The sequence below is a fragment of the Lactuca serriola genome, chromosome 8, assembly GCF_051521515.1.
Source record: "Lactuca serriola cultivar US96UC23 chromosome 8, Lser_US96UC23_V15, whole genome shotgun sequence".
Taxonomy (NCBI): domain Eukaryota; kingdom Viridiplantae; phylum Streptophyta; class Magnoliopsida; order Asterales; family Asteraceae; genus Lactuca; species Lactuca serriola.
In genome coordinates, this window is record NC_136415.1 from 285915196 (window position 1) to 285987284 (window position 72089).

Consider the following 72089-nt stretch of genomic DNA (forward strand, 5'->3'; position numbering starts at 1 on the left):
CTAGAAAAGATATGTAATAACATAGTTTTCATTTCAAGTTTCATTGTAAGGGAAAAAGTTTTCTGTATCTTTATAAATAAATAAAATTTTGATTTTATTTTAGTTTATATCTCCTTGCAATGACTTTAATTGAAAATTGATCTTTATATGTTTCTAGCAATAATGGAAATGTGAATTTGATTCTTTTCGTTTGTGGTAGGGTCTAGATTTACCAAATAAGGAAAGCTTCTCATCACCCAAGTTTTCAGTTGGATAGAAACTTGGAATCATACAAGTTGTACAGTATGATGAATGAGAACTTTCCGCTTTGGAAAAATTAAGACTAGTTACTTGTTCACATGTATATGTGAGTCAAGTGAAGGACTAAGGGATCGAGTACACATTCGTATGCACTGATCAAGGTCCGCCACAAAAAGGTTGATAAGACTATTCGTTATGATTTACTAAGGTTTAGTAAATATGGTTATACTTACAATGTTAAGTGTAATTCTGAAGCATTTGAAAAAAAATTCAGTGTATGGCAGGACGGTTGAGAAGAATCAAATTAGGCAGAAGGATAAAAGTTTCTCAAATCTGAAAAGATGGGAGAGTACTTAAGTATCATGTTATGTGTTCATCTTAATGATTAAGAAACCATGTCACAATTGGTCCTCTAAAGACATCTTAGTTCATTCATATAGCTAAGAAGATGAATCAAGAATTGCTGAAATGGTTAAATCAAGAAGATGAGTCAAACTTCGTTCCAAAAACAATTCTTAGAGTCATACTCCAAGATTGTAACTTGAGTGACATATCTTAAAGAAAGGTTTATAACACTAGTCAAATGTAAGAGTAAAGTGTGTCCCACTCTTGTACATTTGAAATTGGTAAGTTGTGATGTTTTGGATAAAACAGAGACCAACTTAAGGCCAATTGTGTGAAGTGTTTGTCTTGATAGAGAATATGCACTATCTCTTAAAAATTTGGCAAGTGAGTCTTATATGTCAAGAGAGCAGTGGGAGTCTTAAAGATCTTGCAAATACTTCCAGATCTAATCAAGAAGGAAAACCTATAGTTTATCATTAGCACACAACTTGAGGTTTATAGCCTATCGTGTTGACATATTCCTATTTCTGTGCCCATTCTAGTTAAAGTTGGCTTTGCATATGAGTTCTGAGAGTTCTCAACTGGTTGCATAACAACTTTGAAGCAATGGCAGGCCCTTGAGCTGCCAGGTGGCAAGAAGTTAAGACTGCACAAGTTCAATCCATAAAAGTTTGGATTTTTCACTAACCTTGTCTTGTGATTATGGTTTTGACAAAATTCACATGGATCAGAACACATACACCATAAAATCTAAGTGTCATAAGGTTTCTCTCCGATTCATGAAAAATGATGGTGAGGAAACTCTTTCACTAAGTAGATTTTAACTAGATAGCAATTGTGACATTTGCATTCTCAAAGTTGTTAGTAGAGCATGTGTAGTTAACCAGCACACTAACATGGACTTGTGAGAAATGTCAAAGGTCTAAACAATTGAGACTATGATTACGGCATCCCTTTTCATAGTTCTGAAATTGTTTAGACACACATGTGTGCTATCTAAAGAAAGGTGTATGATTTTGATAAAGTTGTATCAAAGCATCTCGTATCAAAAATATGAACTTTGGTAAGAAGGTCAATAAAGTATTGATTTCTAGAAGTCCAGTAGATTTCTGAGTACATGTCAAAGCTAGTAGGAGCATAAGCTTCATGCTAATAATCATCATGCAAGTGGGAGCATGATAATTATAATAAGTGTTGCAAGTTAGCGATGTTAATTATAGAAAACAAAAGGTTTCAATTGAGAAAAATTTGTTTTGCTATAATTAAGGGAGAGGAAATTATACTTCACTTCAATTCTAAAAGCTTAGATTGAGGTTTTAATCATATTTAGTCAAGGATATGTATATGAATTTCATGTTGGAATGGCTCAACATAAGGAAATTATATATATGGGTCTGTTATTTGCGTTCTAAAATTCGATTATGATTACGGCATCCCTTTTCATAATCTGAATTATGAGAACTTGGCAAATAGAAATAGAAATATTGTAGCAAAAGACTGGTCTAATATCATGTCTTTATGTGAGACATCATGAATCGTGTCCCATATGCTTCGGATATAGGATCGGTTGCATGTGTTATAATATTCATCTTTTCTAAACTTTTCCAAATGCTCAGGGCATTAAGAAGGGAAAATTCTAGAATTGGATATAACTAAAATGATTAAGCAATTGTCGAGGACAATCTAAGGTTTACCAAAGATTGGTTTCTCAATGACAATTGGAAGTACAGTGTTAAATTTTTTGGAAGGACCTAATTGACATATGCTGAAAGGATGTAACTCTTGTTCAGAAGTAATAGTCAAAATGGGAATATGGAGTTGTCTCCATAGATGGAAGTTATATGGGTAAGATTAGAAAACTTAATACAAGGAAGATGTTCAAAACAGTGTACTTTGAGACTTCATTTCCATGAAATTGATCTCCATTGGAATACCCTGTAATGACTGGTGACAAGTCTTTGTGACTTTGTACATTACAAGAGGGTAGTGCATATAAGTTTAAAAATCTAATAAATGATAGGAATTTGGAATTCTTACATTTTTCGATAAAGATTTGGGAGTGTGAAATTAGAATCATTGAAATTATGTTCAATTGGTTTATTTCACAAAGTAAGGATCATAGACAAACATAGAGTGTATACTTGGTGTATGGCAAAACTATTGTTTGACAAACGTAGTGAACATGCTTGGAGCATGAGACAACTAGTGTTTTTAATTCAAGTATAAAGTTAATAAAACCCGAAACAATGAATAATGAGTGATCAATATGGTGATAATAAAAAGGTGTTCTATTTATATTCATAGGGTTTGATACCATATTAGATTCATTTATTCTTGTGTTTCACTTTACATGTTTTGACTTCTAGAATAACTAAGTCGCTCTTCCTGAATGACTAAGTTATTCAAACCAACCACGATCGGTCATATGTTGGAAGTAGATATGAATCAAGACTGTCATGGATTGAATTGTAGAGGTCTAAGATGTTGGAAAAGGTGGTGCTATAACACTCATGAGTGCTCATAAGTTCTAAGTATTGGATTCAACCCACGCTCATTGGTATCACTTCATGGAATTTATCTTGAGTGATCGTGAGACGGTAATATCATATAAGTCTTCAAACCTAGAGATATTATATGTTGCCTATGAGTTGGTTATGCATTGATTGTACGAAAACGCATTGGTAACTCGATGTTATAAAACGTACCTTTGTGTATGATTCAATAAGTAGTAGAACAAGCATATGAGTCGAAGTTTATCTGTTCCTTCTTGGATTAGAAGCGATATCTAGGCCCCTCGATGATTTTGTTTTGACCTATGTACCAGGCCCGGTCAGAACCTAATTGATGTGTTCAATTTAGTTCTATGTGTAAAAAATCGGAAATCGGGAAACAAACTGCTGGACAATAAGTAAGACATTGTTCCATGTATTTGTCCGGCTGATATCTAGAACAGAGGATTATATGATCACTTATCTTAAATGACATATCATCATCTTCTTAGTTCCGAGAGACCTTGAAAGAGCTACGATTGCTGATCGGTTCTTGAAGTCATACTTACAGATATAGTTATTAGACTTATCCAAGTGGGAGATTGTTGGATAAGGTGTCTAAGTCCATAACTATATCTGGTATGTACTTGACCCGACCCGGCATGGTCCATTTGGGTTGCATGGCATCAAGCATTTGGATAGACTAAATGAGAGAAATAACACTTGTGGTTTAGTAATATATTATAAGTTCTAATATATTAAAAGTATTATTTAATTAGTATTGATCAAGAATTAATTTGAAATTAATTAAGTGATCAAAAGATGACTAATTAAATATATGGGTTGATTATGTAAATCATTCGTAACTAGTATAGTATGCTAAAAGGCTCCATGGATTATCAAGTTGGTTTAAACCCATAGGATGCTCCATGGGAGTTACAAACCTATGGGTCATGGAAATGAAGAGTCATGTCACATTAGGGTTTACATGGTGTAACCCTAGATGTGATACACTATATAAGGAACATGATACTCAACAAAATTGGCTACACTAAGGACAAGAGAGGGCTAGGCCGATTTATACAAGTGTTATACATACTCTAAGGTTATTCCAAAACATTTGGTGTTGTGTGAAGCATTTGAGGCATCACACTTGGGGTGCTAGGCTCTCATGGTTTTCAAGAAATCAAATCATCAACAAGGTATGTTATTCTAGCCATCTTTTAAGTTAGAAGTTCCCCATGTATGCTAGATAGGATTATGAACCTCAAAAATTATATTTTACATGAATTTTAGACAAACATAGATCCAAGGTTTATTAGGGTTGCATGTACACTTAGGAGTGTTAGAATGCTCATAACCCAACAATTTTTAAGTAAGAATTTATCTTGAGAATAAGGAAGATATGTTTGGCCAATGTGAGAAACCGGAATAATAGCACCGTTACCGACCATGATGGACTTAGAATTACATGGTAATAGAGAAAACATGTTACCTTGGTTGAAATTCACGTGGGATCTTGGTCCCATATCCATGTAATATTGCTTATCTGGTGGTGGTTGGATGGACATTGCTTGAAAACCGATGCTAAATATGTGGGTTGTGTTAAAGAAGTTGAACACGGACCTTGAGAAATATTATTATGTTGCTAGTAGGCTAAACCTTGGCTGTTGGGCCGAAATGGCATGGAAATGGGATGCCCAAAAAGGGTAGCATGTTGTTGGACCGATGAGTATGTAGCGTTGGGCTGTTGAGCAGAGAAATGGGTTGGCAGTTGTACTTGTTGGGCCATGTTGGCTTGCTGGTGTGCAGGAAAAGTGTCGGCTTTAGCATATAGCAATGGTGGCTGTCCATTTGAGGGAATCACATATCCCCAAGGAGAGTTAGGACCACCATTTTGACCATAAAATAAATATTGTTGCTGACGTGGAGATGTTTGACCAATAGTTCTTGGATGGGACCCCATTATACCTGCAAATTGAGAATTTTGTCTTGGAGAAGTACCTGCAAATTGGTTAGCACTAGTAGAATTACTAGAATTTCCCCCTCCTTTAGAAGAAACCCGGTTATTATTACGATTTTTGTTCTATTTATTTTTTGATTTTCCGGATTGTTGTGAAACGGAATAAAGCAGTTGTTGTGATGTTTGTCGGGTCTTGCATCATTTCGTTGTTGTCTTCACAATTTTCATGGAGTAGAAGCATATTTTTGGCTTCTAAAAAAGATGGGAACGGTTTAGTATCCATGACAACATCGATAATACTTTGGTAGGAGGGCGGTAGACCACGAAGTTCGCATAACAAGCTCCACTTCAGATATATCGGAGTCAACATCATGTACAGCATCAGCAACGTGTTTGAGATTGTGGTAGTAGTCGTGAATAGAGGATGCACCTTTCTTGGTGTTATGAAACTGTTCTTGTAGTTGCAACATTTGGGGCATTTTATTATTGAGAAAGAATTCCTTAAGGTTATCCCATAAGTTCTTTGCAGTGCATTTATCAGTAGTAATAACCTGCAACACATTGGGATCACAAGTCGAGTAGAACCATGATTTCACACGAGAATCAATTGAATTCCAGTCTTCATCATCTTCACCTGTTGGTTTAGATTTTCCAGTAATGTGTCCAATAACCTTGGCGCCCTGACAAATGTCTTTAAATATACGACACCACAGTTTATATTTAGAGCCATCAAAAGTCAATTTGAAACTAAACTGGTTATAGACATTTGTTACCGCGTATACCAACTGTTGAGTGGTAGGGGCTGTGGTGGAAGAACTGGCTAGAGTGGTACTCATTGGAAATCCGAAAAAGTAAAGAAATAAGATGGAAGAAAAAACACGTAAAAATAAACAGGTGACTTACCGCAAGAAGAGGAGTTGTAGTAGAACCACTTGTGTGACACCAACAAGGAATAAAGGAAGCAGCGGAAAGGTAGGAAGCGAGAACAGGTTGTAAGAGTAGGTAGTATCGATGGGGATTACTGGACAGAGGTTGCAACATGAAGAAAAAAATCGAGCGTATGTTAGACACTGATCGTAACCTTGCTTGATACCATGTTTGTGTGGAAAGTACCCCTTAGGGTTTGCATTGTATTCCATATTATAAATAATACAGTGTATGAGATAATTACATAAAGGACCCTTATCTATACAATATATATGATACCTACACTAAACATGAAAATAAATAATACAATTAACAATCTTCATTGATTTATGGATCTGATCGTTAATGGTGATCAAATTATGCATATTATGGAGGGTTCCTGCAATGTTCTATGCGACTAATTCAGATTTAAGAAAGGCGAAGGGAGTGGATAGACCTATGATGCAAGCCTCATTGCTCCATATCTTCATCTCGATTTAGGTTTCAGTTGATTCTGAAAGGTATCATAACCCTTTGATTAATTATTATTTTTTAGTCGATTGTTCTTTTTTGTTCCAAGTATCTTAAAATTATCATCTATTTATCACTATTCCTCAATCGGTGAATATTTGTGTATTAAATACATGATTTCCTACTACAATCATTAATGATCTATGTATTAAAATAACTTAGACTCCGATTGTAACTAATATAAGAAAAATATCAATAGAATACCTCACTAGGCAGATAAATCGTGTTTGGTTGCCTGAATCAACATTAGAACTTGAAAAAACCCAACTAAAATCTAGGCAATGTTAATATTTCACATTACATCATTGAATTAATACAATTTGAATAATGAAATTGATTAAAGTTATAGATTAAAGTTAAAGGTCCAACAGAAGTATCATGAAGAATCTTATATATGCTACAACACAATAACAATAACCGTGACTTGTGATTTACAAGTCAAATTATAAAAGTATGGTTTAGTTTTTTGGCCTTATATCAAATTGATTGCCAGCAACTATTTGTAAAGAATTTTTTTTTTGAGAAATATGAATATTAATAAAAGCCTACTCTAGTTCAAAAACTTTATTCTAGGGATGCTTTCCATTGGTTGCATACTTTATTTAAAAAAGTCAAACTTTGAGGCTATGTTTGAAATAAAGGTCCTGATGATCTTGAAAAGGGTAAACTTCAGTTATCTGTGTACCATTTTTTATATTATCTCATTATGTATCTTTGTGTATGGGTTAATTGTTTTTGTGATCAACACTAGAAATCCATACTTAACTACTAATGCAGACTTCAAATTGCTACATATAATATTCAAAATCTTTTTTAATTTAATTATTCTTCATCTTCATTATAGAAAAAACACAAACAAAAAGTAATTTCTCAATTCAATTTATTTGTTCTTTGTTTCCAATGAATTGAATTTGGAATTCCTCTCCTGGAAACCAGTTCAAAAGATTCCACCAATGTGGAACAGACTTTCATGGCCATGACCGCTTCCATCAAAGGTACTCAAAATTTTCATTTTTTCTTTTTTATTAAAGACCAAAATGCTCTCACTACATATACTGAAATAAATAAAAATAAAAAATTTAGTCTTTTGCATTTACAATAAACAAAAAAGATTTAAATATAAATAAAGATTTCATTTTTGTTATTGAATTCCATTCCGGCTAACCAAAATTTCACATTCCGATTTCAATTCCAATTCCAATCTTGAATTTACATATCCACATTTGTAGTATTCCAATCATACAATTTTCCAATCTTTAATTTACCTATTTACCACCCTTAAATTCACATGTAAATCACATGAGAATCACGTATGAATTATATGTAAGGCACATGTAAATCAAAAATGATCACATAAGAATTACATTTGATTCATATGTAATTTATATATGAATCACAAGTGATTCAATATGAATTACATGTGATTCACATGTAAATCACATATGATTACATGTGATTCATATGTAATTTACATATGAATTACATGTAATTCACAAGTGATTCACATATGAATTACATGTGATTCACATGTAAATCACAAGTGATCAATTAATAATATACATATAGTATATATTTTTTATAATTAAGTAAACTGATAAAACATTATGTTATGATTCTGTTCAAACATTATGTTATGTATATTATGAATTGATCTTTGAACACAATCCAAAAACCACTATCTTGAAACCTTAGCCTTGTTTGAGTGTTCTAAGGCCATTTTGTGCATTTTGGTGGATTGTGAAGCTTGAAAAGAGGAAACGAGCTTAGGAGTTCAAGTTGGAGCTTGGAGATCCAGAGATTGTGTTCCATTTCCAGCCCATTTAAGGTAAAAAGCTCCTATCTTGATCTTCCATGTAATTAATCATCTTTAGGGCTTGGATCTTGGTATATTTGGGGCTTTCTAAGCCATTTTCGGGTTGTGAAGTGCATTATGGAGTTATGACTTCAAATTTGGGGCCATTGGGGGTCTTTATGGCATAATGATGCCAACTTTGTTTCCATAAACACCCCATACACCTTGTAGATCATCTTTTATGGCTTTTTAAGCCAAAGGACCCATGCATGTGCATCAAGCTTGAGGCTTTACGTGTAAAATGGACATTAGGAGGCCAAATCTATGGTTTTGATGTGTTACGACCCATTTAAATCGATTGTATAATAATGGTCAAGGATGGACTCGGTGAGTCGTTCTTAGGACTCGGTGAGTCGGGGTGTAATGACCGCCAAGTCCCTTATGTTAAGGGACGAGATGGTAGTATGGAAGGTCCCTTAGTTTTTTAGGCTCTTAAGGTACTTGGGAATCATGGGACTCGACGAGTGTTAGAAAAAAACTTGGCGATTCCAAGGCAATCTCCCAATCTTTGAAGATGGACTCGACGAGTTGTTCTTACAACTCGGCGAGTCATAGACTGGACACATTCATATGATGAAGATGAACTCGACGAGTTCAAGGAAGAACTCGACAAGTTGGATGAAGATTGACTGAGGTGTTGTTGAAGGTGAACTCGCCGAGCTTTTGCTAGACTCGACGAGTGGGGACGGGCTTGTAGTATTCTGTGGACAAAGGGACTCGACAAGTTGGCCGACCAACTCAGCGAGTCTGGTCGACCAAAATATGACTTGACCAGGGTTTTACTTTGGCTTTGCCTTTGACCTGGATTCAAGTTGACCCTTGTAGGGGTTGTAAGTACAAGTTGATAACTTAGAGGGGTTGTTGTGTAGGGATTGAGGAGTCGAGGAGAGTCGACTTTCACACTGAGGGCAGTGAAGACATAACACGACTTGGAGGTGAGTTTCCTTCTAGTAGGGGTGGGTCTACGGCCACAATACTGACTCACCAGCAAGGACGTTGTGTAGATGGTTGTCTTTGTAATAATCATCTAGGGTTGATGTGTGATATGATTAATATGCTTTATATGATCATTGTATTTGATATGCTTGTTGTGATTGATATGTATTAGTAATAGCAGGGGTGGAATAGTCCCCAGATACCGGTTGAAAGATACCGAAGGGGAGGGTAGCTCTCGGTTACCGGTTGAAAGATACCAAAAGGGAGGGTAGTTCCCAGTTACCGGTTGAAAGATACCGAAGGAAGGGTAGCTCCGAGTTACCGGTTGAAAGATACTGAAGGGGAGGGTAGTTCCCAGTTACCGGTTGAAAGATATCGATGATTATGCATTATTTGGTATGGGTATGATAGGGGAACTCACTAAGCTTTGTGCTTATAGTTTCAGTTTTGGTTTCAGGTACCTCTTCGTCTAAGGGGAAGGAGTCGGCGGTGTAGCAGCGCATCACACACACACACACACACACTCAGATGGATTCTGCGTGGAGATTTCTGGGATTGTGCTCTGATTTTTATTACTTTTGATGATATGGTTTTCAGACACGTTGTTATGATTTCTATAAATTGATTTGACATTTGCAATGTTTGGTAAACTATGTTATGAATCTCATAATTAAAAATGAAATTTTTGGCCTTGAAAATTAGGATGTTACAATCTCTCCATGAGGTAATTTGGTTATGTAATAAAATGAGAAAAAGAAATAAGAATAATATAAAATAAAGGTAATTTATGAAAACAAATCTAAGAAAAAAAAATGAATATTAATATTTATTTCGTGTTTGTTCCTTCTTAAAGGAGTAACTATTTTTATGCTTTTGATGCTGAAAAGGTTCATTACACTTGAAAGCAATCATTGAATCATGAAGATGCACTCTTTCTTCTATTTTAAGATTTGATTTTTTCATCAAGAAGAACATAGGAAAATGAACAACCAGGTGTAATACTCACCAGATTGTATAAAAGTAGTGGTAGCGACAACCAATAGATATACAAGTACTTTGGGAGTGAATAATTCGACATTGCGAATTGAAAATATGGAAATAAAAAGTCATAATAAACCAAAAAATCAGTGCCAAAGAACAACCCCTGATAGAAATAAGTTATTCAAAGTCCATACTTGAGGATGATGAGAACAAAGGACGGTAAAGCAATTATGCAATTATTATACTTGAAAAATCACTCAAGAATATTACCAAGGAATGTAATATAAGATGATGGTTAGTAAAGTACTACAGAAGAACATGGAAAAGGATTGAAGCCTAACATTTCACCTAAAATATCGCGATTGGATAAGAAAACAGTGTAAAGAGAATCTACACATGGAGCGCTCAACCCTAATGTCTTTTAATACCAAAAGATAAGATTCATTGTGAATGAATAATGATGCTTCTCATTATTCTATCAGCCATGGAGCTTGAACTTGTGTCCATTTTGTTAATTCACCTTATTTGAAACATAAAGTTGTCATGAAAATATACATTGGTCATGTTACAACATAAATCATATACAAGATTTTTTGGTTTCTATATGATCTTATCTATTCTTATCTTATTCCATTTTATATAACAAAATTACTATTTTACCTTCATTCCTCAACCTGTCCCATGAAAAAGAGATCAAAATATACGATGATACCTATTTCCCGCTTCCCATTTTCACAACTATCACTTGCATGAACCACATTTATGCTCAAAAAAATCATCATTGACTCATTATACAGTTTACTTCGCATAAAAAGAAACCAAATTCCCAAAATTTATAGAAACCAACAAATAAAAAAGACCAAAATTTAACCTTCTGGTTTGAAAAGCAAGACCCCCTCTAATTGTACCCGTTTCAACATGAAGTGGATGTGTGGCTTCAAATAACTTACCTACTGATGCAATTTACTTCAGATTTTCTTTTTTTTTTTGCTTCCAAAATCGGACCAATATAAGAAAAATCCGAGTCCATTTGATTATAGAAACAAAAAAAAAATCCTACTCTTGTTTCGTTGTAAAATTATTGACAGTAAAGTTGTATGCCAAAATCAATAATAGTAAGACGATTTCACTGACAAAAAAAGTTAATGGAGTTGTATATGCCAAAATCACTACTGCGTGAAAGAAAAAAAAAGTGTTTGTGCAGAACCAAGTTTCGCCAAAATCGCAAAGAGAATGAAGTGATATTCACTGATACAGATGGCATGACTTTTGTGAGAGGAGACTGATATCGCAGTTGAAAACAAAAAACATCTGAAAGAAAAATTATCGAATCAGGAGGGAAACATAACCAAAAAGAGTAGCTTAAAAGGGAATAAACTTAGGTTTACTTGAAGTTGTCAACTTCAAAGAAGATGACGATCAATTTCTGATTCTTCGTTCTTCCACACAGATATATGTGTTTTGCAGAGAGACCCAGAGTAGAAGCGATTGAGGTAAGAGTCGACTGAAGCTTAGAAAATGCAATTCAAATTTTAAAATAATATAGCTTCCTGAATTTTTGCAATTTGATGGCTATTTTATTGGAAGCGGTTTAGGTAAGTGGGCTTAACCTTAGCAAATGCAATTCAAGTTTGAAAATGATCTTGCTTTCTCATTTACTGTGATTTTGTAACACCCTGATCCTCAGGTACTAATAATAATATTTCTTTGTTTGAATTTTGAAGGACTTACTCGACGAGTTGGCTTCCCTACTCGTCGAGTAGTAGCGGGCTGTCCGCGAAGTTTAATGACATAACTCGCCGATTCTGGAGTGGGACTCGACGAGTAGATGCTGGCAGATGAAACCCTAAATTCAGGGCCATGCGCCTTATTTAAAGGGGTCATTAGCCTCCCCCAGTCTCCCCTTTACAGCTCCTTATCCTTCAAAACCCTGATTCGTGTGTGTGTTCTTTGGTGAGTTTAAGCTTGAAGGATGGACTTGCCGAAGGAAACACTTGAGGAAGCAAGCTAGAGGAAACAAGGAACTCGTGGGGATTCAAGATCCACTTCTGTGAGGCACTCCCTGAAGGTATTAGGCTATCTCTTGGCTCATTCCCATCTAAAGCCCTCTTTTGCATGGATTCTAAGATAGGGATTTTGTGCTTAAGCCAAGATCTGAAGTTGTAACTTCAGATCCGGACTTCCTTTGGACTTTGGATGCATAAAGTTATCAGTTGTGCCTAGCTTGAGCCTCCCCTCAAGTGTGTGACTCCATTCCAAGCTTAGATTTGCTATTTTAGAGCTTAAAAGCCTTGCATGCACGTAAAGTTTGCAACTTTACGTGAAAAGCATGCCTTAGAAGCTTAGATCTGTAATTTGGAAGCTTTGCATGGCTCAAATGAGTCTGTATGACTTCAGATCTATAAGGACTCGGCGATTCATATGAAGATTGACATGAACTCGACGAGTTGGATGAACAACTCGGCGAGTCTGATGAATTCTGCCATAGACTCGACGAGTTGGGTGAACAACTCGGCGAGTCGGATGAAGTTTGCCGTAAACTCGATGAGTTGAAGGAACAACTCGATGAGTAGACTATATCCTGGGAAACTCGGCGAGTCGCTAGTTAGACTTGGGGAGTTAGGGTCAACATGGGTTGTTGACTTAATCTTATCTGAAGATGACCAGGGCGGATTTTGGGGTAAAGACTGGTTATTGTATGACACTTTTAGGCAGTTAAGTTGGAGCAGCTCGTTGGGTATTCTTGGTCGCTAAGTGTCAGTTCAGCATTCGTGTCAGGTGATTCTTCTCACCATACCTATGGGTCTAAGGCACCAAGGCCGGCCCATTATGTGATTATGGTAAATGTGTTAGACGTTCTGTGGTCGCTATGGTATGTGATTGTATGTTTGTGTGAAGACCATGTGGGGTAGCCCATGCCATCGGATGTAAGACCATGTGGGGTAGCCCATGGCAGTCCTAGGTGAAGACCATGTGGGGTAGCCCATGGAATTGGATGTAAGACCATGTGGGGGAGCCCATGGCAGTCCTAGGTAAAGACCATGTGGGGTAGCCCATGGCACTATTACTGGTGTATTATATGCATGGCTTACGTAATATATATGTAGCTTTTATAGCTAACATAAGATGTGATATTTGGATTGTATGTGTGGTGTGCTCTGGGAAACTCACTAAGCATTTCGCTTACAGGTTGTTGATTGTTTCAGATACTTCGGAGCCCAAGGGCAAGGGCAAGGCATGATGATGTGGCGTGCACTCTACCTCTCTTTTGGATGTTTGGGACTCTCTGATGTTTTCAAAAGTACAACAAGGATGTAATAGTTAAGAAATTGGAAACAAATGTTTTGAAAACCTATGGAATATGTAATTGGTTTGATTAATTAAAATGAAAATCTTCTTCGTAAATTTGGGTTGTTACAAGTTGGTATCAGAGCCTTGGTTTGAGGGATTCAGGCACATCCTCGGGTGTGTCGGGACTCAAACTAAGGAGGTGGTAAAACGTTTTCAAAAATAACTTAAAAAGGATTTCAAGCCAAAAAGAGAAGAGTGCAATGTGCGTGATCAACCGAGCCAAGTAAGTAGTTTCCCAAGTGAATAACCATGTTACATTGATAGTGGGCTTGTCGATTATATGAAACTGTTAAGTGTATGTTCTAAAAACTTATATACGGTTAGGAGCTGATAGCCTCAGAATGGGTGATTTAGCCTTATTTCCTTTTCCTTATTGGATGTGGTCTTAGGGTATAATCTTTTATTCAAAAGTCTATTTGATCATTTCTATGTATAATTTGCATGCCTAATAGCAACCTGCAGTGATTTGTATGATCGTTATGAGTAGGACAATCATAGGGTGTCCAGGGTTTGATTCAGGTGAGAGTTGTGAGTCATGGTTTTGCGGTTGAGATAGATTTGGAAATACTAGGTAATGCAGCGGGGAAAGGTACAGGTAGGTGTGGAATGTAGTATTGGGCCCGTACTACTGAAAGCACAGGACCCATACCCAAACCCATGTTCTACCTAGGAATTCCAAAGGAGCGCGGTATGGAGGTAATCTCGTTATGGGTATCCTGATCTTTATGTTTTATGTTATGGCAGTTCAGCATGGTGGTTATGCGATTTGGAGCACGGGAATCAGGATCGGGATCGGGATCTGGGGCGGGGTCAGGCGGCCCTACTGATGGTATTGATGAGAGGCTGTGTGAGCTGATTGCGGCCGAGGTTACGAGGGGCATCCTTGACGCTACCCCAGTCATCTTTGGGACGGGTAAGGAGGGCATGATGGAGATCATGGAGGAGAGGCTTAGAGCATTCAGGGCCGATATTCATGTGCGCCAAGGTGGAGCTCGAACCCCCTCATTTAGGGAGTTCAAGGCATGCGGAGCTCTGGAGTTTTCTGGGGTCAGGGATCCCATTGTGAGCAGACGCTGGGTAGCGGACATTGAGAATGCCCAGCGCACGAGTTCTTGCCCGAAGGAGGCAAAGGTTGGATTTCCTTCCTGTATGCTGAGGGACAGGGCCCGAGATTGGTGGGGCGAGATTACTAGTCAGTTAGGAGCGGCCGGTGTGGCTGATATGTCGTGCGCTGAGTTTGTTCAACGTTTCGATCAGGAGTTTGCACCGCCTATTGAGGTGCAACGGATGGTGAGGGAGTTTCATGATCTACAACAGACTACTGAAACTGTGGCAGAGATCACCGCCAAGTTTCGAGAACGAGCTTTGTTGATCCCTCAGTATGCGACAGATGAGGACATGAGGAGGACCCGATATCACTCTATGCTGAGGGAGGATATTCGGGAATTTGTGAGCTTCATAGGGTGCAAAACCCTAAATGAGATGGTTGAGAAGGCCCGTGAGAGGGAGATGGAGTTGGAATCCCGCACGAAGCGGAAGACTGAGCAGGTACAGGCAGCGGGGGCTCAGGCTAAGAAGCCTAAGACCTCTGATTCTTCGAGTAAGGGACAACAGGGTCGGGGATGGTGTGCCAAGTGTGGGAAATTTCATAGTGGGGCTTGTCGGACAGACGGGATGTCAGGATGTTACTCTTGTGGCCAACAGAGCCACTTGAGTAAGGATTGCCCGAATAAGGGCTTGATATGTTTCCACTGCAACCAGACAGGTCACAAAAAGGCCGATTGTCCAAGGTTGTAGGGAGGAGGAGGAGGATCTGTGGTGGCGCCCGCGCCCGCCACTATGAGGATTACTGATGGCCGCCCTAAGGCGGAAGCTCCAGCTGACTACCGAGGAGGATCGGGCAGCAACAGACGTCGTGGCTGGTATGTGTTCATCATTCTCTATCTATTTTATGATTAATGTTTATATGTAAGCTTTTTATGATTTGTATAGAGACCTTTCTGGTCAATGGTATGTCGGCCCATGTCTTGTTCGATTCGGGAGCTACCCGATCTTTTGTGTCTCTTGCGCATAGCAAGAAGTTCCGAGACGCACCAGGGACTCTGGATACCCCGCTCGAGGTGGAGATTGCAGATGATCGCACTGTGAGTGTTGCGAGGGTGTGTCAGGACTGTGTCCTGAATGTACATGGCAAAAGGTTTCGCGTTGATTTGGTCCCCATACCATTGCGATGATTGAAGGTGATTATTGGGATGGACTGGCTGGGGGCCAATGGGGCCATGATCGATTGTGAGCGGCAATTAGTCCGGGTTCGAACCCTAAGGGGGGGGAGAATTGGTTATCCACGACGAGAGGACCTTGCAGGGCCTGACCCTCTGTTCAGCTGCGAGGGCGAGGAGGTTTTTTGTAGCAGGGTTGCATGGGATTTTTGGCCTATGTTTCAGATATGCGGGTGGAGGCAGTGACGAATATCAATAGTGTGCCAGTAGTGCGGGACTTTCGGGATGTTTTCCCCGAAGAGTTACCCGGAGTGCCTCCGGAAAGACAGGTGGAGTTTTGTATCGATTTGGTGCCAGGTGCCGCCCCGATAGCAAAGGCACCATATTGGTTGGTGCCACCCGAGATGCAAGAATTGTCTGCACAGCTCCAAGAGCTACTAGACCGAGGGTTCATCCATCCGAGTAGTTCACCGTGGGGAGCTCTGATCCTTTTCGTGAAAAAGAAGGACGGGTCGTACAGGATGTGCATCGACTATAGAGAGCTGAATAAGCTGACGGTGAAGCCGCTATCCCTTGCCTAGGATTGATGACTTGTTTGATCAGCTTCAGGGGGCATCGTGGTTCTCTAAGATTGATCTTCGGTCAGGGTATCATCAGATGAGGATTCGGGATGAGGATGTACCGAAGACGGCTTTCAGGACTCGTTATGGGCATTACGAGTGTGTGGTGATGCCATTTGAGCTCACCAATGCTCCAGCCACGTTCATGGATCTCATGAACCGAGTGTGCAGGCCGAAGCTGGATCAGTCGGTGATTGTTTTTATTGATGATATCCTGGTCTACTCTAAGACCAGGGAACAACATGAGCGGCATTTAAGAGAGGTGCTGGAGACCTTGAGGACAGAGAAGTTGTATGAGAAGTTCTCCAAGTGTGAATTTTGGTTGCGGGAAGTTCATTTTTTGGGGCATGTCATCAATCAAGAGGGTATTTCGGTTGACCCAGCGAAGGTGGAGGCTGTGATGCGATGGGAGATACTGAGGAATGCCTCCGAGATTCGTAGCTTCTTGGGCTTAGCGGGTTATTATCAGAGATTTATCCAGGACTTCTCCAAGACTGTTATTCCATTGACCCGTTTGACCAAGAAGAATGTGGCCTTTCGATGGGGTGAGGACCAACAGAGGGCTTTCGAGACCCTGAGACGGAGGTTATGTGAGGCTCCAATCCTAGTTCTGTCCGAGGTATTGGATGATTTCATGGTATACTATGATGCATCGATTTCAGGGTTGGGTGCAGTACTGATGCAGAGAGGGCACATGATCGCATATGCTTCGAGGCAATTGAAGCCTCACGAGGCAAATTATCCCACACATGATCTGGAATTGGGGGCAGTGGTGTTCACCCTCAAGATTTTGAGGCATTATTTTTATGGGGTGAAATTCGTTATGTATACCGATCACAAGAGTCTGAAGTATTTGATGGACCAGCAGAACCTGAATATGCAACAAAGGAGATGGTTGGACGTGCTAAAGGACTACGACTGCGAGATCCTATACCATCCAGGGAAGGCCAATGTGGTGGCTGATGCATTGAGTCGCAAGGAGACGGGTTCGCCAATCAGGGGTATTTGTATGAGGGTGACGGTTAGTCCACCCTTGATTCACATGATTTGAGAAGCCCAGGACAAAGGGGGTGAAGAAAGAGAACTGGAAATTGGAAAGAATTAGGGCAGTATCCTTTGTTTGTTAAGGATGGTCGCGGATTGTTGACGCAGTGTGGCCAAGTATGGGTGCCGATGTCGGGGGGAGTGAGGCAGATACTGTTAGAGGAAGCGTAGAAGTCCAAATTTTCTATACACCCTAGTGCTACAAAAATGTATAGGGATCTGAGGCTGAGCTATTGGTGGCCATGCATGAAGCGAGAGATCGTCGGGTATGTGGAGCAGTGTTTGACCTGCAGGAAGGTCAATGCCGAGCACCAGCGACCTCATGGAAAGGTTCAGCCATTACCCATTCCCATGTGGAAGTGGGAAGAAATCACTATGGATTTATCACGAAGCTACCGCGGACAGCGAAGGGAGTAGATGCCATATGGATGATCGTGGATAGACTGACGAAGAGTGCCCACTTCATTCCAATCTCTGAGAGTATATCTGCAGAGAAGTTGGCGGACATTTATGTTCGAGAGGTGGTGGCTAGGCACGGAGTGCCGGTATCAGTGGTTTCAGACAGGGATGTCCGGTTCACATCCAGGTTTTGGAAGAAGTTCCACGACGAACTGGGTACACAGCTGCATTTTAGTACAGCATATCACCCCCAGACCGACGGCCAGAGTGAGAGGACGATCCATACATTGGAGGATATGTCGCGGGCATGTGTGTTGTATTTCGGATGAAGTTGGGATCCGTACCTCCCATTGGCAGAGTTTTCGTACAATAACAGTTATCATGTCAGTATTGACCGAGCACCATTTGAGATGTTATATGGGCGGAGGTGCAGGACCCTAGTGTGCTGGGACGAGGTTGGGCATCAAGTTTTGGGGAGCACGGAGGTGCTACTCGAGACCACCAGATTGATTCAGCAGGTTCGCGACCGGTTGCGAGTCGCACAGAGCCATCAGAAGAGTTATGCGGACCGATGGCGATCAAACCTCGAATTTCAGGAAGGAGACTTTGTTTTAATGAAGGTGTCACCCTGGAAAGGGATTATCCGGTTCCGTAAGAGGGGCAAATTGGGGCCTCGGTTCATAGGTCCGTTCAGGATCGTAGCCCGGGTGGGCAAGGTGGCATATCGATTAGAGCCACCAGAGGAGCTTAGTCGGATTCACAACACCGTCCATGTGTCCCAGCTTCGGAAGTGTGTTGCCGACGAGTCCCAGTCATATCCTTGGACGACATTCAGTTGGATGGGAGCCTGAATTATGTCGAGAGACCAGTTGCAATTTTAGACGGGAGGACGAAGAAGCTCTGGAATAAAGAAGTGAAGTTGGTAAAGGTGCAATGGCAGCACCGAAAGGGTTCCGAATGGACCTAGGAATCAGAAGATGAAATGCAAGGTTTCTATCCGGAATTGTTTGGACCAGCAGGCTTCGAGGACGAAGCCTAATTCAAGTGGGGGAGACTTGTAACACCCTGATCCTCAGATACTAATAATAATATTACTTTGTTTGAATTTTGAAGGACCTACTCGTCAAGTAGTAGCGGGCTGTCTGCGAAGTTTAATGACATAACTCGCCGAGACCGGAGTGGGGCTCGACGAGTAGATGCTGGCAGATGAAACCCTAAATTCGGGGCCCTGCGCCATATTTAAAGGTTTCACACCGCCGAACCAGACAGCGGAAACGTCTGAGGGCTGTTGTGACTAAATTGAATACCATCACAGTGAATATACATGAAACATAACATCATTCATCACCATGCATTGAAATATTACAGCTGGTAGTGTTTACATTTAGTACATTGTTTCAAAACATTACATTCCCAAAAAGTAAATTGTTCGATACTAGTTAAACAAACAACAAGACATCACCGAGTACATTTTTCCTTCGATTTACCTGTTACCTGAGAATACAAGTATTTTGAAAAACGTCAACATATAAAATGTTGGTGAGTTCATAAGTAATGTTTGAAACACAGTGTTTGTATTATTTTGAAAAACCACCAGAAAATCCGATATTTTCTGAAAAGATTGTTGCCAGTAAGAAAAAGTGTGAAGATCCGTAAGTATGCTTGTTTATTTCTACAAGTGTGAAAAATTGTTTGACTTGGTATGCATCACGTAGGTGTAAGTGTTGAAATCCCTAGGAAAACCCAATGTTTTCCTAATACTTTAAATTACGCGTTTTATATATTGTTATACCATTACGACGTGTGTATTCGATGATTCCAGGTGACATTGGATTAAGTATGGGTGGTGAGTTGTTATAATCACGCATTAATGAAAATGTCTAGCTTATAACTATACAAACGATCCCTTAGGCGTCGTCTGTACTACTCACCTGATCCAACCACCCTGACTTCCCATAGCCCCACAACCTAGGAAGAAAAGAGGTGCGAAGCCCCCGTTAATTCCACGAGTCGTTAAAGGCTATCGTGAATGCGAAAGGCCCTTGGCCCGACTCGCATTGGTGAATCCTCGACTTTGCTAGCAATACCAAAGGACCCTTGGGGCCCAACAACACATGAGCTATTGAAATTCCTTTTACACGGTATTAGGTCGTATAAGACCCAATATCATGTAAGCGCGTTTCCTTCGGGCCTAAAGATCATGTCATTGGGCTAGCTAGGCCCAACAAGCACGATTTGAGACTTTCGGGCCCAAAGATGGTGTATCGACGTCTAGTGAATTCCCACGTGTGTATTGACTTCCCGTAATTTCCGCGTGTGTATTGGGGTATCGTCGTGTTTAGATTTTGATTCGTTATTGATTCGAGACCGAATCAATTCGTTTGGTAACGATTTTGGTGTTGAAGGTGTATTATATTTCGTCGGTAATCGTGGTACTAGTATTTTGTCGTAAAGGATCTATTGTATATAACCTTAGAATTTTTCTTTTTGAAGCCCTTTTCTTGTATAAATTTACACTTTTAACCCTTTATATACAGGAAATTCCATTTTAGTCCCTAAACCATTTTTCTTAACACTTTAGTATCAAAACTTGTTCAAAAGGTATTTTTCAGCCCCAATTTACTTGAAAAACAGTTTTAGTCCCTCAAAATGGAGTTTTTCTCGGTTGAAACCTCTAATTTCGCAATTTTTACAATTTTGACCCAAAATGGAAATTTTTTACATCTTTGGTCCCTTCTAAATTTGAAAAGCATTTTTAACCCTTGAAATGGACTTGGTACACTAGTAGTCCCCTGTTTTACAGAAAAGTGCAGTTTCAGCCCCTCTGATTTGAAAATTTCGCAATTTGGGCTTTATGGGGCCGAAAAGTTCATTTTTGGCCCATTATGTTTAAAAAATCACATTTTAATCCTTTCAAAGGGTAAATTTCCAGGAAATACATTTTTGAAACTGTTTTGACTCATCTCATCCCTCATAATTTGTATTTTGACATTTTGGGCCCTTTAGTTTTATATTTTTAGCATTTTGAGTCCAAAAATGGGTTTTAAGCCCAAAGATGTTCATATTAACCAACTTGGTTATTTTTCTAGAAATGATTTGTGTGAAATAATATAATTTATACTTATTTCATACAACTTAATCTAGATCTCGGTTTTAAGGTCTTTTTTACTAGATCCAACACCACAATCACATAAGAACATATATACAAGCATAGAAATCACACAAAGCATACATATACTCATAGATCTACACATTTGCTTATATTCTCCCCCCACAAAACTTATAAAAACCGAAAAATAGGGGGTATGAAGCTCACCTTTGGGTGTGGTATCGGCCTTTAGAAGAAGTGAGAAGAAAGTTTGGCCTTAGTACCTCTCCTTGGAAGATCTCGAACTTAGAGAGTTTCTAGGAGAGTGATCAAGGGTTTTACATGGATTAGAAGAAGATTTTGATAAAACAAAGTACCAAAATCATAGATCCTAACTTGATCTTACCTTAGGTGAAGAATCTGTGGAGATATCTCCTTGAAAGCTCCTTAGATCTCAAAATTTTGGAGGAGAAATGAGAGAGTTTCTTGAGAGAAAAAGATGAGTGAAATGTGTGTGTGTGTGTGCTTGAAATCGGCCGAGAGCAAGAGAGAGAGAGAGAGAAAGAGATAGATCTTGAAGTGATATGTGCATGGAAATATGAGATAAGATGCATGGAAACCCAATATGTAAAAGTGAGGTGGCCATGAAAGTCAACTCTCCCTTTTTACATGGGCTTGGGCCGAGAATTAGAGAGGGAGAGAAAAGAATTTGGGCCTTGCATGCTTAAGCCTTTTTCATGTTTATGTTAAGTGGTGCTTGGTCCAAATAACCATAAATATGATTTTTATGACCTATTAGGGCTACATTAGGTTAAATATGGCCCAAAATGGTTCATATAATTGATTTATTTCATTCTAGGCCCAATATGGCCCAGAATGTTGAAATAAATGGAAGTGGGTCCAGTTAGAGCCCATTTATGAGTTCTAAGCCCAAGATGGTCAAATTGGAAGCTTATTGGTCCATTGGGCCCAATAAGGAAGTCCTAGTCCAAAATGGACCTAAACAAGAACTTTTAGGGTTTCCAATTGCTTGTTGACCATTTGTAATGTTTGTATGGTGTATTTGATTGCAACTTTTGTTGTCATAGAATAAGCATCATTCATGCTCTTATGTTTTTGGATTCATAATTTGACTTAAGTATTGTAGTTACAAGGCACAAAAATTCCTGATTGTGACATCATCCCCCCGTTAGAGGGAATTTCGTCCCGAAATTCTTCTGAAAGCTAGATTTGAGCATGCTAGAATAGGTGAGGGTACTTTTGCTTCATTTGATCTTTGCGTTCCCACGTGAATTCTGGCCCACGCTTCACGTTCCACCGTACTTTCACGATCGGGATGCGACTTTGCTTAGTATGCTTCACCTCCCTGTCCATAATTTCGACCGGTTCTTCAACGAATAGGAGATTCTCGTTGATTTCAATCTCGTCAAGGGGAATGACGAGTGTTTCATCCGATAGACACTTCTTTAGATTAGAGACATGGAACACGGGGTGCACACTGTTTAGCTCTGCGGGTAGTTGCAGTTTATACGCCACTGGACCTATTCGGGCGACGATCTCGAAAGGTCCAATGTATCGTGGGTTCAGTTTTCCCCGTTTCCCGAAACGAATGACTCCTTTCCAAGGTGAGATTTTTAACAGTACTCGATCCCCGACCTGAAATTCTAAGGGCTTTCGCCGTTTATCGGCATAGCTCTTTTGTCGGTCGCGCGATGCTTGTAATCGAGCTCTGATTTGAACTATCTTTTCCGTGGTTTCACGAATGATCTTCGGTCCCGTCAGCGCCTTGTCCGATGTGAGTGCTTTTGCTAGCTGGGTGTCGCCCACCTCAGCCCAACATAACGGTGATCTACACTTACGCCCGTATAGTGCTTCAAAAGGGGCGACCTTGATGCTCGAATGGTAACTGTTGTTATACGAGAATTCGACTAAAGGTAAGTAGGTATCCCAAGACTTCCCAAAGTCTATCACACATGCGCGAAGCATGTCTTCGAGCTTTTGAATGGTTCGTTCGCTTTGACCATCCGTTTGTGGGTGGTAAGCGGTGCTCATGTCGAGATGGGTTCCAAGTGCTTTCTGGAATGATTGCCAAAAACGTGAAGTGAACCTACTGTCTCTATCCGAGATAATAGACACTGGTACTCCGTGGAGTCTCACGATTTCTTGAATGTATAATCGCGTCAGTTTCTCCATCTTGTAGGATTCCTTTATTGGCAGAAAATGAGTGGATTTCGTCAGTCGGTCGACTATTACCCATATGGTGTCTAATCCGTCCGATGTCTTGGGCAACTTGGTCACAAAATCCATAGAAATCCCTTCCCATTTCCACTCGGGAATCACCGGTTGCTGTAATAACCCTGAGGGCTTCTGGTACTCCACCTTTACCTTGGCACAAGTAAGGCACTTACCAACATAGGTGGCAATTTATGCCTTCATGTTAGGCCACCAATAGTATTGTTTAACATCTAAATACATCTTGTCCGAACCGGGATGGATGGAGTATTGCGTCTTGTGAGCTTCATTCATTACTACCTCCCTAAATCCTCCGAGTTTAGGGACGCAAATACGGTTCATGAAATAGTATACTCCGTTCTCTATCACCTCTAGATTCTTTTCCATTCCGCGTAGAGCTTCGCTTGCTCTATTTTCCATCTTCATGGCATCTGACTGGGCTAATTCGATCTTGGTGATTAGGTGAGATTGGATGGTTATCGAGAGAGTTTTCGCACGACGATTAGAGTACTCCTTCCGGCTCAATGCGTCAGCTACCACGTTGGCCTTGGATCGGAGAGGTTAGTCCCCAGATGAATCGCTCAATCTTCTTTCCTTCCGAGGTGATCATACCCGGGCATAACAGAGATAGTTCACTAAATCTCGATATGTAGGCATCGATATCCGCATTCCGCACAGTGAGGTTCCACAGCTCTTGCTCCATTTTCTGAATCTCACCTCATGGGCAGTATTCAGCCATCAGCATTTCTTTCATTTCCGACCACGGCATGGAGTTGGCTACATGGAGTGTCATGGCTTCCACGTGTCCATTCCACCAAGTGAGCTCTTGATCAACGAAAGTGCATGCTGCAAACTTCACCTTCATTTCCTCCGGACAGTCGCATATCTCGAATACTGATTCCACCTTCTCGATCCATCGTTTCAGAGTGATCACCCCTCCAGTGCCGTTAAAGGTTCGTGGTTTAGCGTTTGTGAAGTCCTTGTAGGTACATGTTTTGGTGGGTCCCTGATTCATTCCATTGTTTGAACTTCCGGCCCCTTGCCCGTTGACTCCCCCATTGTTCCCTTGATGAATTTGTGCCATCGTTGCAGTGACCGCAGCAGAGACCGCTGCCTGGAATGCGGATGACTCAACTTCGGGTGGGGTTGGCCCAGGGTTTCCGCGAGTCGGTCGGTGAGGCATCTTTCTGTCATGAAACAGAAAGATGTTGAGTGTATGTGGCTTCCGTGTGGTTGTGATCCTACTGACTAGGTGTATGGCACGAACTTAAGTACTTCTATCATGTAGCATACAATCATAGATTCGCAACACATATCAATTTGTAATATCATAACAAATCACGTAAAAGTTTACTAATATTATCCGCATTTGATACATGAAAATTTTGCTCGTAAGAGCATACATGAGTGACACTAGTTCGACAGCATAACGACTCTATGAGTAGTGTAGTCACTTAAACATAGAGTCGGGGTACATAGCATAGTTCCTAATGACCTAGTAAGATAAGTCTATCCCTAACACTCTATGGTGCGTCCTATGTAGTGGAGGGGTCATATGCCGAAGTGTTGAGCCAGTAACCGAGCCATCTCCTTCATGTCTCCAATAACCTCATACCTCTCGTGCTCAGCTCGCACTGCACGTGCCTCCATAGCGTACAACTGTTGCCGCAGGGCGGCGATCTCATCTTCAGGAGAGCGGTTCTCCCTTGGGGGGTTCATTAGTGGGGCGGGGTGGTCTGGTTGTGCCTCGTCCACGAATGATGTGGCGTGATTTTTGTCCAGATCTTGTCCTTCCTCGATGTCATCGTCGGTCTCCCCGAACTCGTAGTCGATGTCTATGTATTCATCAGGTCTGACGTCGTGTGCTTCCTCTGGATTCCCTTCTGGTTCATCTTCAAGCATCCCGTGAGCCACTAGGACTTGATGAAACTGGATACTCGGCTGCTCTCCCTCCATGAAGGCTGGGGGAAGGTATAAACTATCGTTACTCCTATGACTCTACACTATGTTATAGACTAAACAGACGTTCTTCTCTTCTGGTGATAAAGGGGTTTGTTTTTAAGTTCTCTAGCTATTGCGATCTCATCAGAACATGTGTTAGTTATACCTTGGAGGGAATGTAGTTGATCAGGCCACATCCACTCCTTGATACCGCTAAGAACAGTCCTGAATTAACCGGGATACTAGCGTTATCTTGTTTGATTCGGCGTTATGTTCTTATTCCTAATGCAAGCAAGGGTGTTTTATTGTTGTGTTTCACTTGTTTTGTTCAGAGTTGTGTTAGTCCTTCTTTTGGTTTATAGTTGCATATCAATGTGTGGCTAGATATGCGAGTTCACTATAAACAAAGCTCTGATACCAACCTGTCACACCACCGAACCAGACGGCGGAAACGTCCGAGGGCTGTTGTGACTCAATTGAATACCATCACAGTGAATATACATGAAACATAACATCATTCATCACCATGCATTGAAATATTATAGCTGGTAGTGTTTACATTTAGTACATTGTTTCAAAACATTACATTCCCAAAAAGTAAATTGTTCAATACTAGTTAAACAAACAACAAGACATCACCGAGTACATTTTTCCTTCGATTTACCTGTTACCTGAGAATACAAGTATTTTGAAAAACGTCAACATATAAAATGTTGGTGAGTTCATAAGTAATGTTTGAAACACAGTGTTTGTATTATTTTGAAAAACCACCAAAAAATCCGATATTTTCTGAAAAGATTGTTGCCAGTAAGAAAAAGTGTGAAGATCCATAAGTATGCTTGTTTATTTCTACAAGTGTGAAAAATTGTTTGACTTGGTATGCATCACGTAGGTGTAAGTGTTGAAATCCCTAGGAAAACCCGATGTTTTCCTAATACTTTAAATTACGCGTTTTATATATTGTTATACCATTACGACGTGTGTATTCGATGATTCCAGGTGACATTGGATTAAGTATGGGTGGTGAGTTGTTATAATCACGCATTAATGAAAATGTCTAGCTTATAACTATACAAACGATCCCTTAGGCGTCGTCTGTACTACTCACCTGATCCAACCACCCTGACTTCCCATAGCCCCACAACCTAGGAAGAAAAGAGGTGCGAAGCCCCCGTTAATTCCACGAGTCGTTAAAGGCTATCGTGAATGCGAAAGGCCCTTGGCCCGACTCGCATTGGTGAATCCTCGACTTTGCTAGCAATACCAAAGGACCCTTGGGGCCCAACAACACATGAGCTATTGAAATTCCTTTTACACGGTATTAGGTCGTATAAGACCCAATATCATGTAAGCGCGTTTCCTTCGGGCCTAAAGATCATGTCATTGGGCTAGCTAGGCCCAACAAGCACGATTTGAGACTTTCGGGCCCAAAGATGGTGTATCGACGTCTAGTGAATTCCCACGTGTGTATTGACTTTCCGTAATTTCCGCGTGTGTATTGGGGTATCGTCGTGTTTAGATTTTGATTCGTTATTGATTCGAGACCAAATCAATTCGTTTGGTAGCGATTTTGGTGTTGAAGGTGTATTATATTTCGTCGGTAATCGTGGTACTAGAATTTTGTCGTAAAGGATCTATTGTATATAACCTTAGAATTTTTCTTTTTGAAGCCCTTTTCTTGTATAAATTTACACTTTTAACCCTTTATATACAAGAATTTCCATTTTAGTCCCTAAACCATTTTTCTTGACACTTTAGTATCAAAACTTGTTGAAAATGTATTTTTCAGCCCCAATTTACTTGAAAAACAGTTTTAGTCCCTCAAAATGGAGTTTTTCTCGGTTGAAACCTCTAATTTCGCAATTTTTACAATTTTGACCCAAAATGGAAATTTTTTACATCTTTGGTCCCTTCTAAATTTGAAAAGCATTTTTAACCCTTGAAATGGACTTGGTACACTAGTAGTCCCCTGTTTTATAGAAAAGTGCAGTTTCAGCCCCTCTAATTTGAAAATCTCGCAATTTGGGCTTTATGGGGCCAAAAAGTTCATTTTTGGCCCATTATGTTTAAAAATTCACATTTTAATCCTTTCAAAGGGTAAATTTCCAGGAAATACATTTTTGAAACTGTTTTGACTCATCTCATCCCTCATAATTTGTATTTTGACATTTTGGGCCCTTTAGTTTTATATTTTTAGCATTTTGAGTCCAAAAATGGGTTTTAAGCCCAAAGATGTTCATATTAACCAACTTGGTTATTTTTCTAGAAATGATTTGTGTGAAATAATATAATTTATACTTATTTCATACAACTTAATCTAGATCTCGGTTTTAAGGTCTTTTTGACTAGATCCAACACCACAATCACATAAGAACATATATACAAGCATAGAAATCACACAAAGCATACATATACTCATAGATCTACAAATTTGCTTATATTCTCCCCCCCACAAAACTTATAAAAACCGAAAAATAGGGGGTATGAAGCTCACCTTTGGGTGTGGTTTCGGCCTTTAGAAGAAGTGAGAAGAAATTTTGGCCTTAGTACCTCTCCTTGGAAGATCTCGAACTTAGAGAGTTTCTAGGAGAGTGATCAAGGGTTTTACATGGATTAGAAGAAGATTTTGATAAAACAAAGTACCAAAATCATAGATCCTAACTTGATCTTACCTTAGGTGAAGAATCTGTGGAGATATCTCCTTGAAAGCTCCTTAGATCTCGAAATTTTGGAGGAGAAATGAGAGAGTTTCTTGAGAGAAAAAGATGAGTGAAATGTGTGTGTGTGTGCTTGAAATCGGCCGAGAGCAAGAGAGAGAAAGAAAGAGATAGATCTTGAAGTGATATGTGCATGGAAATATGAGATAAGATGCATGGAAACCCAATATGTAAAAGTGAGGTGGCCATGAAAGTCAACTCTCCCTTTTTACATGGGCTTGGGCCGAGAATTAGAGAGGGAGAGAAAAGAATTTGGGCCTTGCATGCTTAAGCCCTTTTCATGTTTATGTTAAGTGGTGCTTGGTCCAAATAACCATAAATATGATTTTTATGACCTATTAGGGCTACATTAGGTTAAATATGGCCCAAAATGGTTCATATAACTGATTTATTTCATTCTAGGCCTAATATGGCCCAGAATGTTGAAATAAATGGAAGTGGGTCCAGTTAGAGCCCATTTATGAGTTCTAAGCCCAAGATGGTCAAATTGGAAGCTTATTGGTCCATTGGGCCCAATAAGGAAGTCCTAGTCCAAAATGGACCTAAACAAGAACTTCTAGGGTTTCCAATTGCTTGTTGACCATTTGTAATGCTCGTATGGTGTATTTGATTGCAACTTTTGTTGTCATAGAATAAGCATCATTCATGCTCTTATGTTTTTGGATTCATAATTTGACTTAAGTATTGTAGTTACAAGGCACAAAAATTCCTGATTGTGACAAAAGGGGTCATTAGCCTCCCCTAGTCTCCCCTTTACAGCTCCTTATCCTTCAAAACCCTGATTCGTGTGTGTGTGTTCTTTGGTGAGTTTAAGCTTGAAGGAAGGATTTGGTGAAGGAAACACTTGAGGAAGCAAGCTAGAGGAAACAAGGAACTCGTGGGGATTCAAGATCCACTTCTGTGAGGCACTCCCTGAAGGTATTAGGCTATCTCTTGGCTCATTCCCATCTAAAGCCCTCTTTTGCATGGATTCCAAGATAGGGCTTTTGTGCTTAAGCTAAGATCTGAAGTTGTAACTTCAGATCTGGACTCCCTTTGGACTTTGGATGCATAAAGTTATCAGTTATGCCTAGCTTGAGCCTCCCCTCAAGTGTGTGACTCCATTCCAAGCTTAGATTTGCTATTTTAGAGCTTAAAAGCCTTGCATGCATGTAAAGTTTGCAACTTTACGTGAAAAGCATGCCTTAGAAGCTTAGATCTATAATTTGGAAGCTTTGCATGGCTCAAATGAGTATGTATGACTTCAGATCTGTAAGGACTCGGCGAGTCATATGAAGATTGACATGAACTCGACGAGTTGGATGAACAACTCGGCGAGTCCGATGAATTCTGCCATAGACTCGATGAGTTGAATGAACAACTCGGCGAGCCGGATGAAGTTTGCCGTAAACTTGACGAGTTGAAGGAACAACTCGACGAGTAGACTATATCCCGGGAAACTCGGTGAGTCACTAGTTGGCCTCGGGGAGTTAGGGTCAACATGGGTTGTTGACTTAATCTTATCTGAAGATGACCAGGGCGGATTTTGGGGTAATGACTGGTTATTGTATGACACTTTTAGGCAGTTGAGTTGGAGCAGCTCGTGGGGTATTCTTGGTTGCTAAGTGTCAGTTCAGCATTCGTGTCAGGTGAGTCTTCTCACCATACCTATGGGTCTAAGACACCAAGGCCGGCCCATTATGTGATTATGGTAAATGTGTTAGACGTTATGTGTTCGCTATGGTATGTGATTGTATGTTTGTGTGAAGACCATGTGGGGTAGCCCGTGGCATCGGATGTAAGACCATGTGGGGTAGCCCATGGCAGTTCTAGGTGAAGACCATGTGGGGTAGCCCATGGCATTGGATGTAAGACCATGTGGGGGAGCCCATGGCAGTCCTAGGTAAAGACCATGTGGGGTAGCCCATGGCACTATTACTGGTGTATTGTATGCATGGCTTACGTGATATATGTGTAGCTTTTATAGCTAACATAAGATGTGATATCTGGATTGTATGTGTGGTGTGCTCTGGGAAACTCACTAAGCATTTCGCTTACAGGTTGTTGATTGTTTCAGATACTTCGGAGCCTAAGGGCAAGGGCAAGGCGTGATGACGTGGTGTGCACTCTACCTCTCTTTTGGATGTTTGGGACTCTCTGATGTTTTCAAAAGTACAACAAGGATGTAATAGTTAAGAAATTGGAAACAAATGTTTTGAAAACCTATGGAATATGTAATTGGTTCGATTAATTGAAACGAAAATCTTCTTCGTAAATTTGGGTTGTTACAGATTTGGCAGCTATTTTATTGATTTCTTTGGCAACCCTCTTCGTTATTCCATTCGGGTTTAATGGCATGGCTTTTATTAGATTATAATAGCAAATGGTATAATTGAAATTTCATTTTGATAATATAAGTGGGGAATTTTGATTAGGAAGGGCTTAGAGAATGTCACATTGCCACGTGTGAATGAGACTCTTATTTATTAGGATAGGAGATTTTGATTAATTTTATGAGCGAAATTTAATATGTCGACTTAAATCCAATAATATTACAATTCCATTCTTTTAATTATGGTTTGAACGTTTGACGATTTAGATTTATACCAAAGAATCTAACGTAGTTGATTTTAAATACTCAAACTTATATTTATGCCAAAATGATCAACAATTAAGTATTCTATTACGTTGTCGATTAGTCAAACTTCTTAATCCAATCTTAAACTCGAGTTTGGTTAATTGTAAAGTATCGCCTATCTTACATTTTTTAAATCAAATTTGGTCGAATGTGCAACACTTTTAATCAATTTTTGTTTAAATTTTATGAACTATTAATATGTTAAGGGGGTGTTTGGGATCACTTATTTAAAATAACTTATGTTTTTTTAGTTTATGGAAGATATTGAAATGTTTTATGATGTGTTTGGATTATCTCTAATAAATGAAAGTTTTGTTTGACACTTGTTATAGTCTCATTCAATTTGTCAAATGTTATTTTATGTTTATTTTGAATTTTTTTTTCCACATGTTGTTGGTGATTTTATATCATCAAATATTATTTAAGTGTAATAGGATTAAAATTGTGTGACCAAAAGTGATCTTGTTGAATATTGAACAAGTTAGGATGGTGTAGGAGTGCACACTTGTTCAAGTTTTTCAAGATTCAAAGTACATTGTTAGAAAGTCGACCATTTTTTCCCTAAGATCCGTTTTTGACAGGTTTGGTAGTTTTATGACAGTTTGTAACTGTCTATTGACAGTTGTCAGACAGGAATGTTATATCCGTTTTTGGTCATTTTTCTGGTACATTTTAAAGAACATTTTCAAATACATTTTCAGATTTTCATTCTCTGAATTTCATCTAATTGCGTGTTCGATCTGTACCATCGAAATACTTCAATTTGATAGTGAATCACAACTTTCAGAGAATCCAAGCAATCTATTCATCCCCTATTTTCTAACACATGTCATTTTATAAGTTTTTCTATTTTATTAAATTTCACGTAATATTTTAATGTAACAATTGCAATAAATGTAGTAATAAATTGATATCAATTTTATTAATAAACTTACCTTTTAATTTCAAAATTCCTAAAATTAAAGCTCATTAGTTTTTTTTATTTAAAACATTTGTTTAAATTTAGAAGATAAAAAACATTTTCATTATAATAATTCAGTATGTTTTTTATTTTCTTAAAAATTTATAGTTCTCAAATATTTTGACATTTATGGCTTTATAATTAACTTTTTTTTTTTAAATTAACTCATGTAATACATAAGTCTTACAATTAGTTTATATGATATAAAAAACGATAAATTAATAAACTGTTTTTTTGACGTTTAACGATACAAAAAAACTTATAGCCCAACTCTACCTAAATGGTTGAGAGTTAAGTTTCTTATGGTGCAGTAATTTATGTAATTTAAGAAGTTAGAGAACATGTCTTCAAAACGTTTAACAAATTTTGTTTAGTGATGTCAAATGAATAAACAAGCGTCATTACATGCATATACATTGTTGACAAATTTTTCTTTTCTACAAATTTACAAATAATAGCTTTTTTAATTTAGACAAAACTTTGTAAAGGGTCCTGTAGTTTCAGAAAATCTGAAGTTTCGTCCATAACTTTAAAAAACCTCGCGAATGGTCCATATGATTTCAAAACTTTTAATATTTAGTCCTTATAGATCAATCCGTCAGTATTTGTCCGTTAAGTCAATAGCATTTTCGTCGTTTCATATTACCCAGGGACCATAAACCATTTATGAGGTTTTCTCTTAATTTCTTTTTTAAAAAATAAAAAATAAAAAACATTTTTTACATAGAAGTTCGAAAACTATTATTTAAAAATCAGCATACTCATCGTATTCACAAAAATTTGCAATTTAACAAATTACATACACAAAAAATTATACTCCACCCTAAATTCTTTTTTACCCATTTTACTTATTAGAGATAAAAAAAAACAAAAAACAAAACCCATATATAGAGATCTATTCGATTAAACTATAAATGAATTACAATTCATTTGTTACAAACAAATTTCTAATTTGAATCAAGATTCTTGTATCTCATATAAAAAAAAATTAAAATACAAATCTTGACAATTTAGTCTAGCGCTGATAAACATACCTATTAGGTGAATTATAATTGTATTGTTGTTGATAGCCTTTGTATCCATATCCCCCCGATGAATTATTATTATTATTATTATTGTTATAATACTGTTGTTGATCATCAGATTCATTAGGGACAAATCCATGAGATAGTAAAGAATCTTGCAAACGCCATCCTTCTGGTTCCTTTAAGAACTCGTTTGATTGGATGTAATTTTCTAAACTTATCACAACTTTTGTCACTTTTGGATCTTCCCTTTCCTTTAATGCTTTTAGAAAGTCTTGGGATATTATGTTTAATAGCTTCTTGAACTGGTTTTTATATCTTTTGTACATACCAAACCCCGCCAACTGAAAAAGTAAACAATTAGATAATCAGTTTGGTTAAAATGGAATGGAATCGTAGAGGAAGGAATGGAATAGATTATTCCATTCCATGAAACTAACTAACCTCAATGAATGCTTGAAGAGCAACTCCAGTGTATATATTTGCAGGGAGAGCATTTAAAAATCTAGCAAGCCATTTCCAGCCCTCTTCAATTCCATGCAGATTTCGGAAACCATCAACTTCAGTCTGAAATGTTTTTGAAAGAAAAGGTTTATTTTTTATTTTACTTTTTATGTTTTTAGCAATAAATAAAATAAAATAAAATAAAAGAAAGTTTATATTGATTGTTGGAAACCTGAATTAGAGCTGCGTATAGTTTCATATGTTGGGTTAACCTTCCTACATAAGTATCTGTGCTTTCAAGTTTTCCATCTTCTTCTTCGTATCCAATGGCTTTGTAGTATGCTTCTCTAGATTCGAAAGCTCCCTGAAAAAAATAAAAAAATAAATAATTTAAATGGCAATCTTGTAATAAGAGTTTAACAAAAAGGATAAAGATGGAAACTGACCTCTGAATAACTCAAATACTTTGGAACTGTGAAGATGCAAACTTTGTTTAATTTCGCAAGTAGTATTTCCATGGCATGTGGAATCTAGATTCATTAAAACCCAAATACATTTAATATTTTATTATTTCTAATCAACTATAAGAGGGAAAAAATATATTTTACCTTTGAAGTAACCATAACAATGACATGTCCATAACCATATAGGACACTGTTGCTGCTTGCGTTTGTGCTTTGGGAGACAATCTGTCATTTTCTCAAATAGTTTGAAATTTTATTTATCCATAATATAATATTTTATTTATATAGAACTTAATGGGAAAAAAAAAAGAAAAGAAAAAAGGAGATTACTTTATCTGCAAAGATCCCAATATTGATGGATTGAGGAAAGGTTGAATTCATTAGTTTCACCAATTCATCTGCTTTTGTTCTGTCTCAACAGAATTAAAAGTTTTAAAAAAAAAAAAAAAAAAAAAAAAAAAACAATTATCATTCATAGAAAAATAAATCCACACCTCACATTCTCTTTTGTTCCAGTTATTGTCTTGATGCGTCTAGCCATTTGCATACCATGACTTCGGTATTCCTTCATATAATTAAAAAAATTGTTAATGTACAAAAGTAAATAAAAATACCCAAAAGGAAAAAAAATATATATATATACATAAAAGAAACCTTATTAGAATCCATTTCTGATACCACATCTTTTCCAATTACTTGTTTGTACATTTGTACCCTTTTTTCCTCCATTTTTAAACCACTCTCAGCACCCTTCACTACATTTCCTGCAATAACCTCAATAAAGTAAACAAGATTCTTTAACATAATTAAAATAATCAACCTAAAAGAAATATATTTATTTACCAGAAGATGGTTTATTTAGTTCATTGGAAGCAGTCAAAGCCTCAGCAGCCTTTCTTTGACTTTCTGCCATTGACAACATAGCTGCTTCTTTTGCAGCTCTTTTTTCATCTTCCAATGCTTTGGCTTTGGCTTTCATTTCTTCTTCTCTCTTCTTTTCAACTTGTCTTTTGGCCTTCCCACACAACACAAAAGAAATTAGAAAAAATAAAAATCAACATTTATTCAGATGGATATTTTTTTTACAAAACCTCTTCTGATTTCATTTTTTCTTGTCGAACTTTTTCTTCTTGAAGAGCTTTCTGCTTTCTTTTTGACTCTTCAATTGCAGCATCATCGCGTATCTTTTTCTCTTCTATTTGAGATTTGTATTCATGGTGTCTTTGAACATCAGTCAGATGATTATCAAGTGCTTCTGCACTAAAAAAATTAAAATGTACATATCAATACATTAAAAAAAAATCAAAAATTTAAATTTTTAAAAGGTATTTAAGATCTTACATTATACGTTGATATTGCAAATCACGTTTTCTATCCAATTCCCTTCGTGCTTCTTTGCTCTTTTCAGCTCGAGAAATTGCATTGGTGAGTTTTTCTTTTTCATTTGTAAAATCACTTCCAAATGCAGATATTCGGCTTCTTATTTCTTCCTGATTATTGAAGATTATAAAAGAAGAAATTTGTTATTGAATGTATGTAGCAACATTGTGAAAAACAAAAGAGAAAGATTGTGTAATGTGTTTGGTTGGATGGAAATATGGAATGGAATAGGAAACTTTCATTCCATTCCATTCCGTAAAACAAAAAACGGAATGGAATATTCCATTCCGTTCATGATTCCATCATTATACTAAACACTGCATAAAGAATTAAAAGGATAAGGAGTAATAAAAACATACAGCAACACTAAGCTGGTGTTCATGGCTTAGCTCAATCAATGCACCTTCAATAACTCCTCCTTTGTCCATTAAAGAACATTGGGCTTCAGTTGATGAATCACTATCTGAATCCACATCATCACTAAACAAACATTGCCACATATGCTAGTAAATACAAATATTTATAAGTACAATACTGTAGTAGTAAGAGGTTTTGTAAAAAAAAAATACCTTAAATAAATTTCATCACAAGCAAAATGACCACTATTAACCACATCATCATCATCATCATCATCTGATACATGCATCACAAAGGGCTTCCTGTTTTTTTCAGCATGAACTACAACTGAAAGATCACTGCAAGAAGAAACTCGTTAGTTTGACAATAATAAAAGAAAACCATTTATAAGAAGTTATAAATGACTTCATAAGATGATATAACAAAGTACCTTGAATGTGTTTTGGAGAAAGGTAAAGGGACCAATGAGGATGCTTGAAGTTTGTGATCAACAGCATTAAGCTCTGATAGAAGCTCATCAAAACTCCAGTCGACTTGTGGATCAGCTATGATCCCATGAACACGTTGGGGACACCGAAGTTCCAATTTTACCCCTCTCCTAATTGGTTAAAAACACAGAAAGCCTGGTTAAACAATCTATCAAACTGATTGTTTTCGTCTTTTATGTATAATTTACAGGAGGATTGGATAAATATAAAGCAGGACTTACATGTTATGGAGTGAAGCAATCTATCAAACTGATTGCTTCCTCTTTGATGTATTAGAAGTTATATGTATCTGGACAACAATGGTAGAAGTGAGAGTTAGAATCACATCTATACGAAAAAGAACACAAAGCATTATATAGAAATCACAACACCATGGTTGTTAAACCGAACTAAGCATGTAAAAGCAGAAGGCCTAATGTTTGATAAACCGAACTGAAAGATTTGAGCAATGTAGGCGTACGTACCCTATGAAAAGAGCAAAAGAAAGGTGGAGATGAATACTCGTCTTTGAAGGTGTTAGGGTTTCGGAAGTCGGAACCCTGAAAATGCAAATTGTAATAAGTTAAAGCCGTGGAGATCTTCAACAAGACTGCAAGACGTGCCTGAGATAATTGAGAACTTAGGTTTCCCCTGATTCTAGTTGTGGAGAAATAAGACGGTGGCGCCGGTGGCAGCTGGGAAGGTGGAGGGCGGCGCCGGTGCCAGGGAAGGGATGAAGAGGGTGGGGATGTCGCTGGAACGAGGGGAAAAAGGGCAATGGGCGTCAAATTTTTCGCTCAGCGATGTATGAAAATGGAACCGTTCCTATGTAAAACAAGCAGCACTCCAAATCTGAGTATGGGTATGTGAGTATGGGTCTGAGTAACTCACTATTTGATATATATTTAAAAGTTTTTGATTTGGTCATTGACTGTTATGAAATAACTCCTTAAATTGATAGGTATTTTACTATCTGTATCGAATTAAACTCCAAATCTGCTCAATATGGTTTGCAAAAAGCTATGCTTTGTGTGAAGAACATCCCTGATTAGCTTTCATCCACCATTATCTCCATAAAACACAGCATACACAATCACCAAAACCCCACCATCGTCCCCTGCTATTTACCTGCACAACACCACCCAAAAACACCACCGAGTACCACTCTTCTCCATTCATCAGCCACCACCGAAAACCTCCGTTAACCACGCCAAACCACCAATAATCACCAATTCTGCCGAAAAAGAATAAAGAAGAAGAACAAAGGAGGAGCGAACCTGGTGGATTTTGGGGTTGTGATCGTTTGAATTGAGAGAACGCAATTGGCTCCTGTCGAAGAAGAAAAAAAAAAGGAAGAACGAAGACGCAGGGAGGGCACGCACGCAGACTAGTTAAGAGGTATGTTGGGCGAAGGGCTGTTTGGCGATCTGAATCTCTGTACTAGCTCTCACACGTGGCATCATATTAGACATAATTAAGGGCGTTTTTTTGCCATGTATCATCATATTAGACATTTTAATTAAGGGCGCTGATATTTACACGACTCTTTTTTATACATCCACTGATTTTTAAAGCATTTGACAATTATACCCTTTATTTATTTTTAGAGCGTGATTAATTATTCAAAAACAACATTGATTTTTAGCAAACAATTATACCAAAGGAAATCTTAAGCCTGCAACTCATTCATCTTCTCAACTTGTTGGTTGTTCCCTTCAACCACAATCTCCAACAGAGTCTCATCTTCTGCGACCATTATTTTCACCTTAACATGCTCTTTTCGTGATGCTCGTTTCTAGTAATAGCTACACCGTTCCAGTTGCCCATTACAGATCGTCTGTACATAAAAAAAAGAAGAAACGTAAACGATGAGGATGAACCGGTTGTTACCGACATCCGGAACGATGATGGTAAGCATGGGATCCATACTCTCGCTTACGCCTCTCACTTCTAATTTCCGATTTGATCTCAAAATCTACCAAAATCAAACTTAATCTTCATAACTTCAACCAAAGCATCATAGATCGAGTTCATACCTTATTCCTGTAAATTAGGATGTAAATTACGAACTGGCGCTAATTTCCAAACAGCAAACTTCAAACCTCCATAAAATTCATCATTTAAAACTCTAGATCTACTACTCTACATTCAGTTTTACATAAAAATCATGAAATTTCACACACAATTCCAAAGACTTGGAACATGGATGATGAAATACTCATGAGGTGTAATAGTCGGCACTAAAATAAACCGACGATGGCTCTGCAAGCACAAGCAACAAATTGTGACCGGTGATTGTTGCTACCTAGTGAAGCAATGAGGAGATTCTTCTTAAACCCCATGTCTGATTACGGAGAGAAGGTATTCTCAGAAGATTTTCAATTTGGATGAGACGAGAAATAGGGGAAGCGGTGTTTGAGAGATTGAGAGAGTAGTCTTTGAATAATTAATTACACCCTAAATAAAAATGAAGGGCAAAATTGACAAATTACTTTAAAAATCGTGGATGAATAAAAAAACAACTATGGAAGTATCACTCCCCTTTAATTAATGTGTTGTCACTTGTCAATCTACTAGTTTTCCATTTTAAATTTATTAGACCTCCTTATTAATGTGATTCTATTTTAATTTTTAAATTTTAAATTATTGTTTTCATTAACTCACAAATAAAAAATATTTAATATATATTAAAAATTAATTTTATATATTTATTTGAATCAATGATTATAATTTCACATAACTAATAAAAAATATCTCTTAAATTAATAATTTATTTAAATTAACTTATTAATAATTTTGAGTTTTTACTATAAAAGTTTGATTAATTTTATAATCGTGGTTCTCATGGGTTATAAACTAGTTTTTAACATAAGGGTCTGAATTTATAACAGGGAAAGTTTAAAAGCGGAATGTTTAACATGCTGCATGGTTGAGACCTCTGAATTAATCTGTTGAATTATTAAAATGACTATTTTACCCTTCTATTTTATTTTTTATTAAATTCAACTGTTTATTTAGAAAATAACCTAATAAAAATTCTTAATTATGTATTAAAAAATAAATAAACACCATATAAAATCAAAATTTAGCATAAATCAAAATTAAACACAAATCCAAATCAAACATAAATAGTTTTAAATCCACAAAATCATACTAAAATTCAAATAAAATCCTACAAATTTAATTTCACACCAATTGATTCGCAATCTGGTCACATAAATTATCCATGTATTCATTTCCTTGTGAACCCCATTCCATATCGTGTACGTTTTCGCCATCATTTTGTCCCCCTTGTGCTTGAGCATTGTTATCCTCGAACGCCATAAATAACTCATCATGAATATCGCATTTCCTTATGAAATTGTGGACTGCAAAACAAGTAACGACTATATCTCTTTGCACTGAAAAATGAAAAGGAGTCATTCGCTTTAGGATTGGGAATCTCGCCTTCAAAACACCGTAAGCACGTTCAATAACATTTCTGAGTTGCGCATGTGCATGATTGAATTTTTCTTCCTTAGTTAACGCACGTCGTCGTCGATAGTCGGCTAACCAATACCTCGTGTTGCAATAAGGAGTCATAAATCCACGAGTGTTGGTGTATGCAGCATCGCAAAGGTAATATTTATCTATACACATGAATGAATGAAGTATTATATATAGAAATTTAATATCGTATTTTAGAATAAATTTAAAAAGAATTAAAAACCTGGAGGAGGGAACGGAAAGCCTGAAGTCGGGTTACATGCAACTTCTTTCAAAACTCGCAAATCATGTGTTATACCCTCCCAACCGGCCCATACGAATGTGAACATCATATCAAAATCACAAATTCCTAAAACATTTTGAAAGCATTCACCTTTTCCTCTTCCCCTATAGCGAGTCTTTTGATCAACAGGCACGACTGCATGTACAAGAGTTCCATCTAGCGCACTTATTGCTCCAGGAAATATTTCTTTTAGCTTACGATGCCTCTCTGAGGAATTCACGGTTGCATTAGAATTTGTTGGCACTATAACTTCTTTTGCAAAAATCATCATTGCATTTAGCACCTCATGAAAGCATCTATGAACTGTTTCTGTGGAGTGTTGAAACCTTTGTTTGATAATCCTGAACCGTTTATTATGTGTTATAGTTGTCAAGAACATAGCCATCTTTTCTTCAACGCTTATATGTCTACTACTTTGCAACCAATTGTTTCATCTAAAATGATTGCATAAAAGTACATATGCTTTCACGTGAAAGACGCATCAGGTCATGACATTGTGTAGAAGTTCCATGTAACAATTCTTGTGTATGTTGATGACCACTCATTTCTGAATCATTATCAATTGCCCTTCCAATTCTGTTGGATGCTAGATTCAACTAATAGCAACATAGTAACATGAAAAATGCAATTTCTTCATCCGAATCCATAAGCAATCTGTTATTTCGAAAATACATAACAATTATATTAACAACATATAACATAAAAATTCATCCAAAACATCAAGTAATTCATATCATATAAAAATCTAGTAATCCAAAACATCAAGTAATCCAAAACATCAAGTCATTAATGTCAAGTAATCCAAAAAAACCATCTAGTTCAAACCAAACATCAAGTAATCCAAAAAAACCATCTAGTTATCCAAAAAAAAACCATCAAAACATTCAAAAAATCTACTTAGCGAAACATTCCATAATGTGCTCCAACAGTCTTGACCCAATTCTCACAAATAGTTGGATCAATGGTTAACCACATCTGCCTCTTATCCGCACCTTCACCAAAAAGAGCAACAACAGTAGTGTATCTTGGATCAAATATTCCCCATCCCAGCTTCTCCAATTTTTCCATACACGCATCCAAATTTGAAGAAGAATGCTTTTCCATAAATATTTTAGCAACTGTGGCAATATCTTCACCGATTTCAAGCAATCTTGAATTTTATGCATCTTTACCCTTATCTTTACCCTTGTCTTTACTTTTATTTTGACTCTTTGCCGTATCTGTAGTCTTTTGTTTTTTTGATTGAGCGGATGACTCGTCACTGAGACCTACAGTTTCTTGTTGAGTGCAATCGATGTCATCAAAGTCATGCAAACTATAGTGGCTTGACTCTTGAGTAGGACAGGGAAGGGTAGAAGTTGGTCCCCAACTATTTATGTCTGTTGCAGTTGCACCTTCAAACAACTGTGTGCAAAGGTCGGGGTAGGGTAGTGGCGTACGGCTCAAAGAATCCACATGTTTCTTTGACTGTTTGGAAAAAATATTTTTATTACTTAAACATGATAATATGTTATTTATAACTAAACAAAATACCTTCGATTCTAGTTCCCATTCTTCTTTGGAAAGGTTGAAGGTATTGGTTGTTGAATTGTACACGTTGCCGGTTTTGTTTTTTAACTTCAAAAAAGCACCAAACTTTGACTTTAGGTAGTCATAGCGGTTCTTCATTTGTTTTTGGTCCGCAATAAAGTTGTGTTCAATTTTTAATGTTTCAGCTACATTCCTCCAAGATAATGCTTTCAAACTACTCCCTTCCCGCCCATTCACCGTAACTTCACGTAAACAAGCTTCTAGAAAAGTTTTTTCTACACCTTCAACCTTCCAACTAATCCTATCCTTCTTTTCTCCCATTTCTTTGATCAATTCAACAAAAAAATGCATGTTTTAACAACAAGTTAAGCCGATCTTCTATATGACTTTGACCTGACTGGTCTTGGCTTCACAGGAGCACCTCTTGAGTTGGGTTTCTTGGTTGGCATTCCCTTCTTGCCCTTAGGATTTAGATTCTTGGCCTTGTGGGATTGATTCTTAGCCTTCTGCGCGTTCCAGTCAACATTGTATGAACGTGAACTGGAAGGATTTCTTTTGAAGTATCTCCCACTTGGCGCGTTTTTCCATCCTTGTGCGTAGTAGGGAACATAGGCGTGATTAGGACAATTTCTGGCAATGTGTCCAGGTGTTCCACAGTGAAAACAAGTCCTTTTCTTCACTGGGAAATTATTTCTTCCTGCCCCTGGTGGCGTATCATTGCCTTGTCTCTTGTTGTTCCCATATGCACACTTACAACAGGCACTTTGTTGCGCTGGAATTGGAGGCCTATATTTCTCAACGGCAGGTTTGTTAGGAGTAACATAATTCGAAGCAACAGATTCTGAGTTCAAGGAGATGTTGGATTGTTCAATGGTTTTCTCCTTGTTCTCATCTTCTGCTACTTTACCTGCACATGAAGTAGCAACATTAGTATCTTCAATATTAACTCCTCCTGACACAAATTCAGCTCGTTTTCCATATTGAAGATGTGACTCCCTGTCAATTTCTTTCTTTGTCATGGGGATGGATGTGTAGTTATGATTATAAGGAGGAGGTACACTATCATACCTTAGACCCTTGTTTTGATTCCTTTTAAACTGCATGCTTTGGTCTATCATATTTGCAACCACCTCACTTGAGAAATCATATTTTCTAACATCAAGTTTGGTGGTTTCAAACTTTCCTTTCAAAGATTCAACTTCAGCCACTAGCTCAGCATTTTGTTTGACTATATAATCATAGTTTTCACATTTGTTACTGTAGTCTTCCTGAAGTTTCCTAAAGTCCTTGGTTTTTGCATCTAACTCAGCCTTCAGGGGTTTCTGTCCTTTCCTGAGTTGATATCCTTCATATCTCAGGTCTTCAACTTCTCTTTTGAATATATCAATTTGTTCTCGAAGAAACTTAATTGTATCTTCACATGATTGAGAACATGAAACTTCACATGAATGAGAACATGACACTTCATTGACCGGAAGGTTTACAGAACTCTTTAAAGCGTCAAGCTCTTCAATTACTTCAGCAATACTAAGACGATTGAGATCATTTGTCTTCTTGATGACAGCTACATTCATATCCCACGATTTTAGAAGTGAATTCAACAGCTTTTTGTTGATCTCAGACTTAGTCAAGAAGATCCCGGCTATATTCATCTCAGTAGTGAGTGTAGTAAATTGCTGCAACTGAGTTTCGAGCGTTTCTCCAGGGACATAATCGAAAAAGTTAAAATTTTGTCTTAACATATCCTGACGACTTTCTTTCATGTTTTCAACTCCCTCGTAGACCTTAAAATCAATAAAAAAAAAAAAAAAAAAAAAAACTAGAATCTAAAATAAAACTTAAAAGTCAAAATTAAAAAAAATTAAATTAAAAAATTAAACTCAAAAGTCAAACATGAAAAAATCAACCTTGAAAAAGTCAAACTTGACAAAATCAAACTTGAAAGTTAAATTTGAATTTTTTTTTTTTTTTAAATTAAACGAAAAAGTCAAGGTTTAAAGTCAAAGGTCAAGCTTGAAAGTCAAAATTTAAAGTCAAAAGTTAAAAATAACAATCAAAAATAAAAACAATTTTATTATTATTATTATTATTTAATTTATTTATTTATTATTTTATTTTATTATTTTTTTTTTATTTTGGATGAAAAAGAAATTTAAAAATAAAAGAGATTTAGTTTTTGGGCAGAAAGTGACAAAAATGCGAAAGTTGGATGCGACTGGAAGTGTTTAAGAATTAAAAACGGAAGGTTTGTAACTGGTTGAACTGGTAAGGCGGAGGGAAGGAGGATTTAATAGACCCGGTTTCGATCCTTGCTAGACGCAAAGCTGTTGCCTTTTTGTTGAAGCGCTTGCAGCTTGCTGCTGCTGAGCCGAGCCGATCTCCAAGCCGCGATTCACCAAGCCGAGCCGCAAGTCGCGAGCCGATCTACCGAGCCAATCTGCCGAGCCGAGCCGCAAACTCCGGAAACCCTAGCCGTAAACCCGAACCCCGCCGCCGGCCGTGAACTGTTTCCGGCAGTAAGCTCCGGCCGAAAACCCTTCAACAATTACGTGAAAAATAGCGATTTTTCGACTTTGAAGCTCCAAAACTCGATCAAAAACCTTTTTTTATGAAAAACACAAAGAACAAACCCCCTTTATTTTTGCAAGATCTATCCAAAAATGCAAAAATATTTCGAAAATAAGATCAAATAATGCTCCAAAATAGAGTTTACGGCCCAAGAATCTAGACTTCTTTCACGGTTGAAGAAATTGACTAGTTTGCGGCCGTGAACTCGGTGTTTACGGCCGTAAGCTTGGACCGGAAACACAGAATATTCGATTTTTGGATGAAACAATAAATCATTTTGACTGATACAACGTGGCTCTGATACCAATTGTAAGTCCCTAATATGCTCGTGTATCAGTCAGATCCGTTTGATGGTGCGGAATCCCAATCAAACGGATGATGTCAGATAAAGAAAGAAGAGAAGAAGAAGAGGAATAAGACGAATCTTGATTGTATAAATGATATGAATTAAAGCTCTAGATACAAAAGATTCACACACATACGCTCCTTATTCTCTCTGGCCGAAAACTCTTTACTGTTCATACATCTCTACTCCTCACCCTAATACCTCTATTTATACTTGAATATGGGCCGGACAAAAAAAAAATGGGCCGTAAATGAGTTTACGGTCGTAAGGTGTTTACGGCCGTAAACTCAGCCGTAAACTAGGCCATAAAAATTCATAAATATTACAGAAAAACAATTGCCGAAAAAAGTAAAGTATAAACCATATTTTGACCCAAAAAAATATGATGAAATAGCCATTCTCAAAGAATATGTTTACATTTTTTTCATCAAAACAATAAGAATCTACCAAATTATAACAATTTAGAAAGAATATAGTAAAAATAATAACAAGAATCTACTTCTTTTTCGCTTAATCGGACCTAACCCTTCCATTTTTCCTCTTGCAGTCGATGCTTTGACCTTTGAATGCCTTCTGTATTTTTTTCTAGTGTGATTACTGATCACCAATGAAAAAATTGTTATGAGAAAATAAATTGTAGTAAAACCCAACTTAATTGAACAAAAATAATAATAATAATTCCTCTATATGATCACCACCAATACCATATATTTCTAACTAATTAAAATCAAGAAAACAATTAAAAAAAAAAAAAGATCTACATTAACTTGAATGAAGAAAAAAAAAGGCTCACTAAACCCTTATAAATGTGGTGATTTTCTTGGCATCTTAAAAACCCAATCCGATGGAAAAGGTTTTTAAAAATCTCTACTTCCATGATTTTGAAATCATTAAAAATTAATGAAAACTCATGAAGATTGATCATGCATACCTACCTGGTTATCTTTAGTGTGTAAGTCGAAGACCTTGAAGTTTCTGGTTGGCAAAATGGAAAATATATTTCTTGAAGACGACACATCGACCAAAAGGGTTTAGCCGGCGTTTAGGTTATTGGAGACTTTAATTATCGGCAATTACCATTTAATTATCGGCAATTACCATTTACTTACCATAATTCTAGGAGATACTAATTCATTTAATTAATAAAATTACCATATCAAATGATTGGTCAAGATTTAGTCATACATTCACACAATAAATAAGATTTATATATGAACCTAACTCTCTCTCTCTCTCTCTTTCTCTCTCTCTCTCTCTCTCTCTCTCTCTCTCTCTATATATATATATATATATATATATATATATATATATATATATATATATATATCCCTATTCTAATAAAAAAAATAGTTTTAATTTCCTTTTGACATGTGTCATCATATTAGGCCTTCTAATTAATACACATTTTATTCTTTTTTTGTCATGTGTCACGCTATTAAACCTCTTAATTAATACATGTCACTTGTCAACCTATTAATTATCTATTTCAAATTTTAAAATTTTCACTTTAATTACAATAAATTAATAACAATGCAATAAAAATTAAAATAAAATTAAAAATTATAAGGTGATATAATTTCACATATTTATTTAAATTAATGTTTTTGATTGATTAATAATTTTGTGTTCTAACTATTAAAGTTTTAATTAATTTTGTAGCCGTGTTTTCACGAGTTATAAACTAGTATATATATATATATACTAGTTTATAACTCGTGGGCACCACGGTTACAAAATTAATTAAAGTTTCATAGTAAAAACTTAAAATTATTAATTAGTTATTTTAAATAAATTATTACTTAAGAGATATTTTTTAGTTATATAAAATTATAATCGTTGATTTAAATAAATACGTGACCTTTTAATCTGTATTAATTTAAATGTTATTCTAATGTTATTTAATTTAATGTAATTAGAATGTAAATTTTAAATTTTGAAATTTGAAATGGGTAATAAATAAATTGACATGTGGCATGACATTAATCATAGGGTCTAATAAGATTCCACATGACAAAAGGAGAATCAAACTATTCTTTTATTAGAATATATATATATATACATATATATATATATATATATATATATATATATATATATATATATATATATATATACACACACACGGTCAAGATCTTTTGTGAACTCCACAAACTTTTTCGTGTGAATTTTTTTTTTAGAAAAGAATGACTTAAGGCATTAAATCGGTCATATAGAAGTGCATTCGAAAAAAAATCTCAAAAAAATGTGCACATATGAAAGTTATTTTTAACGAACATATGCACTTCTGACGTTAATGCATATATGCACTTTTCATGTTTGAACATTTTTTTCGAGATTTTTTTTTTTTTTTTTTTTTTTTTTTTTTTTTTGCGAATGCATTTGTATGACCGACTTATTGTTTTAAGTCACTTTTTTATTTTTATTTAAAAAAAAAGTTCACACAGAAAAATTTGCATAGTATGCAGGAAAAGATCCTGACTATATATATATATATATATATATATATATATATATATATATATATATATATATATTAATTATTTTGGGCTGCTGATTCTGATTCTTCTTTTATACATCCGTCGTTGAAATCTATGGATAGTACATCGCGTTGGCCTCGATTGATCATAGTAGATCGCTAATCGACGATTAGGGTTTCTAAACATTGTATTCACGTCGAGATTGTTGTAGAGCGTGAATCGGGTGAGGGTGGAACCAACGATGATGTACCACCTTTAGATATGTACCTCGTCGTCTCAGATCCGTAGTCTGTCATCTTCTCTGATAAGCTTCAAGAAAGCCTCTAATTTTATAGGTTTCGTCTGTATACCTGTCGACAAAGTCATCTTCTTCCGGCAACATCATATTCCTCCGGCGATTTGGTCAATGCGGTTATAGAAAGGGAACTGGGATGGTGTTTGAAGACTGATGGTAGTGATATATATTTAATAAAAAATTTCGTTTAATGAATTAATATTTAATAAATAAATCAAAAAAATAAATAGAACAAAACGGTCTTTTTATATCTAGAGGGATGAAATGGGCAAGTTTTAAATAAATGAGACAGCCCGAATTAATTTTTGAAAACAATCGGCCTAATTTACCCTTAAATATAAATATATAGTGTATTTAAAATTTTAAGTATTAAACGTCTTTTTTTTAAGCGCTTTCAGCCCACACCGTCCTTCTTCCTCACAAAACTCCTTCCTCTTGCGGCGCTGCAATCTTTAGTTGGCTTTCAGCTTTCAGACGACGCATACGTTTTGCAATCTTGGTCCAGCATGTATATGTGTCCGAAGGAACGGAATGCAGTGATCGGAGAGTCCACATGTCTTAACTCGACTGGTTAGAAACACATTCCCGTCTTTCAACTTTAAGGTTTACATTCTCCGCGATGAAAAGCCCTCGAGAACCCGTTGAACTACACCCAAAATTATTTTCCGGGAAGACTCCGCTCGAGAACACCGTCATCGGAGCTCTGTAATACTTTCACACAAACTTCATAAACTACTTCACAAATAATTTCTGGTCCGAAAGGGTAATATCATGCACTTTCAGGTCGAAAAAGTCGTGTTACTTCAACACCGGCGTAATGGTAATGGATCTGAGAACATGGTGAAAAAGAAAACGACAGATGGAAATCCAGAAGAAAAGGAGGATCTACGAACTGGGTTTGATAGACGGGAATATTGAACAGATTGATCATCGATGGTACATTGCATTCTATTGAAATGAGTTTATTACACTGCCAGCTTTGAAGGAGGAAGATTAAGCGTGTTGTATTTATGTGTTGAAAGAGAATCAAATCAGCTCCCATCCCAAAAAGCATTGGAATAATTAAAATACACTGTAAAGGGCATAATAGTAAATTACTAACAAAAATATGTGGAGCGATAAAAATAAGGAGTGGATTTATCAGCTCCCAGTTATTTTAGCAATGACATTCTTGCCGTGGGGTGCAAGTGTAACGAAAATAATTATTTTAGCAACGTTGACTTTCTTGCTGTGGGGTGCAAGTGTAACGACTCCATAAATACCTGTACAAATTTAGATATGTGTTGAAGGATAAATCTGTTCAGCAAAAATTGGATTCAAATTTTTTATATGTATTTGATATTGTAAGATTTTGCGTTGTGAAGTAAATGGAAGAAGACAACGGTTTCGACCCTATGGAACAGTTAGAAGATGGAATTCACGTTGTCAATTCTTCTAATGAAATACAGAAATTAGTACTAGAAGAGGCCGACAAGAAATATCAGTTGCTGACTCTTGCTCTCTCCCGTATCAAGAAAGATATAACTCGGCGAAATGTAACCGCAGATCTTTGAACTCAGTAAAAGTTTTGTCTTTCCATCGATTTCTTAATTGTTGCAAAACAAAAACTCACATATATCCCTCTTTGCTTTTTCTACTTCTAACTTGGTTAACAGGCAGATGAATATCAAATCAACCTGAAACTAATGTGGTTTTCAGATCATGAATATTATATACGTTGGAGGACGCAGGAAATCATGGATCTTGAACGTTGCCTAGTTAAACATGAGATTCATTTACCCAAGAATGTAGGACCAAGTAGAACTGGTTTTTCACGTTTGCCTGAAAAAGATGATCCAGTTGCACCTTTCAGACCAGATCGAAAACGCAGCCAAAAAATGCTGATCAAGAAAGGGAGGGTAGACACGCATTATTTGCAACAAGTTCATGATGAACTTCTGTCTTCAAAAAAAACCCATGGAATAACACCATCTGGTGAACAAGAAGTCAACGATCTGGTATTTTTAGTTGATAAGTTCTTAAACATTACTATTGTTCTATATATACACTTTGCATCACATAATGATTTCTTCCATTCACAACTCAAAGATGGAGAGCATGGCGCAAAGGATCCAACATGGGAACAAGAATCGGGCAGATGAAATGAGAATCTATAACGAAATGAGAAAAGTCAAGGAAACAAGAGAAATTTACACTACACCAGAACCAAACAATCATAATAGAAACTCAAAGCCAGATATAGATTCGCAAAGATTCATACAATGCAGGATAAATGTAACCCTTTCTTCTTCATATATCTCACGTGTCCATCATATTGTAGTACTAATTTTATAATGTACTTAAAAATTTCTCTTGTTAGATTCTGTTAGACGAGATTGAGGAAATGAAAATGAAGATAAAGGAACGTCAATCTAGATTTATACGACTTAAAGCAGAATTGAAACTTGTAAGAAAGAGCATCAGTTGTTTGAAGAAGGAGCTTAAACATGTTAACACAAAGAGATCCAAAGCCTATAAGCATGCTTACGAGCTTGGAGTGCAATTCAGTAATACGACAGAAGAACTTGCACAAATAGGTGATGTTAATTAATTGTAACCAAAATAACCACAAAAATTAAAAAACCAATGCTAGCTTGAACTTCTAAGTTGCGTACTTGTGAGTTCTGAGTGTTTGGGTTGGGAGAAATTGTCTAAAGAGAATTAGTTACATCTTTATATTATTAAAGAAATTAGACTATTTGGTTTGGTTTTATATGTATCGTATGAAAGTCTCAAATAGAATACTCGGACATAATTTACTCCTAAATCTCAAGTAAAATGTTTGTTTAAGACAGTTTAATATTTGATAGCATCAATAAATAAATGAAAAAAGTTTTGTCTATACAGTTTACTCCTAAGCCAGTTATTCATAAATAAATGAAAAAAAAATCCTTAAGTTTGTCCAATATAAAAGTTGTCTAAACATGGATTTTTTTTAATTGTTTTTGGACAACATTAACCTTTAACTTGTTAAAAATTTACTTTAAATTTTGTTTAATACATCACATTCTCCTGATTAGCTTACTATATATGTTATGGTGATTAGACTTTTGGGTTAAAACCGCACCAAAACCGGGTTTTAGCTTTGTTAAAACCACACGGTTTTGAAGTTGATACATTTTAATTAATCAAAGTTGAAGTATCTAGTAATTGGGAAATAACACCAAATGAAGCTGTGAATGAAAGGAGTTTTGAAGCTGCTAAGGCTACCAAGGCAGCAACAACTCTGAGGCAGCTTTTGCTCAAGAACAGGATGAAAGTATGGCACACATGAAGTACATTAATTTGCCTATATGATCGAAATTAACCTCATCGACATCCTACAAAAAGGATGCCTCAAGTACATTTATTTGTGTTCTCTAGTAAAGGTAATGCAAATGTTACTAAAAAGAAGTTAAGAAAAAAGAATGTTACAACTGGATCACTTATTATTGAACTTATGGATGGATATTGTGGAACGTGGAAATGCATTTGGATATGAAATGAACGGGTGCACGGATGATATTATCGAACTTATTGAGAGTAAAGGTGTGCATGATCATAACTATTGAATATTATGTCTATTAATCTTTGTGGTGCATAGAGTGACAGGAAGAGGAAGTGGGTTAAAAAACATTTGTATGGAACATAATATAAATGTTTTGGTATTCAAGAAACAAAATGATTCAACTAGATTTATTCTATGTTAAAGTAGTTATGGGGCCGGGTAATTATCAGTTTGATGTTGCAACTTGCAAATAGTAGTGCAAGGATGTCCTCTCGTGCATTGGTCTTAGTTAATGGAAGCGCTACTTTGGGGTTTATCTTCAAATAAAAATGTTACTGATCTATTTATTTTGTAATTTGGGTATTTATTTTGTCTTTGTTCAAAGTCCAAGATATAATAGTCTGAAATATGCAAGAGTCATCCTCACGCAACTCACTCTGTATTACACAAAATGAAAAAATAAATTATACTATATCACATTATATGTCTCCGTTTTGGCACTAAAATCTGTAAAATAAAAAGTAAAATAACAGAATTTGCTTTTTGAAAGGGCAAAATTGTGAATGTGCTTGCTTTCCAGATATGAATCATTTCCATGCTTTGCGACCACGAAACTGTTTGCCAGCTGTCTTGGCCTTGAGCTTTTTCTGACGGCGTGATCTTTCGATCTTTGATCTCTTGGCAGCTAAAGGCATCGCCTTCTTGTGTTCCTTTTGCTGATTGCTTAATCCACCAGTCTACATAGGTTAAATGAGTTGCATTAATATCTTGGTCTTTTGAATGAACAATAAAATTAAAATAAAATAAAAACAGACCTTTTTCTGTTTGGTAGCAGCTCTTGATTGGTACTTTTCCCCATCTTCTCTTCCTGCTTTGATCAAAGCCTTCCTTTCCTCCTTTGTCATCTTTTTTCTTATGTTAGCCTATACACATAAATATTATATAATTGTATTATGCACATTAATCAATCAATCAGTCTTTAACTAATTAAATATTCGTTTTATGATTAAATAAATAGATTTTTCAGACTTACTTCAAGTGAATATCCATCGACTCTTTTCAAACTGAGTTGATCAGATGTTGGGACCTTAAAGACTGTTGATTTTGGATCTGAAGACTTTTTCAAAATTCCATGATTTGCCAATGCAACCTTTGCATCCTTCTTTGCCTATTTCACAACAAATTTAAAAACAAAATGTATAATTATAAGTAGCAGATTAATAAAAATATTGATGGTGTAAAAATGGTGACTTACTTTTAGCTCTTTGATTCTCTGAAAATCTTCATTTGAGAGAATACCATCTGTTGTTGGCTCTTCTGTTATTGCCTCACTCTCCAATCTAGCTCCTGCTAATCTCTTAAGAGCCCTAAGACTTTGATTGGCTCCATCAAGTTCTTCATCAAAATCTTCAAATTTCCTTTTTTGCCCTTTCCTTTTCTCAGATCCCCTTGAATCAATAGACATCCCATCCACCTCCTCCTCATCATCATCATCAGATACTTCATCCTCTTCACTTCCCATTTCTTCATCATCATCTTCTTCTTCTTCAGATTCCAAACCTCCATGAATGCTGATGTCAGCATCAATAGATTCACCATCCTCTTCAGAAGCATTGCTGACATCATCATCCTCGTCATCATCATCCAGAAGCAACTCAGCCCCAGGGACATCACTGGGAACAGTAACCTCACCAAATGCTTTTGGCTTTGCTTTTGGATCAGTAGGCCGACCACGATCCTTCTTTATCAGAAGCGAAGGACAAATCTACAGAAGAAGAAAAAGACAAGTTTACCCTTCTAACCTAAAACACAAATAAATTTGGAGAGAGAGACAGAATGATTTACAGTACCTCTCTGAACAATGAAATAAGCGAACGAGCTGCTGATGAAACTGCCTTCTCGTGAGATTTCTTATACAGCACAAGATCTTGCAGCAAATCCTCTGTCATTAACTGAAGAACAAAAAACATGAGTAAAAAGGGTAACAATAAGTTTTCTCTTTTTTTATTCTTTCAACAAGAAAAAAAAATACTCATTCCATAAAAAGTAAGAAGCTTACCAGAGGAATACGCAAACATATTTCACGCACAACATTCAACCCAACAGCAATCGACTGCAAAAGAAAATTAAATCTAAAAACTCACATCACTTACAAAAATAATATAACAAAAAAAATAGCAATAGAAAGATACCTCTGTACGTGACTTATCATGCACAAACTGATTAACTATCTGCTTGAATAATGGTTCAACTGCATCAGGTGGCACCTGGTCCAAATAACCTGATCAATTTTTTTTTGTATATAATATAATGGTAACATAAAACACATTCATTTAAATGATTCCAATGAAAAATAAAAGGTGACATTACATATTACATACCATATCATGACAGGCTTGAACAGCTGCTGCTAACAAGTTTGTCACATCCCTTTGGTGGGGCTGAAAATTTCACAACAAGAATGATACTAAAGAATATAAGTAACAATTAGAGATAAAACTTGTGAATATAAAAAACAACTAGAAAGAAGAAAAACATTACCTGAACATACTTCTGAAGAAAAGGATAAAAGTTCAATAAAATCAATCTATGAAGTCCAACAGTACGCGCAACCACTTTCACCATCATCATTTTTATCTGCAACATTATAGTTATAGGGGTGTATGAGAATACATAACATTGAACATGTTATTGGGATTTAGGAGGGAGGTTGTCAAAATGGGACACAAAGGGGTATATTAGTAATTACCTCAAAGCGTTCACTACAAGTTTGAAGTCGTGAGAACAGCTTCTCAGCAAACCCCTGTGCGTCTGTTAAAGCATTGAGTGGTGAATAGTAGTTTAAGTTATCATTCCTTTCAGATGAGATACGTTGTTTCTTTTTCATGCTACGAATCACACGCTGCAACTTTGCTTTCTTTTTCTTTTTGCTGGATGTTGTCCCTGTATTGTTGGCCTATTTTGATGAACATATATATAAGAACACTGAATAAGGAACCAATTATCTTAAAAAGAAAGTAAAAACTGAGCAACTAACCTTGTAAATAGCTTCTTTACTAACGACAACATGATGTTGTTGGATTGCTTCTTCTTCATCACTTGACTCGTCACTGTCATTGTCTTGCTCAATTTTTTCATAATCAAGAAGAAATGACAGAGCTGCAATCATAATCCTGGTGGAAGAACAAAAAAATCATGTGAGTAGATTATAATTGTTACATGAAAAAGGACATGTAACATAAGAATATTTTGATTTGATGAACCTTGATGATGGGTGAAAACATGCCCGACATATAGCATTGGCTGTTCTATCATCAAACCAGACCTTCCTCCTATGAAGATCACATATTGTGACAAGTGACCTCATTGCTTTCTTTTCATCCTCTTCCTGAAGCAACATAAAAAGGATATTATATATAGTTGGATACTGAATAAGTTTGGCAAAGAGATTTAAAAAGCCAAAGAAATGTGTGTATACCTGTAGCATTGAGAATAAAATACTTTGAAGAGCTCTGTTTTCCGTTTCGTTCTTGTGTTTCTGATTCATACGCTTGATACTATGAATGATATGAGAGAATGCCAATTCTTTTAAAGGCTTATCAGTCAAAACCTGAAGCTCCATGAACAATGCAAGAGTCTCCTTGATGGCAACAATCTGTGAATACAAATGATCCAAGTCATAAACATATCTACCAAAGCCTCTTGTAATATGATCAGTTCCACCCAGACAGACAAAACCAATCTCTGCTATGAAGTCTATCCTATTGCTTTTAAGATTTAATCTCGACCTTAATACTGTTACAACTTCAGCACACTATATTTGGTTTGAAATTTAACATACTTTATCAGTTATTTATCAAGCATTTGGTAGAACTCGTTTCAAATCAAATTTTAAGTTGCAAATTCGTCGATTCTCGATTAACGGTACAGTTCTTCTATCATCAAACAGAAAATAACTGAACTGAGCGTGCTGTGTGTGTACATATAGTCAAATATTGATCCAATTTAGATGATACCTTGCGATTTAGAAGAAGTATCAGAGCTTGTGTAACAGTGACACGAAGCGAGGACGGAAGCACGCGAGCGGATGACCGAAGGAATTCCACGAGCTCTTTCGGATAGTTTAGGAGCTGGTTAGGGTAAAAAGGCGTAACGTGAGCCAAGAACATGGCCCTGTCACCGAGGTCTTTGGCAACGGTAGGGTCGCTTCCAACGCCGCCACTGACGACGGAGGTGAAATTTAGTGCCGCCTGTTGTTGAAAAAGTTCTACAGACGACTTGAATTGGCTGTAAATCAAGTTTAGTTCGGTCTCGTAGCCTTCAGGGTCGCATTTCATTTTAGATTGAAGCGTAGGCAGGCTGAGCTTTTCCGACGTTCGGCCTGACGCCGACAACGCGTCCGCCGTGATTTCAGTCGCCGGCATCCTTTATTTGATAAGCTACACGATTTCACCTTCCTTGTGTTCGGAGCAATGGACAGAAACCCTAAACCCTACCGAGTATGAAGGTGTTGATGAGGTTGTATATCAGGTAACTAGGTTATAATATTTTTTTTAGGGGTTTAGGTCATAAAAACTTTTTTTTTTGTTTTATGTGTATTTGGTGATTTAATTCTTTTAAACTTCTAAAAAGTCATAGAATTTTTTGTTTTATGTGTTAGATTAAATATCTAAGTTTATAGTTATAATTTGTATGTACTTGACCCGATAGTAGCATAGTCTTTTTGGATTGTCTTCACCAAAGCAACTTGACTGGATGAATAATAAAGAAAGAGAATAAATGTGATTTATTAATATATTATGAGAATAAAATATTAAAAGAGAAATCATATTATTTAATTAATATTGGTCAAGAATTAATTTTGTGGTCAAAATAGGTTAATTGAATTAATGGGGCTAATATTGTAATTATAAGATAATTGCAAAGTGGGTTGAGGACCTCGTGGACAAGAGGTGGACGAAATCTTATGGAAACCAAGGCTAGATGTTTTGGAAGATTCATGTGGGTTAGGGAGGAGCATATGGACCGAGGAACTGGCCGGAACCGGTACCGGAACCGGAACCCGATGGAACCGGTCGGGCCGGGACCGGGACGTTATTTTTGTGGATTTTTGGAACCGGGAACCGGAACCGATATAACCGGAACCGGTAGAACCGGCAAAAACCGGAACCGTATTATGCTATTTTTCAAAGACCGATTCCAACATTTGAAGACACGACAAGAACCGGTAGAACCGTCGGGCCGGTTCGGTTCTTTATTTTGGCCGAAGCCGGTTCCCGGGTCGGGTCCGGTTCCGGCCGGTTCGGTCCTTTTGCTCATCCCTAATGTGGGTTGCTTAGGGCTTAAGCAATCAGATTAGGTATTTGACTGAAACCCTAATTCTTCACCTATATAAAGGACCACTTGGGCACCTTAAATCGGCGACGTGAAACCCTAGAAGGATCACCAGCCGATTTTGAGCCTCCTCATCTCTCTCTAACATTCTTCAATTGTTTTTGGTGTTTGTGATCGATTAGAGGTATTACATTTGTGATACTAAGCTCTTAAAGGCAAGGATCTTCAAGCTACAATTGAAAGGTAACATTCTTACTTGTTTCATTATCTTAATTTCGATTTATATATGATATATTAAGGTTTATAAGCTTTGGATGATTATTTCATGTACAATTAGAAAAACCTAGATCCAGAGCTTTAGGGTTTGCATGTACACCATAAGATTGATGTTTTGCTCAAAACTCATCAGTGGTATCAAAGTCTAGGTCGTTTTCCTATTGTATTTGATGCATAGCTAAATTGTTCAAAGCTGAAAAAGTCGAAAAATATGCTTCTGCCTGATGAACTCGACGAGTCCAGTCTATGACTCGGCTAGTCGGCTCGTCTGTTAGCAGTTTTTCAGGATTTTGACTAAAATTGGGTTGGGATAATTATCGTACACGTTTTTAAACTGATAAAATTCGATTTTTTCAATATGGTATTTATTATCCTCGTCCAATTAGAGATACTTGTTAAATAATAAGATAATTATTTGTTTATATGATAAAATAAATTATTTGTATTATTTAATATGAATTATCTTGCCATAAATTGAATTAGGTCAACTTTAGATAATCACAAATTATTTGATTAATTAAATTATTTGAAATTTGATCTTTGAAAATTTTCAAAACTTCACTCAAGTTTTGGAATTTAAAATTTTGATTAATAGTTTAAAATTCAATCCATATACTACTATAATATTATAAGATTAATATATATATATATATATATATATATATATGTGTGTGTGTGTGTGTGTATAAGATGAGCTAGTCTTACCGTTAGTAATTCTCATTCACGAAGTTGGTCTATAGGGGGTGTTTAACGAAGCGGTCTGTAAAATGATCATCATTGGGTATCCACTCTTACCCACCGCACTCTTGACTAGTGGAGGTCGTAAGCTGAACGGGTAGGATAGGACATTAATTCATCACTAATAAGTATAATGAATATTATAAAGTAACTAAATGTTTTTATAAATTCCTAATCTTAGTTACTTTAGGAAAATATGAAAATGATGTTAATCCATGAAATTGCACTTTGCACCTAGTCAAGTCATTAGTGGAGTGTGTGTGGTTAACCGGCACACTAACTTGGACTACACAAGGGTGGCAAAGGGTAGCTTGAGAATTACCATAGATAAATGGAGCATGTGTGGTTAACCGGCACATTAATTAGGTGGTAAATGACTGTAACGACCCTAATTTTTCAAAGAAAAATTTCATTTGTAATTAACCAATCACATTTCCAGAAAATCCAGAATTTCCAAAACAATTGTTTCAAATCTATATTCATTACAACTTTATTTTCAAATATCAGAGTGTCCTATAAAGTCATGGAGAGAGAGAGTGCATGCCGCGCCATCAAGCTTTGCCCTTGTCTTTGGACTCAGATGAACCTAAAACAAATCCACAAACTATAAGTGAATGCTTAGTGAGTCCCCCAGAGCATATCCCACACACCAACCACATAACACGTATCAAATTAGCCATACACTACATATATCACATAAGTCATGCATTTGACAATTAAGGAAGCCCTGGAAACCCTCCCGGGTCTTATACCAGATGCCACGGGAACCCCCACGTGGTCTTTGTCTGCCATAGGAACCCCCATATGGTCTTCCTGCCTTGGGAACCCCCATAAGGTCTTCCTGCCTTGGGAACCCCCACAAGGTCTTCCTACCAAACAAACATAATGCAAACTATACAAGCGAATATTTTAAGATGCCATGGAAACCCTCCAAGATCCTATACCAAAAGCCACGGGAACCGCCACACAGCCTTCCATGCAAATAACATACTATCATATCGCACATTCAATCAATAACCGTATCTTATAAAATGGGTCGGCCTTGGTGCCTTAGACCCATTGATATGGTGAGCAGACTCACCTCTCACAGGCTGAACCGACAAACTATAATCAGATATATCCCACGCTACTCCTCCCAACTGCCTATAATTAATGCGTAAATGACTCAGGATAATCCCATAAATGCCCCTAGGGTCAACCCTGGTCAAATTCAAGGTCTATAGTCAAGGTCAACAATCCATATTGACCTTGACTCGACGAGTACAATCAATCACTCGTCGGGTCCACTGCTTCACTCACCGACTCGCCGAGTCACCCGAGGGACTCCTCAAGGTCCTTGATGTTCACGACCGTAAACCACCAACCGTACACCCCTGACCGTGAACCCTTGGGCGTAAACCCTTGGTCGTGAACCCTCTCGACTCGCCGAGTCACCAGAGGGACTCGACGTGTTCTCACGTAATCGGGTCTTTCCAGTGGGATTTAAGGTTTCAAACTTCAGATCCATACTCTCCTAGTGAAGATATCACATAAAGTTGCAAACTTTACGTGCATGCATAGCCTCACATGGCCATAACACCAAAACTAACATTCAAACAAGGTTCTTATGCATGGAGAGGGAATGAGCTCAATAAAAGATGCAACTTTATGATATTTGGGGACTAAGAAGGTCCAGATCTGGAACCATATCCTTGTGATAGGTCCAGATCTAAGCTTGCTTCCATTTCCTCAAAGTTGGTCACAACTCTCAAATAGAACTTATGCATAAGGTATCAGATTCATACCTCAAATCAGTGTCCAAGACGAACTAGATGCTAGATCTAGTGTTTTCCCCTTGATGCTTCTTCTTCAAGCTTGGAATCCTCCCCAAAATCTCAAGGATAAGCTCCTAATTGATCTTACTTCACTCACAAGAGGGTGTTCGGCCGTAAACTTTCTTTTATGGTGCTAAGGGAGGCTACTGGGAGGGGGGATAATGACATTTATAAAGGGGGCAATCCCAAAATTTAGGGTTTTCTTTAAACAGCTCGGACTCGCCGAGTCGACCTTCGACTCGCCGAGTCGGTCTTGTTCTGCGTTTCCTGATCTCACGACCCTACTCAACAAGTTGACCTCCTAACTCAACGAGTCCATGCATAAATCCTTCCCAATTCAAACCAGGTGTTACAAGTCTCCCCCACTTGAACTAGACTTCGTCCTCGAAGTCTGCTGACTCAAACAAATCGGGGTAATGATCTCGCATCTCCTTTTCCGATTCCCAAGTCCATTCGGAGCCCTTCTGATGTTGCCATTGCACTTTCACCAGTCTCACTTCCTTATTCCAAAGAGCCTTCGCCTTCCTATCCAAGATAGCAACGGGCTTCTTAATGATGTTTAAGCTCTCGTCCACCTGGATATCACCCAACGAGACAACCGCAGTCTCGTCTGTGACACACTTCCGAAGTTGCGACACATGGAACGTGTTGTGAATCTGGATAAGCTCCTCTGGCAGATCCAAGCGATATGCCACTTTGCCCACCCGGGTCGTGATCCTGAACGAGCCTATATACCGAGGCCCCAACTTGCCCCTCTTTCGAAACCTGATGATCCCTTTCCAGGGCGACACCTTCAGCAACACAAAATCCCCCACCTGAAACTCTAGATTTGATCGTCGTCGGTCGGCATAGATTTTCTGACGGCTCTGAGCGACCCGCAACTGGTCGCGCACCTGCTAAATCAACCTCGTAGTCTTGAGCACTACTTCAGTGCTTCCCATGACCCGGTGTTTGTGACAACCCGAAATTTTTTTGCTTTAAAATCTCAGTCAGTCAACTCAACTGAATGACATACTCATTACTAATGAGTTCCAGCCTTGTTAAAGGTCATTCTAAGGAGTTTTAGCCTAGTACACTTAAGGAATGAGTGTTAGGAAGTACCTGCTAGAGACACTGTGCAACGAATCCAGCCTTAACCTCATCAAAAAGAGTTCACGACCACAACACTTGAGTTTATGGCCGTAAACTCAAGGTGGACCGTAAACTCCTCCATATAGTCTCATATCCTTCATTTTCTTTCATTATTTCATTTCCACCTCAAGAACACTTCCATTCTATCTCAAGTATCATCGAGTTTTCATCCTAGATTTTCCAAAAAGTAAGTGATTCTTCCTTTGATTTGTTGATACATCTCTTAATCTAGTATTATCTCATGATTTCATCCATGAAATCATTCCATTTTGTTAGATCACCAAGAACACACACTTGTTCTTGGTGGCCGAAAACTCCTCAAAGGCACTCCAAAGTGTGAGTATTCCATCCATCATCTAGTAGTGCATATTAAACACTAGATCATAGCCTTAAACTTCATCAAAGAGAGTTTACGGCCATGAGTTTACACCCTGGCCGTAAACCCTTGAAATTGTGGTATTTTAAGCCTTAAACACTTTTAGACCCTTGCCAACCCTTAGAACACTTGAACCTTTGAAACTCCTTGCCTTTAAGACCCAAAATAAGTCCATTTGGTGAGTTTACAACCATAGGGTTTATGGTGTGTCCGTAAACACGTCAACACCCTCCAAAACATTGGTTTTGCTCATCCTTGTGAAGAGCAATGGTCCCTCAAGTTTCCCTAGCATTCAAACACCCTATTATGCACATTACCATGAGTTTACGGCCATGAGTTTACACCCTGGCCGTAAACACCTTTTCTTGGCCGTGAACACCCCTTAGATGAATCACATGTGATTCCAACACTTGGTCAAAGTGTTTCCTAGTCCCGTGAGGTGTTTCCTTGCATTTGGTTGCTTCTAAACCCTATATTTATGTCAATATATGCCATTATATGTCATTTAGGATTTATTAAGTCTCGGGACTTCATTCGTGGAGCTTCTCATCCTTACGCACATATTCGTTTGAATCACCCACATCGTGTGAGTTCATACCCCGTAATGAATCTTTTAACTGTTTTAAACGCTTTTAGGGGGAATACAAGTTGAACACAATGATAATTGTGTAAATGTTTGTTATAAACATCTTTCAAAAGATTGCTTATGTCTTTTATAAGTGATCAAAACATTTCAAAAACTCTTTTAAAGTTACGTTACTTTATATTTTAATAAAACTCCATTTTTAAAGTACAAGCATAACTTAGTAGTAAAATGAGTCTTTTCAATAACAGTTCAATTACAATACTAGTAAACTATAAGGGGTATAGTTTAGGGGTTCAGTTCATACTACAACAAGAGAAGATACTAAGATACTATAACGAGAGAAGATATTAAGATACTATAACAGAACGAACTTACTAAGATGCTATAACATGGAACAACTACAAAATCTAATTATAACAATGAATCACTAACTCGTTGTTCTAAACAAAAGGTGATAGTTAAATTGGGTATACATGATCACATAACTTTAATGTGGATTACACGGACTAGCAACTGGTTTGCTGAAGTCGCGTTTGGTTCCCAGAATCTCTTAACAGGGAGAGCGTATAGTATGGGTACTAGCCTTCACATTATGACCTTACTAAAACATACATGTTTTAAGGCAATCAGTATGTCAGGATGTCAATTCAAAAGATAACTGAGTACTTACATTTTCCCATTACTTTCATATTGTGACAGTTCCACTTGAAAGTTAATGCAAACTATTTTCGAGTTAAGATAGTTATAAACTAGGGAAAACTTACATTTTACAAACGACAAACAGAACAGTCGGGTCTAGTACATTCAGTAGAAAGGGACCTATAATGCTAACCTTATGATTCCTTAATGTATACATCAAGGGATATATATATTAATAGGATCCGATAGGTAATAGGATGTGTGCTTTCCGCTTCATTTCCTGTTCCTTGTTTGGTTGTGGGCTTAGAGCGGATCCACCCAACCTATTATCCATTCGATCTTAGTTATATATATGTTCCATATACATTAAGTCATCATAAGGGGTACCAGGTATGGGTCAGGTCATAGGACACTAATTCAATGCACAATTTTCTAGTATAAAAAATACTTTTCAAATAGAACTTTTGATATACAAAACTAGAAACTTACTAGTAAAGGGTTTAATCCATTTTATTAAACCAGTTTAACTTAAAGGACCTTAAGTGATTATAGAAGGAACCACTGTGGTTACTATTTTATTATAAGAAATAAGGGTTTTCTTAAAGAATCTTTTCATCAAATATAAAGGAACTAATACAGTTAACTCTGTGAGCACCAAACGAATACACCAGGGTTATATACAACAAGGATCTAACAACCAATGGGATGTGTGTCATCCACCTCATTCCCTATTACTTGTTTGGTTTTGGGCTTAGGGAAGATACACATAATCGATTGTTAGTTTACTCTGAGCTTTATATAACTTGTATCCATTTAGTACTCATAGAAAGGATTGTAGAGTCATTTTTACTTATCTTTCATCAAAGCAGGAAATATAGGATTTTTCTTGAGGAACATGCGAACTTTTCTAAACAAAACTTACAACTTACTAAACTTTCTCACAACTTACTTACATCACTAAAATCTTATGAACTCACCAACTTAATTGCTGATCAACTCTTTCAAAATAACTTGTATTCTCAGGAAACTAGTAGACAGGTACTCGCACTGGGAATTCAGGAGATGGAGCAGTATAGCTTCAAGTCTTGTTTTGTTATTTGCTTATGTATTTTATGTTTTGTGAACACATACTTTGTAAACACTTTCTTTTTAGTGAAATGGTTTTTTATTACTATGATGCATGTCTTGTGATACTAAACATGACGTCCTCCACCCCCGAACGTTTCCGCCGTTCCGGTTTTGGGGTGTGACAGATTGGTATCAGAGCATTGTTTATAGTGAACTAAGTATATCAACCGATAAAAGATATACAACTATAAATACAATGGGGCTTAAGTGCTCTGGATAATTATATATTTTAAGAGTATAACGATAAGTTATAAAAATATACCTACTTGCTTATACATGTACATACTAGAACAAGTATCACAAGAATAACATAACAGAAGCATTTAAAGGTTGAACACCGTGGTCAAACATGGGCAGTTATGTAATTGTATCTGGGATCAATATAGCCTGATCAACTATATTCATTTGAGATGCGATCGACATGTGCTTGGGAGTGATGTGGTGTTGCAATGGTGTTAAAACTTACCTAACCGTATAGAAGAGATTTCTAGATCAGAACATGAAAGATAGAATACTATAGGAGTATGATATTATAACACAATAACAAGTTTGAAACATACTAAGTACATTACATTTAAAATACTATAGGAGTATTTTAGGCACTATATAAATAACTTATGTGATAACTTAAAAGACCCTTACGGATAGGTCTATAATATTGCAATGTATACTCCCAAGGTTTTATATAATTGAGATTTATAGACTTAAAATTTGTGATCTACGCTTCACTATCTGTTCCTTGTTTGGTTGTGGTTTTAGAGTAGGATCACTTATTCGAAGGCCTATTTAATCTTAAATTATATACAACTTGTATATGTTGTACAAATTATAGGAGGACTCTGTAAGGATCACCCCATAAAGTTACCCTAAATCTCATAGATTCTTTAGTCACATCCATGCTCGCATGACAAACCCAGATAGATGTAACCACTTCCTCATAGCGGTCAACAAAAGAGTCAACGAGGAACAAGGGCAAGTTCATGAGAATTTTTCAAAGAACGATAAGCCGAAGTAACCAGAACGTCATATGCGTCACACCAATAAATAATAATCTTGGTTAACTTAATGAGTTAGTGGAAACACTGCTCACATTATGTGTTAGGATTATTTTCTTACATGCAGCTGGTAACAGTTATTCAGGTAACAAATATTCATTCGAGGATAGCCATTCCAAATTCATAAAGTTTATTAGGTATAGACTCTTTTATGAATTGTCTCTAGAACCCTATGGAAGTCAGTACCACATACACTCAGAACTAGGATAACCTTGTCTTTCATCTTTCGGCATTTCTCCACTGCTATCGACTTATCCCATCTCATCTTTGTATTCTTTTAGCAAAGATTCCTCCTCGCAGATCAAACAAACGCACTACTCCTATAACTCCAACCTCAACGCCTCAATTCGACTTTGCTTCTTTCCAAGCAGCAATATCCTCCGCAGTGGCAATTGCTCTAGCTCACTTCGGTGAAAGTGGTACTTTCGGATCTGGTAGCGGTACCCACTTAGCCAACCCCGAAGCTACTCACGGACACCCAAGAGAGTGTTCTAAGGACTTCATGAATTGAAAACCCAATTCCTTTAATGGAATTGGTGGAGTCATCGCTCTGATGCGATGGACCGAGAAAACAGATTCGGTCTTCGAAATCTGTTCATGCCCAGAAGGGAGAAAAGTCAAGTTTGCTGGCTGCACCTTCTCCGACGCAACCCTAACATGGTGGAACAACCATGTTAAGTCACTGACCCTATCAGTGGCTAACTCAATGGGTTGGGAGAACCTAAAAGAGATGATGTTGGAAGAATACTTCCCAAGGGGCGAAGTTTAGAAACTGGAACAAGAACTATGGGAGCTCACGATGGTCGGCTCAGACATAGTGGCCTACACTGATAGGTTTAGCGACCTGGCGGCACTATGCCCCGGGATGGTTACCCCAGAGAACAAAAAGATAGAAAGATACATCTGGGGTCTAACTGCCCCGATCCAAGGAGATGTACTATCTTCTAACTCAGCCACATCTGATAGCGCCAAGTGCCTGGCTCAACGACTCGTCGACCATAGAGTCCGCCATGGCGTAGAAGTCCCAGTTCCCGAGCCATCAAAGGGAGAGGACTATAAACAGAAGTCAGGGAATAAGAGGAAGAAGAAGCGAACAACACAGGAACCCCCGAAAAAGCAACAAGCGAGTACTATGTACGCCGCTACAACGCCTGCTGCTCCAGCACCTGCCAGTCGATATGCTGGAACCCTCCCGAAGTGTGGAAAGTGCAACTATCACCACACCGGAGTATGCCGGGAAATGCAGTGTCTGAACTGCCACAGAAAGGGACACACAGTCCGTTTCTGCAGGGCACCGGCTCATCCGATCTCCCAAGTCGCTGGAGTTGAAGAAAACCAAGCCTGTTATGGTTGTGGTGAGACTAGACACTAGCAGAGGGACTTCTCGATAACAAAGAACTCAGGCGTGGATGGATGCATTCTGATGATCACCGCAGGAGAATCAACCCTGGAGTCGCCTTCGAGCAGCGGTACGTTTTCAAAATAGTAATTACTTTAAAAATTAATTTTTATATATATAAGATTAAAACTTGGGGGAAAACACTTAAAAGTAATTATAATAACTCGCTTATTGAAACAAGTCAGAGGATTCAAGAGAACTAAAAGATCCGTTCAGAGAAGCTATGATGGCTCAACATATACATCAGGGTTGTGCATAGCTAGGATGTTGCAGACTTAGAGTGAGTGATTCCGCCTTAATACTTGTTCCTTATTTGGTTATGGATTTGAGGCAGAGTTACTCAGTCGACGGTCCTATCCATCTTGAATATTCATAACTTGTATATGACAGGCGATCGTAGTGGTACCAAAAGAGGGTCGTAGTATAAAGTATCGACACTAGTTATCAAAACACTTTCATAGTATGTACTCACTCATCGCGGTACGATACGTAGAAGTGTTGACATCAAAGGAAAAAATAAAGCACTATAACAGTTACAAGGAGTACATTGTCGAACACACTAGTAGTACATTGTCGAACACACTAGGAGTACATCATCGTATAACAGACGTTTCTTTCAAATCGGCCAAAAACTTTGTTTAGTAAAGAGTCCGTTACTATCTTTCGTCATGATTTGGCATGGTCATCACCATACTAAGTTCATATATTTCTATCGCATCGACCGTTAAGTTCACAAAACCTTCGTCATTCGTATTGACAGTCTGACCTAAACCTTAGTTTTGTCTTTCGTATTTTAAACCCCGAAGTACTTGTACAAAGGGTACTTTGTCCTCCGAAGCCTTGCTGCCGTATGTTCCACAAACCGTCATGAAGTACCACTCGCCTAGCAGACCAAGTTCAAGAACAGAGGTTAAGGACGAATACAACCACTACCTCACACACGTACATATCCACCAACTTCTCTGCGGATATACTTTTAGATATCAGAATGAAATGGGCACTCTTCGTCAGTGTATCCACAATCACCCATATGGCATCCACACCCCTCGCCGTCCTTGGCAACTTCATAATGAAGTCTATTGTGATCTCCTCCCACTTCCACATGGGAATGGGTAGTGGCTGGACCTTACCATGAGGCCGCTGATGCTCGGCCTTGACCTTCCTGCAGGTCAAGCACCGCTTTACAAACCAAGCAATTTCCCGCTTCATGCATGGCCACCAATAATTCAGCCTCAAGTCCCTATACATTTTCATAGCTCTTGGATGTATAGAGAACTTGGACTTATGTGCTTCCTCTAATATCTTCTGTCTCACTCCCCCAGTCACTGGTACCCACACCCGGCCACACTGCGTCAAGAGGCCACGACTATCCTTAACAAATAGAGTATATTGCCCACGAATCCTCTTTATCTTCCAATTCTCTTTCTTCACTCCCTCAACAGAGCCTCTTTGATCATCTCCAACAATGGAGAGATCACCGTCATCCTCAAACACACACTCCCGGTCGGGGATCCTTCCGTATTACGGCTCAAAGCGTTGGCCACTACATTGGCCTTTCCAGGGTGGTATAGAATCTCGCAATCATAGTCTTTTAGCACGTCCAACCACCCTCTTTGTCGCATGTTGAGGTTCTGTTGGTCCATCAAATACTCCAGACTCTTATGGTCGGTGTAAATGTTACACCGCACTCCATACAAGTAATGCCTCCAAATCTAGAGGGCAAACACCACTGCCCCCAATTCCAGATCGTGAGTAGCGTAATTTGCCTCATACGTCTTCAACTATCGCGATGCATATGCTATCACGTGTCCTCTCTGCATCAGTACCGTACCTAACCCTAAAATCGATGCGTCACAGTACACCACCAAATCACCTAATCCCTCTGGTAGAACAAGGATCGGAGCCTCACACAATCTCCGCCTCAAGGTCTCGAAGGCCAACTGTTCATCCGTACTCCACCGAAACGTCACATTCTTCTTAGTCAGATGGGTCAATGACATCGCAATCTTGGAGAAATCCTGGATAAATCTTTGGTAATAACCCGCTAAACCTAGGAAGCTACGAATCTCTGATGTATTCTTCGATACTTCCCATTGCATCACACCCTCAACCTTGGTTGGGTCAACCGAAATACCCTCCTGGTTGATGATATGCCCCAAGAATTGTACCTATCTCAGCCAGAAGTCACACTTGGAGAACTTCGCATACAACTTATCCGCCCTTAGGGTTTCCAACACCTCCCTAAGTGTTGTTCGTGTTGTTCCCTAGTCTTAGAATATACCAGGATATCATTAATGAAAATGATCACCGACCGATCCAACATCGGTCTACACACCCTAAGATCCATGAACGTTGTTGGGGTATTGGTGAGTCCAAACGACATCACTACAAACTCATAATGCCCATACCGAGTCCTGAAAGTCGCCTTTGGTATATCCTCATCCCAAATCCTCATCTGGTGGTATCCCAACCGAAGATCAATCTTGGAAAACCAAGACGCACCTTGCAGCTGATCGAACAAATCATCGATCCTTGGCAACGGATAACGGTTCTTTACCGTTAGATTGTTCAGCTCCTTATAATCGATGCACATTCTATGCGATCTGTCCTTCTTTTTCACGAAAAGAATCAGTGCTCCCCACGGGAAACTGCTCGGACGAATGAACCCTCGATCTAGCAGCTCTTGAATCTGCGTAGAGTGTTCCTGCATTTCCGGTGGTACCAACCGATATGGTGCCTTTGCTATCGGTGCGGCACCCGACACCAAGTCAATGATAAACTCCACCTGCCTCTCTGGAGGCACTCCTGGTAACTCTTCGGGGAATACATCCCGAAAATCCTGAACCACTGGCATACTGCCTACATCCTTCGTGATCTCCACCCTTGTATCTGAGATATAAGCCAGAAATCCCGAACAACCCCACTGCAGGAACCTCCTAGCCCTTGCAACCAAACAAAGGATCAGCCCCTGCGATGCCCTATCACCATGTACTACCAATTCTCCCCCACTTGGGGTTCAAACCCTCACCATTTGTTATTCACAGTCAATCATGGCCCCGTTGGCCCCTAACTAATCCATCCCGATAATCACTTTCAGCCCTTGCAACGGTATCAGGACTAGGTCGACACAAAATCTCTCACCAAGTATTGGAATAGTGTCTAAGGCTGTAACTATATTAGGCAAGTATTTGACCCGGTTGTGCATGGTCCTTTTGGGTTGCCTTCACCATAGCAACTTGATAGGATGATTTATAATGAGAGAAGAAATATTATTAATATATTATAAGAATAATATAAGGAATAATAATATTATTATTTGATTAATATTAGTCATAAATTAATTAGGAATTAATTTGGTGACTTAAAGAGATTAATTGAATAAAGGGGCATAAACTATCAATTGAATGATAGTTGTATTTTGGGCTATAATCCCTTAAGGATAAAGGGGGACGGTTTTAAGGGCTTTGGATAGACCTTAAAATCGTCCAAGGCTTATCATTAGGATATTGGATTGCTTAGGGCCTAAGTTATCCAATTAGGGTTTTAAGGGTGAAACCCTAGGAGCCTTACAAGTATAAATAGACCCATGGGGTTGATGAAATCGACACTCTTGCCTTGGGAAGAACCATAGCCGATTTCTAGCTCCCTTCTCCTCTCTCTATAATCATCCTCTTGCTAGTTGGTGTTTGTAAGCCATTAGAGGAGTGACAATTGTGACTCTAAAGCTCCAAGGGCAAGAAGATTCAAGCAAGTGATTCAAGGTAATCATCTAAATCTGATTTCTTATGTTATTATACTCCAATAGTCATTAGAAGTCTTGGATTCAATACATGTTCAATTAGAGAAACCTAGATCCAAGCATTAGGGTTTGTATGTGCACATAGGAATGTTCATATGGCCAAAACCCATCAGTGGTATCAGAGCCTAGATTGGTTTCTATTGAATTGATGCATTGGTTGCTTGTTTGTTGCTTGCAAAATTTGAATTTTGTGTTTCTGCCTGATGAACTCGGCGAGTCCCATAGTGGACTCGGCGAGTAGGCTCAACTCGGCGAGTCCATTGTGGTACTCGGCGAGTTCGAGCGTCAGAAAGAGCTAATTTCGGGATTTCTTGTTGTTTATCTTTTGGATACTTACCATAATCTTAATAGGTCAATATAAATCCGATTTTAAGATATATTTGAGTATATTCTTGACCTAATTGAAGATATTTATCAATTAATTAAATATTAATTTCCTTATATGATAATTGATTAATTATTTTAATTAAATTGGTAAATTGTTTTGCAAGAAATAATTAAATAAATCAAATATGGATAATTATGTGATTAAATGTTAATTTAGATTATTTGTTATTTGATCCCCTATGTTTTGAAAAGTTTAAAACTTGCCCTCAAGTTTTGAAATTTATGTTTTGTGATTAAAAGTTTAATTTAGACAATTTAAATTTCAAACCCTAGAATTTTACAAGTTTAAAATTCAACCCTATACTAATATAATATTACAAGATTAATATATATATATATATATATATATATATATGTATGTATAATTAAAAATGCTAGTCTTACCGTTAGTAGGCCTCATTCACGAAGCCGATCTATAAGGTGGGTATAAGGTTGCTGCCTATAAAATGGCGTTTAATGGGTGTACAGTCACACCCACCGCTTGCTTGATCGGTGGAGGGTCGTTAGCCGAATGGGTAGGATAGGGCAACCTCATCTCCTCATTAAAAGTATAATATGAAATACAAAGTAACTACATGTTTTTCAAAAATTCCCAATCCTAGTTACTTTAGGAAAAGTGAATTGATGCAATCCAATGAAATTACACTTTACACCCTTGGTAAGAAGTTAGTGGAGCGTGTGTGGTTTACTGGCACACTAATTGGTTCCAAGCAAAGGTTGCAAAGGGTGATTCATTGTTTATCATAGTTCGATGGAGCGTGTGTGGTTTACCGGCACATCGAATATGTGATTGTTACAATGAAGGCACCGTGTGAATTTGCATGGTAATTCACACCCACTTTGTGATCCTCGGTATCCCAGACACAAACGAGAGGGGCATATCGAGATTTAAACATGCCATTGAAAAGTTCAATGAATCTCAACAAAAACCTAGGATTTCTCAATACATTTAGAACTTAAAGTTATTTTTTCATGGTGGAGAATTAGTGAATCGTCATTCACTTACCTTCAAATTGTTTGCATGTTAGATTACGGCATCCCTTTTCTAATATGTAAATATTGTTTTTGGATCCTAGCCCTAATTTTTCTTATTGGGTGATAATTAGGGATTCAAATTCTAATCTATCTTTGTCCTTTCTATTTGTAGATGTCGAACGCGAACAACGCTGCTGCTAGCTTGTTCACATTGATGAGCCTTTTCCAAAAGGTGACTTTCGATGGGACGAACTTTAGCGAATGGATAAGATACATTCGCATAATTGCTCGCTACGAGGACAAGGAGTATGTCCTTGATGAGAAGCTCGAGAAGATCAACCTAGAAATCGCTACTCCGGCTGAAATGACTGCTTTTGAGACTCATGAACGTGATGCAACGAAGGTTCATTGCATCATGATAGCCACGATGAACGCCGAATTCCAAAAGTCCTATGAGGACATGTATCCGTACGAAATGCACCAAGACTTGTTAGAGAGATACCACCAAAACGCGAGGCAGGAACGTTACGAGATCTTCACTAACATGATCTCCGCTAAAATGGGTCATGGAGAATCTCTAACCGTGCACCTGCAAAAGATGCAAAGGTATGTCGATCGTCTTCGCAAGTTGAATGTTGACTTTGGGGAAGACTTGGCAATCGACATGGTGCTTCACTCCTTGCCTCCGTGTTACAATCAATTTAGGATGACCTACCACATGAACAAGGAAGAGGTCACCCTAACTAAGCTCCAAGGTCTCCTTAGGGTTGCTGAGAGCAACCTCAAGGACAAGTCTGTTGCACCCACTCCCAATCCACCCGTTGCTCCTGTTTTGGCCATTGGGCAAGGAAAAGGCAAGAAGAGGAAGGCTCCGTCTAAGAGCCACCGCAAGGGAAAGTCCCGAGATGGTTCCTCTTCTAGTGGAACCAAAGTTGATCCTGCTAAGCCTAACCCTAACCCAAAGGAGACAGAATGCCACCACTGCCATAAAATAGGGCATTGGAAGAGAAGCTGCCCAGACTACCTGCAAGCCATCAGGGAAGGAAAGTTCAAGCCGTCTTTCGTAGGTATATACACAATTAAATCTAATGATTCATCTCATGCTATTTCTTGGGTACTAGATACCGGGTGTTGTTACCACATTTGTGCTGAATTGCAGGGACTAAAAAGAAATAGGGATGTGGAGCATGGAAGAATAAATCTAATCATGGGGAACAGAAGATCGTCGCATGTGACCAAGATTGGAGTGTATTCTCTAGTGCTTAGGAATGTTTTATGTTTAGATTTGAACAATTGTTGCTATTCGCCAGAAATGGAAAGAAACATCATTTCATTTCATGGTTTGTTTAGACAAGGATTTAGATTTTCTTTTAATAATGAGAATGGTTCTATTTGTGCTTATTTAAATGGTGTCTTATATTTTGAAGCAATACCATGTAATGGAATTTATGAAACTGTTATGATTGTAGATAACCTAGGAAATGATGTTTTATGCATGGATTCTTCCAATGGTATGGATAAATCATCATTGTGGCATTGACATCTTGGACATGTCAACAAGAAACACATAGCCCAACTCCAAAAGGATGGAGTGTTGGCGTCATTCAACCTTAGGAAAAATGACACATGCGAGTCTTGTTTGCTTGGAAAGATGACCAAGTCACCCTTCACTAGTACATGTGAAAGGGGTGAGGGTCTATTGGACCTCATACATACCAATGTATGTGGACCGTTTAGATCAACCACAAAGGATGGGAACCGCTTCTATGTGACTTTTACCGATGACTATAGTAGATATGGGTATATCTACTTAATCAAGCAAAAGTCAGAAACGTTTGAAAAGTTCAAAGAGTTCAAGAATGAAGTGGAGAATCAATTGGGTCGGAAAATCAAGATGCTTCGATCCGATCGAGGAGGAGAGTACCTAAGTCTTGAATTCCACGACTATCTCAAGGAGTGTGGAATAGTTCCATAATTGACGCCACCTAGGACACCGCAGTTTAATGGTGTGGCAGAAAGGCGTAATCGAACCTTGTTAGACATGGTCCGCTCTATGATGAGTCGTGCTTCACTACCTATCTCATTCTGGGGGTATGCCTTAGAGACTGCCGCCCATATCCTTAACCGAGTCCCTACTAAGAAGGTTGCCAAAACACCTCACGAGATGTGGACAGGGAAAGCTCCCTCATTAGCACATATCAAGGTTTGGGGTTGTGAGGCTTTCGTAAGACGAGATACTCACGACAAGCTCGAACCTCGTAGTGAGCGATGTATTTTCATCGGCTACCCGCAGAAATCCTTTGGATATCTCTTCTATAGACCGAAGGACAATGTTGTCTTTGTTGCGAGAAGAGGAGTTTTCCGAGAGCGAG

General features: G+C 37.7%; 5 protein-coding genes across 8 annotated transcripts; 1 reads left to right on the forward strand and 4 right to left on the reverse strand.

Moving 5' to 3' along the window:
- Window positions 1–5309: 5309 nt before the first annotated feature.
- LOC145068152 (uncharacterized) lies at window positions 5310–5873 on the reverse strand. Its single transcript, XM_079015130.1, has one exon. The coding sequence runs from the start codon at window positions 5871–5873 to the stop codon at window positions 5310–5312; it is 564 nt and encodes a 187-aa protein (XP_078871256.1).
- Window positions 5874–32318: 26445 nt separating this feature from the next.
- Window positions 32319–36968, reverse strand: GLE1 (nucleoporin GLE1-like protein). 4 transcript variants are annotated; one of them, XM_079015828.1, is made up of 17 exons: window positions 36847–36968; window positions 36055–36129; window positions 35812–35879; window positions 35533–35700; window positions 35315–35440; window positions 35105–35225; window positions 34707–34855; window positions 34457–34625; window positions 34209–34380; window positions 34020–34129; window positions 33860–33930; window positions 33696–33774; window positions 33510–33590; window positions 33348–33431; window positions 33134–33265; window positions 32902–33024; window positions 32319–32801 (listed from the first exon to the last, which is right to left on the reverse strand). In XM_079015828.1, coding segments are annotated over exons 3-17 (1941 nt in total). In that variant the 5' UTR covers window positions 35814–35879; window positions 36055–36129; window positions 36847–36968; the 3' UTR covers window positions 32319–32447. The 4 variants fall into 4 exon arrangements, with proteins under 4 accessions (XP_078871954.1, XP_078871955.1, XP_078871956.1 ...); XM_079015829.1 differs by having other exon boundaries at window positions 36193–36946; XM_079015830.1 differs by having other exon boundaries at window positions 34020–34120; window positions 36055–36948.
- Window positions 36969–38755: 1787 nt separating this feature from the next.
- LOC145068153 (uncharacterized) lies at window positions 38756–39723 on the reverse strand. The gene is made up of 2 exons (XM_079015131.1): window positions 39429–39723; window positions 38756–39198 (listed from the first exon to the last, which is right to left on the reverse strand). The coding sequence occupies exons 1-2, from the start codon at window positions 39721–39723 to the stop codon at window positions 38756–38758; spliced, it is 738 nt and encodes a 245-aa protein (XP_078871257.1).
- An 8126-nt stretch (window positions 39724–47849) lies between these two features.
- LOC145066008 (uncharacterized) lies at window positions 47850–49435 on the forward strand. Its single transcript, XM_079013149.1, has 4 exons — window positions 47850–48089; window positions 48210–48551; window positions 48643–48828; window positions 48914–49435. Exons 1-4 carry the CDS (start codon window positions 47922–47924, stop codon window positions 49142–49144), a joined length of 927 nt encoding a protein of 308 aa, XP_078869275.1. The 5' UTR covers window positions 47850–47921; the 3' UTR covers window positions 49145–49435.
- Window positions 49436–50503: 1068 nt separating this feature from the next.
- On the reverse strand, window positions 50504–54600 carry LOC145066007 (uncharacterized). Its single transcript, XM_079013148.1, has 14 exons — window positions 54097–54600; window positions 53559–53735; window positions 53344–53468; window positions 53118–53253; window positions 52830–53036; window positions 52622–52717; window positions 52462–52521; window positions 52273–52347; window positions 52140–52193; window positions 51931–52032; window positions 51336–51845; window positions 51114–51248; window positions 50896–51003; window positions 50504–50817 (listed from the first exon to the last, which is right to left on the reverse strand). The coding sequence occupies exons 1-14, from the start codon at window positions 54502–54504 to the stop codon at window positions 50668–50670; spliced, it is 2343 nt and encodes a 780-aa protein (XP_078869274.1). The 5' UTR covers window positions 54505–54600; the 3' UTR covers window positions 50504–50667.
- Between the last annotated feature and the right edge of the window lie 17489 nt (window positions 54601–72089).

Excerpts from the sequence above, each read along its gene's own strand:
- LOC145066008 (XM_079013149.1), top strand. The coding sequence starts at position 47,922 with ATGGAAGAAGACAACGGTTTCGACCCTATGGAACAGTTAGAAGATGGA. Across the intron at positions 48,090-48,209 it reads AAGATATAACTCGGCGAAAT|GCAGATGAATATCAAATCAA; the intron begins GTAACCGCAGAT and ends CTTGGTTAACAG. Across the intron at positions 48,829-48,913 it reads TCATACAATGCAGGATAAAT|ATTCTGTTAGACGAGATTGA; the intron begins GTAACCCTTTCT and ends TTCTCTTGTTAG.
- LOC145066007 (XM_079013148.1), bottom strand. The coding sequence starts at position 54,504 with ATGCCGGCGACTGAAATCACGGCGGACGCGTTGTCGGCGTCAGGCCGA. Across the intron at positions 53,037-53,117 it reads GTAAAGAAGCTATTTACAAG|GCCAACAATACAGGGACAAC; the intron begins GTTAGTTGCTCA and ends TCATCAAAATAG. Across the intron at positions 52,033-52,139 it reads TATGTTTGCGTATTCCTCTG|TTAATGACAGAGGATTTGCT; the intron begins GTAAGCTTCTTA and ends TTTGTTCTTCAG.
- LOC145068152 (XM_079015130.1), bottom strand. The coding sequence starts at position 5,873 with ATGAGTACCACTCTAGCCAGTTCTTCCACCACAGCCCCTACCACTCAA.
- LOC145068153 (XM_079015131.1), bottom strand. The coding sequence starts at position 39,723 with ATGGCTATGTTCTTGACAACTATAACACATAATAAACGGTTCAGGATT. Across the intron at positions 39,199-39,428 it reads CTATAGGGGAAGAGGAAAAG|ATAAATATTACCTTTGCGAT; the intron begins GTGAATGCTTTC and ends TCATGTGTATAG.
- GLE1 (XM_079015828.1), bottom strand. Across the intron at positions 35,441-35,532 it reads TTCTCCAAAACACATTCAAG|TGATCTTTCAGTTGTAGTTC; the intron begins GTACTTTGTTAT and ends TTCTTCTTGCAG. Across the intron at positions 35,226-35,314 it reads TGTGATGAAATTTATTTAAG|TGATGATGTGGATTCAGATA; the intron begins GTATTTTTTTTT and ends ATGTTTGTTTAG.